The sequence below is a fragment of the Lactuca sativa genome, chromosome 5 (genome assembly GCF_002870075.4).
Source record: "Lactuca sativa cultivar Salinas chromosome 5, Lsat_Salinas_v11, whole genome shotgun sequence".
In the NCBI taxonomy this organism is placed as follows: Eukaryota; Viridiplantae; Streptophyta; class Magnoliopsida; order Asterales; family Asteraceae; genus Lactuca; species Lactuca sativa.
The window spans coordinates 313313388-313385476 of record NC_056627.2 but is presented as its reverse complement, the minus strand read 5'-3'; the positions used below and the strand labels follow the sequence as shown (position 1 = coordinate 313385476).

Below are 72089 nucleotides of genomic sequence, written 5' to 3'. Positions count from 1 at the left end.
TACGCCCAGCGTAATCGAGGTTTCAGCACCCTATAAATAGATGTTGATGGCTGCCGATTTCTTTTGTTCAAACTCTTCTCTCTCACTTGTTTTTACCCCGTTTTGCGTGCAAGAAATTTCCTGAAGCCCCAGCATCATTCCCAAGCCCCGAAGATCCCGAGAAGTAAAATTCCCAAGCCGAAGCTCTGCCCGCGAGAAGCCAATTTTTGTGAAGATCTTCCAGATCTACCGAAAAATACTACTTCTATAAGCCGTAGTGTTGTCCGATCATCTTCTGATCAAGTGAGTGTATAGTCACTTTCATCTTACACATAGATATGAAGTATTTTATAAAATACGTGTTATGTGTATATATATTGTTGTTTATATGTGTGAGTGTATAGTCACTTTCATCTTACACATAGATATGAAGTATTTTATAAAATACGTGCTATGTGTATATATATTGTTGTTTATATGTGTGAGTGTATAGGCAATTTCATCTTACACATAGATATGAAGTATTTTATAAAATGCGTGCTATGTGTATATATATTGTTGTTTATATGTGTGATTGTACAGTCACTTTCCTCTAACACATAAACATGAAGTATTTGCTATGAAATACGTGCTATGTGTTTATATATTGTTTGTCTATTTGAGATGGGCATAGAATTAATGTTTTATACAGGTGTTAAATGATTTAAACTGTGTAAGTATTTATATCTACGAAAATGTTGGGTAGAACATGGGTAGATGGGATAGTTGGTGGCTATGGAGTTAGCGCCTATTGTATAAACCTTGGTGACTATGGAGTTAGCGCCTACTGTTAAGTAAAACTTGGTGACTACGTAGTTAGCGCTTATTTAATAAACCTTGGTGAGTATGTAGTTAGCGCCTATTGTATAAACCTTGGTGACTATGGAGTTAGAGCCTACTGTTAAGTAAACCTTGGTGACTATGGATTTAGCGCCTATTTGATAAACCTTGGTGACTATGGAGTTAGTGCCTATTGTATAAACCTTGGCGACGATGTGACTTCGTGCCTATTTGGTGAACCTTGGCGACTATGGAGTTAGCGCATGTTGAGTAAACCTTGGCGACTATGGAGTTAGCGCTTGTTAAGTGAACCTTGGTGACTATGGAGTTAGCGCCTGATAGCTATGGATTTAGTACCTGATAGATAAACTTTGGCAGCAATGGACTTCATGCCAATTCCCTAGGTAAATCCTTTGGAATAAATGAATGAAGGATAATTGGTTCTTAGGTTAAACCCTTAAGAAATAAAGAAGATAATGGAGATGGGTAATTGGGTTGATTGTTTGATGAATAAATATAATAAATATATTATTGTGGGTTGAAAACCCTATATGCTCACCCGGCTCCCAACTCTGACCCACTCAGTTTTCTTTGCATTACAAGTAATGGCACAAGAGTATAAGTTGGTGGACTTGACGAGATATTTTGGATTATAGATCAGTAGTTATAAATAACTGTTGTAAGGTCTATTTTATACTGTTTATGCTTTTGGTCTGTATCGGAACATGACATCCCGAGATTTTGTTATTTAATAAAAATACATTCTCTTTGAGAAATGTTTTGATAAATGGTTATGATATTTTGTTTTGGGAACAAATTCCGCATCTGTTTTCTATAAAAGATTACTCTTATTTTAAAAACAAAGCATAAACAAATCGGTCTTTTCTGGCCGTGAAATTGGGGATGTCACAATAAAATCCTTAGACTAGGTCCCTTGTATAGGTGTTTAGGGACGTAAAGTGAGGATAACGGGAATGGGTAATCAGGGTTATCGTTGGTTGATGAAATTAATAAATTTATTGTTGGTTGATGAAATTAATAAATTGATTATTATTTGTGGGTTGAAAACTCTATATGCTCACCAGGCTAACAAGCCTGACCCATTCAGCTTTCTGTTTTACAGGTAGTGGACCCAAAGCATAATTTGGATGATGATGAGGAATTTTTGGATTATAGGATAGTAGTTGTAAATAACTGTTGTAAGGCTTATAATGTACTGTTTATGCTTTTGGTCTGTACCGGAACATGACATCCTGAGGTTTTGATATATATTAAAAATACATTTGTTTAAGAAATGCTTTGATAAACTTTTTATCATATTTTGTTTTGGGAACAAATTCCGCAACACTTTTAATCAAAGGATTACTCTGATTTTATTATAAATAGCATAAACTAAATCGGTCTTTTCTGGCCGTGAAATTGGGGATGTCACAGTTGGTATCAGAGTATTAGTTTAAGCGAACTAGGAATTTGTAGGATTTCTAGACTTAAACTTAGAATGCTAAGTGATGATTGTGAGATAAGTGTATACCATATTCTAGACACGAGTACTAATATATTTTAGGAAAGTTGCCTAAAATGCTTTTATGTGCTAAATGCTATATGTTTACCATATATGCCGTTATTTGTTCGGATCTATGGTCTGTTGCTGACCGGATCTAGAAACCCGCAGTAGAGCTGAGAATGCTAATGGGAATAGGAATCAACCCCCAGTACTTGAGCAAGTACCTGTTGCAGGAGCCGCGCCTAAGCCAATGACGATGGCTGGGGTACAATCAATGATGCAGATGATGTTGGATCTCCAAATGGAGGAGATAAGGCGATTTACTATAACAAAATTGGGAAGAAACTACGATACCTGTTGAACAACCCGAATTGAATGAAGGGCAATCAGAAGGAGGGACTACAATGGGACTGTTGGTCAAGACAACCCACCGATAGTTAGACGAAACAACCAGGATGGAGGAGGTGATGGACGTGGATGCAAATACAAAGATTTCATGGCATCCAAAGCACCGTGTCTATCCGGAAGTTCGACACCGGTGGAAGTTATAAATTGGATCTCCGAAATGGAGACAATGTTTGAAAGTTGTGAGTGCAGCAACAAATAGAAGACCGCACTTGCAATTCCTCTGTTAAAATCTGGTGTATTAAGATGGTGGAAGTTACTAGCTGATTCGATGCCCAGGGGAGAAGCTAGCAAGATATCGTGGGAAGACTTTGTGGTATAATGAGTTTCAGAATTTGAAGAAAGGAAAAATGAGCGTTACCGAATACGCTGCTAGTTTCACAGAAAAGATGAAGCTTATTCCATACTTAGTTCCAACTGAACTCTCTAAGGTCAATAAGTTTGCACATGGTTTACCAACGGATTTTGGTCAAATGGTTAAGCAAGCAACCACCTTGAAAGCCTCCATCTGGGTTGCTAAGAATGTTGAGACCCTGATCAGGGAGAAGGGTCTGGAGAGGACATATGTTGGTGACAAAATGAAGTTTGAAGGACCTTTGAGGTCCAACAAGAAAAGTAAATTCTCGAAGTGTGGTTCGAGAGGAGGAGGAGGAGGATGAGAAGCCAAATGGTGCGACAAATGTAAGAAGAAGCACCATGGGAAATGTGGCGAAGAGGTCACATGTTTTTAAATGTGGAAAGCCTGGGTACTATGCCAATGAATGCACCCTCAATAAGAAAGTCTGTTATGGGTGTGGTGAAGAGGGGCACATCTCAAGGGACTGCCCAAATAAGAAAAGGGAAGCAAGGCCCAATCTCCCACCAAAGCCAAAAGCCAGAGCCTTCCAAATGACACTTGAAGCTGCAAAGGAGGAAGTAGATGTCGCTTTAGGTATCTTTATCGTAAACGAATTGCCTGCCCAAATTTTTTTTTGATTCTGGAGCCAACTACCCCTTTATTTCGCATGAATTTGGTAAAAAACTAACTTTGCCTGTTGATAGACTAGATAATGCTTTAATAGTCGAGGTTGCTAGTGGCAAGTTTATACCTGTTAGCCATCACATGAAAAACATCTTCATAGACTTGAATGGGAATAAGTTCCACGTGGAATTATTGCCTATTGAGTTAAATGGTTTCGACATCGTGCTGGGAATGGATTGGCTTAGCGCCAATGATGCTGAAATATTGTGTAGGAAGAAGATAGTAAAAGTAAACCCGCAAAGGAAAGAGTCATTTATGGTTTATGGGGACAAACGCAGAGTGAGTTCTGGAATCATCTCCATAATGAAAGCCAGAAAGTGTTTAGCCAAGGGATGCACATCATATCTAGCATTTGTGATCGATGCTAAGAAGGAGGTGCAGAAGATACCAGTGGTGTGTGACTTTCCGGAAGTCTTTCCCGAAGATCTTCCTAGATTACCTCCTGATAGACAAGTAGAGTTTAGAATAGACTTGTTACCAGAAACAACACCAATAGCAAAAGCACCATACCGATTAGCACCAACGGAGATGAAGGAGCTTATGATGCAACTTCAGGAGTTATTGGACAATGGTTTCATTAGACCTAGTTCATCGCCATGGGGAGCTCCGGTGTTATTCGTAACGAAGAAAGATGGGAGTATGAGAACGTGCATTGATTATAGAGAGCTGAACAAGGCAACAATAAAGAACAAGTACCCGTTGCCAAGGATTGATGACCTGTTTCATCAGTTGCAAGGTTCGAGTTATTTCTCGAAGATCGATCTTAGGTCAGGATATCATCAGCTAAAGGTGAGAGATTAGAATATTGAGAAGACTGCATTCAGAACAAGATATGGACACTACGAGTTTTTGGTTATATCATTTGCTCCTCCCTTCTTCTGCATCGTCTGTTCATTGCTCCTCCCTTGCTTATTCGTCCTGCTCAATCGTCATCACTGTCCTCATATCATATATTGTAAATATTTTTTAATTGATCTAGACACTAGTGAGTATTGTACTGTATTTACTTGATAGTAGAACTTCCATGAGGATTAATGTACTTTTATTATAATGGTGGCTTAAGATTTCCTACAGTTAATATTGTATTTGTACAAATTTTTTTTATTAATAGATGATATCGATTGTAATGGTAGGGATTATGAAATGTTTGGGGGGGGGGGGGGGGGGGGGGGGGGTCATATTTACTTCTGTAGCCTTCCTATCTCAAATTAATTAAATATTAATGTATTATTGTTAATTCGTATCATAAAAGTTGGATGAAGTATGATTATTATTTATGAGAGTATAAGTATGTTTCTAATGCATATTTTCGTTCAATTATGTGATTAAAGATAAAACTAGCACTTTACTTATTTTGTCCCCCATACACACATGAAGCAACACATGTACTTATGGTGTAATGGCTAATCTAATTTATTTTGTGTATCCAATAAGCAGGTTGTCTCATAGGTGGAATGCTTACTGCCTTTTATCGTATAAACACGAGTATGCTTATATCTATTCTTGATCGATGTGAGAGTTGTTTCAAATTGACATGTATTTTAACTTGTATTTCATTTTAGGAATAACAAATAGAAAGCATTATTAAGATGATTGTCCTTTAGACCTTAAGAAATTAGAATCGTCAAAGGAGGAGCTAGTGGAGATAATGCGTTGATGGACAAGGAAGTGTCGCCGGAGAAGCAAGCTTCATTGGATCCCCTGTTCTTCCATTTTTGTGACATGCAAGGGAGGACTAGAACATACCTGGAGAGGAGGAGGTGAGATGGAGTCTTAACATGTGATAGAGGGTTAAGTGACCTAATTAACAGGTAAAAGTAATAATACAAAGATTTTATTAATTGCAAACACATGGCGTTATTACATCTTATATTTTTACATTATTTATTAAAATTGGTGAGGTAAAAACTTATAGGTGTCATTACCATTCTCATCAATCTTTATATAATCCACAATCGCAAGAAACTGAAACCCACTACAAGGAACGAGGCCTATGCCGACGACATGTCGTCGGTAAAACCTATAGCGACGACTTGTCGACCGTACAAAGTCGTCGGTATAGCTCCGCCGGTAAAAACCGAAATTGTCGTCAGTACAAATCCACCTATGCCGACGACTTGTCGTCTATAAAGGATTGCCGGGAAAGATTTTCGAGGTAAAAAAAAGTTTTATTATAAACCTATACCGACGACTTGTCGTCGGGAAAAGTTTCCAACAGTTTTTACAGGTAAAACCTATACCGACGACATGTCGTCGGTATAAGCTTTTTTTTTTTTTTTTTTTTTAATTAAATAACAAAAAAAAAAAAAAAAAACATAATAAACATCTACTATAAAAATTAGAAAACAAAAAACAACTCTTCATGTACAAATCTACAATTATAAGCATGAAATCAAATATATATCAAATTTCAACAAAAAAAAAAACACTAACATATTTTGTTCTTCTTGATGTGATGACCGGATTCCGGTGGTCGGATTTGATGGTGGTGGCTGGTGGGCACCGGAAAAGCACAAAAAAAGAAAACAAAAAAACCCTAAATTTGGAGTTAAAATATTGAGCAATCATAAACAATCAAGAAAACAAAGACCAAATATGTACCTATATCTCGTCGTCGGTGAACATGTGCAAAATCGTTTGTCCAGTCCGAGAGAGAAAGATTGTATGCAACTGAACAATGAGCGATGCACTAATACCTTATGTAAGGGTAAAATCCTGTGCTGACGACATGTCATCGGTATATGGTTCAAATAACGACATCGTTTCTATCTTTTGTCTTTATTAAAAGAAATTAATTTTCACGCGGATCGCCACGTTGGATATGTACAATATGAAATAAAAATAAATAAAAATTCAATTTGTTGTATCTTATACCGACGACTTGTCGTCGACATAGACTTTCAGATGACCACGGAATTTTTTGTCTTTCCCGCCCACTCTATCCCGACGACTTGTCGTCTGGATACCTTTTAAGGTCAAACAGATCTGGTCAAAGTAGTCAAGCGTTTTGGAGACTACTTGTCGTCGGTAGAGACCACCTTTTAGCGACGACAAAGTCGTCGGGATACGTGTCGTCGCGATAGCCTGTTATTCTTGTAGTGACCCGACCGATATCTCAGGGACAAAAAGATTACATTTAAACTTCAGTCTCTATATAATAAACAGAAAAGGTACACTTAAGCTTTAGCTTGCATAGCTACATATGCTGAAGTTAAGAAGAGATCATGCATATGCCATTAGACTTGAGATCCTTAATTAAGGGATATGTACAATATCAATATGAATTTTATAATCATAGTCAATGAGTGTTGCCCACATGTGCTCCCCTGGGAATTTTTTTTTTTTTTTTTTGATCTGTAACGGCATGCAAAACACATGTTTCCGATATTAGTTACTATCTATCTCTGTATCAAATAAAGTAATTTTTAAATAATAACATGTTAATATTATTACGATTTATTTAATATTGCCATTATATATATATATATATATATATATATATATATATATATATATATATATATATATATATATATATATATATATATATATATATATATATATATATTACTATCTATCTCTGTATCAAATAAAGTAATTTTTAAATAATAACATGTTAATATTATTACGATTTATTTAATATTGCCATTATATATATATATATATATATATATATATATATATATATATATATATATATATATATATATATATATATATATATATATATATATATATATATATATATGTTTTCAAACTTTAACGCATTTATATATCCACTAGTTTTCCTTTACATATAATGACCCTCCTTTGGTTCACTTATGCTTAATCTTGATCATAGCATGGTTTTCAAAGTCTAATGTTAATTAGTGGTCATTTTATCATAAAAATGTCTTTTTTTTTTTATTATTTTTCTTTCAAAAGTTTCAAAAGAATTCTATTATTTGGTTTTAGCTTCGAAATGCATTCCAACCAAAAAGATAAATATTAAAATGACGTTAAAAACTAGTATTAAAAAACTGATTAGGTTGCAAGTTCTTAGAACGTAGTCGACTATAATTTAATGTGTAGCGACAACAATATAAACATTTTTTTTCAATTAACCATGATATATATATATATATATATATATATATATATATATATATATATATATATATATATATATATATATATATATATATATATATATATATATATATATATATATATATATATATATAATGAATGAACATAGTTTAAGCAAATTTAGTTGAACCATTATAACCATATATAAATATTCAAAAAAATTAAATTAAACTATTATAATTATATATCAATATTAAGACTAAAAATTATATTTTGAAACATTTACATGAGGCGGTAAAAATGTTTTCTATTAAGGCTTCCCAAAAGAGAAAAATATAAGAGTCAAGAAACATCATACTATATTTTAAATGAATCATTTTTCTTTTAATTACATTCATTTAAAACTTTCATGCATTTTTCCCTTTTACTACATTCATTTGAAACTTCCATGAATTTTCAATTTTTTTCTAATAAAAATTATAAATTGGTTGATAAAGTTAAATAAATATCAAATTTAAAGTGTAATCATATAGAAACTAAATTTCAATATTAAAATCATATATTTATTTTTATTTGTAATATTATGTTTTTTTAACTTTTAACATATTATACTTAATTTATTAGTTTTAATATATTGTTGGATATAAACCATTATCTTTTTAAAGATACAATTTTGGAAAAATTTGTATAAAATACTTAAATTATTAATTTGAATAAAACATTAAAGTGTCAACTTAAATTTAAATTTTAGTTTAACTTAAGCAGCCCAAAAAATATTTTGTAAATAGTCAAAAGTGATTAATTATAGTGTCTTTCTAATAATGAAAATAATATATTTACCTATACTTAAAAAGTTATGTCTTTAACTTTTAGCATATTATACTAAATTTATTAGATTTAATATATTGTTGTATATAAACCATTATTAATTTAAAGCTACAACTTTTGAATAGTTTGGAAAAAATACATAAACTATTAATTTAAATATAAGATTACAATGTCAACTTAAATATAAATTTCAGTTCCACTTAAAAAACCAAAGAATATTTAATTTGTAAATAGTTAAAAGTGATAAATTGTAGTGATAAATGCAAAAACTAAATTTTAATCTCAATTTAACAAAAATATTTTTAAAGATATTTTTATAATCGTTAAAAGTTTTCAAATAAATAGATTAAAATAACTTACAATAATAATAGTTAAAAAAAGCTCTATATAAATGATTATATTGTTACATTTAAAATCAAAAAACAATGTTTGATGTTTTTAAATAATTATAATGATAGAAATTAAAAAATTAGGCAAATAAATTTAAAAAAGTCAATTAACAATAACAATAACTATAGATAACATCAAACCATTTATTATATTTAATTTTATTCATGTATAACTCACGGATATGAATCATTGAAACGATTGAGATTATGAAGTTATAATAGATGTATATATTATCATATAATTCAAAATAATTAATATATTATATTAATTTAGTATACGCATTATTATATTAAATTTAACAACAATGTTGTTGCTATATTTAAAAAAACATATATTTGTAGAGACTTCAACTATATAGATATTTTTGGGCAACGTACGAGCATTCATCTAGTTTTATATAAATAAAGACATATTATTATCATCATTTGATATTCTATGGATGTGTGGGACAACATAAGAAAGTATAAAATAAGTTACATATAAAATATAAAGACTAACTCTCTTCGATCCTCTATCCCACATCGCTGAAAGAAATGAATTCGATGGAAACTCAGGTATCATTAAATATAAATGTGAATGTTAATCTACTTCAAATGTTATTTATTTATTTTGTAACACCGTAAAATTTAAAACAATTTTTCACATAAATTTTAATAAAACATTTCATTATTAAAACATCCAAAAGTAAAGTATCCAATGTTTCCACAAAATACATATCATAATCCATAACCCAAGATCTCAAAACATGACATATGCAAGTGTGTACTGATCAAGCTGGCACCTTCCCGCGATCCTCGCTAGTACCTGAAACACATAGCACATAACACTGTAAGCACGGATGCTTAGTGAGTTCCCAAAAATACCACGTACCGCACATACGCCTTTCCAGGCTATATGATCTTCCAATCCAAGTGTCTCAGGGGATTTCCATCCCAGACTCTGATGACCTTCCGGTCCATATCATCTTGACCTTCCGGTCCACATCATCATACTCATACCACAACATATCACATATAGCATACATCACATATACATCATACACATAAGACTTTCTGGTCACACATAAATACCCCGTCGGGTAAGGCATAGTGAGAAGACTCACCTCGCTGATGTCGGATAATCACTTGTGCCCAATCTCCCGACCTATCGCCCTCTTATATCATAAGTACAACTCTCGTTAATACTTTCCTGACTTTGTTTGACTGACACTATCAAGTCAACACTAGTCAACCCTGGTCAATGGTCAACCTTTGACCCGACTCGTCGAGAGCCCTTGGGCAACTCGGCGAGGTCACCCGTGTCCACCCGTACCCCTCTAGTCCTGCTTAACACATCGAGTCTTTCCCTTGCTCGACGAGTGACACCTGGCTTGAATCGCGGGGCCACCCCGACTCAACTCGTCGAGTCCAATTATGAACTCGGTGAGTTCCATCGCGTACTCACGACCTCTAGATCCCTTCTGAGTCACCGAGTCATTCCCCAACCTGGCGAGTTACCAACTATGTGATTTACAGGGAAACCTTAACCCTACTCGTCGAGTCTGTTCTTGGACTAGGTGAGTCCATGTCATGCACAAACCCAAATGACCTCCTGAGGTCAGATCTGTTCCATTAGATCATAGATCCGACCTTCCCAAGCATGATAAACATGTAAAGTCTATATCTTGATGCACATGCAACATCTACTTGATCCTATATGATGTTTTAGCCCCAAATATCATAACCTAAGGTCAAAACCCCCATTGTTCTTCATAAAGCTTGATGAGTAATGCTCTCTGGACCTTTATGGATCCAGATCTAAAGCCTCATCACAAAAAGGGACTAATTGGACATCAAATCTAACCAATGAAAGGGTCCAAGAAACCCTAAATCCATGTGATCATCATAACAGTAGAAGGGAAGTTGAATTACTACCTCAAATATGATGCCCTGAGCTCCAAATCCACAGAAAGGCAACCTCGCTTGCTTCCTCTTGGCTAGAACCTTCTTCTTCTTGCTAAATAACACCTCAAAGGTTAACAATGGCTCCCCCCTCTCTCTCTCTCTCTCAAAACGCTCAAGCACTCTAGGGTTTCTCTCAAGGGACTGATAGCCGCAAATGACAGTCCTAAGGGCCTTTAAATAGGTCCCAAACCCGAGAGATTAGGGTTTCATTAAACAGCGCGGACTCGCCGAGTCCACCCATGAACTCGTCGAGTCCGGTCATGATCCGGATAAGAATTCGCGACCCTACTCGGCGATTCTAAACACCAACTCGCCGAGTTCCTCTACAAACTACAGAATAAATTAATAAAATAATATACCTGGGGATCCGGATGTTACAATTCTCCCCAACTAGAAGCAGACTTCGTCCTCGAAGTCTTACTCTGCAAACAACTCTGGATGCTGCTCACGCATCTCACGCTCCGATTCCCAAGTCAACTCTGAACCCTTCCGATGCTGCCACTGGACATGCACCAGAGGCACTTCCTTGTTTCTCAGAACCTTGATCTTCCGATCCCTAATAGCCACCGGTCTCTCAACATAGTTCAGACTCGCATCCACCTGAATATCCTCTAATAGTACCAGTGCCGACTCGTCGGCTAAACACTTCCTTAGCTGTGACACGTGGAAGGTGTAATGAATCTGGCCCAACTCTGCAGGTAGTTCCAACCGGTAGGATACCCTGCCTACTCTCGCAATCACCTTGAAAGGACCAATATATCGGGGACCCAGCTTGCCCCTCTTCCTAAATCGGATCACTCCCTTCCAAGGAGAGACCTTCAGGAGCATAAAGTCGCCGACCTGAAATTCGAGCTCGGACTAGCGCCTATCCGCATAACTCTTCTGGCGACTCTGAGTGGTCAACAACCCATCACACGATGCCCTACCTCTCCCCAACAAATAGGAGTCCGACACTTCCTCCCATACAACAGCTCAAAGGGTAGCATACCAATGCTCGAATGATGGTTGTTGTTGTAGGAAAACTCCGCCAAGGGTAAATACGTGTCCCAACTCCCGCTGAAATCCAACACACATGCTCGGAGCATGTCCTCGAGCGTCTAAATCGTCCGCTCACTTTGCCCGTCAGTCTGTGGGCGGTATGCGGTACTAAAATGCCGCCTCGTACCCAATTCCTCATGAAATTTCTTCCAGAATCTGGAAGTGAAACGCACATCTCGATCTGAGACAATCAAGATTGGCACTCCATGCCGCGATACCATCTCCCTCATGTACATCTCTGCCAACCTCTCAGCGGAAGAGCTCTCGCTGATGGCAAGGAAGTAAGCGCTCTTCGTCAACCTGTCTACAATCACCCAAATTGCATTGACGCCCCTCATAGTCTTCAACAATTTGATGATAAAATCCATGGCAATTTGTTCCCACTTCCACTCGGGAACCTCTAAAGGCTGCAACTTACCATGCGGTCTCTGGTGCTCGGCCTTAACCCTATGACAGGTTAAGCACCTCTCAACGAACCACGCGACGTCCCTCTTCAGGTCCAAATACATCTTACTGGCCCCAGGATGGATCGAGAACCTCGATCTATGCGCCTCCTGTTGGATTAGTGTCTAAGTCCATAACTATTTTGGTATGTACTTGACCCGATGGTGCATGGTCCTTTTGGGTTGCCTTCACCAAAGCAACTTGATAGGATGAATAATTAAGAGAAAGGATTAAATATGATTTATTAATATATTATAAGGATAATATATTAAAGGAGAAATCATAAAGTTTAATTAATATTAGTCAAGAATTAATTGGTAATTAGTTTTGTGACTAAAAGAGATTAATTAGACTTGAGGGACTAGAACTATCAATTGTATGATAGTTGAATATTGAGCTAATGGACTCCATATTAAAGGAGTGGACGAATTCTATGGGGAAACCCATTAGAAATCGTCCTAGGCCTTTAAGGAAGGAGCCCATGGGTTGCTTAGGGCTTAAGCATCCAAATTAGGGTTTCCTTGTTAGATAACCCTAATAGCCTCACTATTTAAAGAACCCTTATGCCCCAAAAACATGGTGAACTTGTTGTCTAGGGTTTCCACACGTTTTGGGCAGCCTCCTTCTCTTTTCTTCTTCATCCTCTTGCTCTTGGTGTTTGTGAACCATTAGAGGAGTGACATTTATGACTCTAAGCTTTCTAAAGTCATTACAATAAGGATTTGAGATTGTTATTGCTACATAACAATCAAGGTATGAACTAAACCCTAATTGATTAGATAATAACTTCCTTATATGATTATAGTTGATTATTTGTATTAATTGGGTAACTTATTTTGCAAGAAATTGAAATTAGGTCAAATATAGATAATGATAAAATTAACTGTTTAATTTATATTATTTGTTATTTGATCCTTGTGTTATAAAAAGTTTCAATTTTCCCCTTTAGGTTTTATAGTTTAAATTTGAACTCAAAAGTTTTGTCTTGAAATTTAAATAGTTGAAACCCTAATGTTTTGAAAAGGTTTCAAAACTTGCCCTCAAGTTTTGGAATTTAAATTTTGATTAAAAGTTTAATTTTGATGTATGTTTAAATTCTAAACCCTAATGTTTTGAAATGTTTCAAAACTTGCCCTCAAGTTTTGGAATTTAAAAGTTGATTAAAGGTGTAATTTAGGAATGTTAAATTCTAAAACCCTAGTATTGTTTTGAAAAGTTCATATCACACCCTTATGGTTCTATTAATTAATTAAGGTGTATAATTAAAAGAGGTTTAATAAATGTATAAAAGTTTTGGTTTACAAATTGATTGAATTAAAAGTATAATTGTTAAATTTGACCACCTAGTATTTTAAAAGTGTAAAATACACCCTATACTATATTTAACATTAAAAGTCTAACATTATATATATGTATGAGTAAAAGTCAGTCTTACCGTTAGTATGCCTCATTCACGAAGCTGGTCTATAAGGGGTGTTTAAGGAAATTGCCTATAAAATGGCGATTGAATGGGTATCCACTCTTACCCACCGCATTCTTGAGTAGTGGAGGGTCGTTAGCCGAACGGGTAGGATAGGACAGAAACTTTCCATTATAAGTATAATGAAGTACAAAAGTAACTAAATGTTTTACAAATTCTCAATCTTAGTTACTTTAGGCAAAAGTGAATTGATGCAATTCCATGAAATTACACTTTGTGCCCTTGCGAAGACGTTAGTGGAGCGTGTGTGCTTAACCGGCACACTAAATGGTTCTAAGCAAAGGTAGCAAAAGGTGACTCAATGTTTGTCATAGTTCGGTGGAGCGTGTGTGGTAAACCGGCACATCGAATAGGTGACTGTAACATGTGGGGGCACCATGTAAGTTTGCATGGTTATTCACACCCGCTTTGTGATCCTCGGCATCCCAGTCACAAACTAGAGGGGCATATCGAGATTTAAACATGTCGTTGAAATGCTCAATGAATCTCAAAGGATCTAGGAGTTTTCATAGATTTAAAATTTAAATTTCTTTTTCGTTTTTTTATGGTGGAAATTAGTGAATCATCATTCACTTACCTTCAAATATTCTGCAACTAGATTACGGCATCCCTTTTCTAGGTTGTAGCGTATTGTGTTGGGTCCTAGCCTTAATATCTCATTTGGGTGATTCATTAAGGACTTAATAAATCAACTAACTTGAATTTAATTTTCTCCCATTTTTGTAGATGTCAAAGTACGACAACTATGGCCTTCCCAAATCCCGTGGAACAAGCTTTCCACATGAAGATGATATTCCACGATTCGATCGAGGAACAAGAAATCTTGCTTCACTTCCTCCACCTCCTCCAATTATTCTCCCTAACCCACAAAATCGAAGAATTGAAAGGTTCAATGTCACTAAAGCCTTATTGGAAATCAAACATGAAGATGGTAAACTCGTGTGTGCCCACGTTCTAGGAATGAAATCACACATCGATAGGTTGATAATGTTGGGTGCTTCATTCCCTGATAAGTTGGCTGTGAACTGGGTTCTACAGTGACTTCCTGAATCATATAATGAGTTCAAAAGAAAGTATTATATGATGGATCATGACGAAAACCTCATTGACCTAACTTACATGCTCATTGCCGCTGAATCAGAAATGATTTGGCAAAGCAATGGAGCGTATTTGTTGGGAAAGTCAACCAACCATGCTTCTGAGGACGTTCTAGGAGAACCGGCCTGCGTTTGATGCCAAGAGAAAGGGCGTTGGATACAAGCCTGCCCTAAGAGCCTGAAGAGTCCAGAAGATGGGAGAGTAAAAGAGTATGGTTGTGCTTCAGGTAAAATCCACTATCTAACTCCATTAAGTTCCTATTTGTTGATTCTTAATACATAATGTGATAAGATTGCATTTGAATGTTTTGCAGGATCAGTGAAAATAGAGGAAGCTTGATGAAAGAGCAAGATGAGTCTAATCACAAAGAAATGGATCTCGATCGCATGGATTTGAAGATTAGATTTTGAGCTTAGAAAGTTATGATAGAGTTGTTAGGAATTTTTCTACATAGTTTTTAGTTGATTTTGCATTGTAAGGACAAATGTTTTCCGCTGCTTTTATGAATAAAATAAATTTTGATTTGAATCATTTATTTATTTATTTATTTATTTCCTTGCAATGAAATCGTTATGAAACATTGATGTTTGCATATTTCTACAACGAATGGATGTGATTCTTAGTTATGTTAATAGTGGAAAGGTCAAGAATTTACCAAATAGGGAAAACTTCTCATCACCCAAGTTTCAATTGGACAGAAACTTGGAATCATGCAACTTGGTTGCACGATGAATGAGAAATTTCATATTTGGAAATTAGACTAATTCATTGACAAAGTGTCAAGTGAAGGACTAGGAGATAGAATATACAAAGTTGTGTGTTGATCAAGTCCACCACAAGAGTAACAAAGATATTCGTCATAGTTTACTAAAGGTTTAGTAAAATTATACTTATAAGATTAAGTGTAATTCTGCATTGATTGAAAAGGTTTAAATCAATAGCAGAACGAATATGAAGAATCAAGTAGGCAGAAAGATAAAAGTTTCTCTATTCTAAGAAGAAGGGAGAGTACCTTTTATGCTTTATGATATGTCTTAATGATTAAGAACCATATCTCAATTGATCCTCTAAGTGAGTCTTAGTACAATTGTATGTATAAGAAGAGGAATAAAGAATTGAAGAAATGGTTAAATCAAGAAGCCAGTCATACTTCGTTCCAAAACAAGTCTTAGAGTTAAGATTGTGATATTGAGTGACAAGTCTTAAGAAGGTTTATAACATTCATCAAATGTAGAATTTGGAAAAAGGTTTTCTTATTCTTGCACATTTGAAATTGGTACGTTGTGATGTCTTGGATTAGACAAAGACCAACGAGGACCAATTTTATGAAATGTTTTGTCTTGATAAAAGCTACACTAACTCTTGAATATTTGTTTGTCAAGAAATGTTTATTGACAAAAGAATCTTATATGTCAAGGAGTCAGTGGGAGTCTTAATGATCTCGAAAAGTTTCAAGAACAAATCAAGAATAAACCTTATCGATCATCACTAGCACACGAGTAAAGGTTTACAACCTATCGTGTTGACATTACCTTGTTTCTGTGTCGTTCCAATTGAGTTAATTATGCATGTGAGCCCTATGAGTTCTCATTTGAATGCATAAAAGGCAAGGACCTTGATCAATTGAAAGTACATTGATAGGAAAGGGTGAGCTGATTAACTACTTGGAAGACATGGTGGGCAGCCGTGTTACCATAAGGCAAGAAATCAAGATTAAGAAAGTTCGGTCCATATGAGTTTGAATTTGTCGTAAACTTTGGTTTTGACAAATTCACATGGATAGGAACACATACACCATTAAAATCTAAGTGTCATAAGATTCCCTCCTTCATGAAAATGACTGTGAGGAAATGCTTTCACTAAGGAAGATTTTAAGAAGATAACAATTGTGAAAATTGTATTCTCGAATTCGATTATGGTTACGGTATCCCTTTCCATGATTCGAATTATGAGATTTGGCAATTAGTCTAAATTGTTTAAGACACACATATAAACTATCTAAGGCAAAGGTGTATAAGTTTAAGAAGCCTTGATAAAAGATTATCAAAGCATTGGGTATTAGAAATTTGAACTTAAAGAAATTCAATAGGCATTGTTTTTCTGAAAGTTAAGCTTTTTCTGAATACATGTCAAAGCTAGTGGGAGCATAAGTGTTATGTTTGTAATAATCATCGTGATAGTGGGAGCATAAATGTTATGATTGCATGATTATTAAGGAAGTATTGCAAGTTAGCAATATTAATTATAGAAAACAAGAGTCATACTTTGCAAAGTTGTAAGGGTTGAGTAGTTGTTTTGCTATAATTAAGGGAGAGAATATTATGCTTTATTTCAAATCTAAAGGCTTAGGTTGTGGAATATTAATAATATTAGTCAATGGATACATAGTGTGTTCTTAAATTTCGATTATGATTACGACATTCCTCTTCATATTTCGAAATGAGAGAACGTAGCACATAAAATATTATGGCAGAAGATTGATAAAGTATCGAATCTTTATGTAAGACATTATGCATCGTGTCCCATAAGCTTCGGGTATAGGATCGATTGCAAATGCTATAATATTTGATCATTCTAAAATTTTCCAAATGTCTAGTGCATTTAGAGGGAAAAAGGACAAGAATCGGTTTTGACTAAGATAATTAGACAACTATCAAAGGACGATCCAAAGTTCGTCGATGATTGGTCGCTTGTGAGTAGTTGGAAGCATGATATTGGATGGACCATATCGAGATTATTATGAATAGATAAGATTCTATTGAGAATGAGTTGTCATATGGTAAGTATGGAAAGGTTTCCATATTGGGAATTGGATATTGAGAATCAATGTCTAGATTAGAAACTTTTATGCAAAAGGATGTTCAAAGGAATGTACTTTGAGTGAGAGACATCACATCTATGGAATTGTCTTGTAACAATCTCCGATAAAGGACTTTGTAATTTCATTGGCAATAGTCATTGTGACTTTTGTGCTATGACATTACAAAAAGGGTTCATTGCATTAAATGTTAGAATCTAACATATTCTATAAGTGGCAAGAATTTGATATTCTTTCACTTATGAAAAAAGGATTAGGAGTTGTGAAATGAGTATGATTGGAAATGTGTTCATTTGATCTATTTCACAAAGTAAGATCCGCAGGTAAATATTGTGTGCATGCTAAGAGCATGGGACAAGCATTGTAATAATTCAAGTAAGAAGTTGATTACCCAAAACGACAAATAATGAGTAATCGATATGGTGATAAATAAAAAGTGTTTTATTTATACTCAAAGGTTTGAGGCCATATGGGATTAGTATTATTCTTGTGTTTCACTTTGCATGTTTTGACTTCCTGAATAATTTAATTGGTTGAGAATAGTCAAATTATTCGAACGGGCCACAGTCGTTCATATGTTGGAAGTAGATATGAATGAAGACTGTCGTGAATTGGTGTGTGGATTGTCTAAAGAGCATTAGACATAAGCAAATGTTTGCTGCAACGTTCATGAGTGCTCATGAATATGATTTGAGCATTGGATTAAACCCGCGCTCACTTGGATCACTTCATGGATTGTTATCATGAGTGATTAGTGAGACGATAACATCTTATATTCTTGAAACCGAGATGTGTGAGTTGTTATAAAATATATTGTTGTGTGTGATTCGGTAAGTGAGTGCAAGCAAGCATTGAGTCAAAGTTTATCCGTTACTTTTATTCAAAGTAGGATAAAAGCGATATCTGTGGGCCCCTCGATGATTTAGTGATGGCACTTAAGCGCTTGACCAAGCCGGGACTAAATTGATGTGTTCAATTGTAGTCTGTTGTCAGTCGTCATAAATCTGAATTCGGGAAACAACACATAGACAGAGAGAATGATTTAGATCCATGTCTCAGTCTATACGATATCTAGAATGTAGGAATATATGATCCCTTATCTAAAGGACACGCGTATTTGATAAGATCAGAGTTGACAGCGACTTTGGAAAGCTACGATTGCAGATCAGGATCTGAAGTCATATGCGGAATAGTTATTAGACTTATCCAATTGGGAGACTGTTGGATTAGTGTCTAAATCCATAACTATTTTGGTATGTACTTGACCCTATGGTGCATGGTTCTTTTGGGTTGCCTTCACCAAAGCAACTTGATAGGATGAATAATTGAGAGAAAAGACTAAATATGATTTATTAATATATTATAAGGATAATATATTAAAGGAGAAATCATATAGTTTAATTAATATTAGTCAAGAATTAATTGGTAATTAGTTTTGTGACTAAAAGAGATTAATTAGACTTAAGGGACTACAACTATCAATTGTATGATAGTTGAATATTGAGCTAATGGACTCCATATTAAAGGAGTGGACGAATTCTATGGGGAAACCCATTAGAAATCGTCCTAGGCCTTTAAGGAAGGAGCCCAAGGGTTGCTTAGGGCCTAAGCATCCAAATTAGGGTTTCCTTGTTAGATAACCCTAATAGCCTCACTATTTAAAGAACCCTTATGCCCCAAAAACATGGTGAACTTGTTGTCTAGGGTTTCCACACGTTTTAGGCAGCCTCCTTCTCTTCTCTTCTTCATCCTCTTGCTCTTGGTGTTTGTGAACCATTAGAGGAGTGACATTTGTGACTCTAGGCTTTCTAAAGTCATTACAAGAAGGATTTGAGATTGTTATTGCTACATAACAATCAAGGTATGATCTAAACCCTAATTCATATATTATATTGTTTATCATATGATAGATCTAGGGTTTATAGTCTTGGATGAATTGCATGTACAATAGAGAAACCTAGATCCAAGCATTAGGGTTTGTATGAGCACATAGGATGTTCTTATGGCCAAAACCCATCACCTCCTCCATCAAAATGGTACGCATCCTGCCCACAAACAGTACCCAGATCCGACCCTGAAAACTCATAAGCCCTCGGCTGTCAGTAACGAACTCCGACACCTGCCCGATAACCCTCTCTCTCTTACGGTTCTCCGGTCTCACTGCTTCAGCCTGGGCCCCTAGAATGGTGTCCAACACCGGAGTCATCACAGTCAATCTCATACAAATGTCTCGTATCGGGGCACTTTCTGCCCTACGACTCAGGGCGTCGGCTACCCCATTAGCCTTGCCTGGGTGGTACAGGATCTCACAATCATAAACCTTTACCACATCCAACCACCTCCTTTGCCTCATGTTCAAGTTGGGCTGATCCATCAAGTAATTCAAACTCTTGTGGTCCGTGTATATGGTACACCGAACCCCATACAGATAGTGACGCCAGATCTTGAGGGCAAACACTACTGCTCCCAACTCCAGATCGTGAGTGGGATATCTCACCTCATGAGGCTTCAACTGCCTGAAAGCATAAGCTATCACATGCCCCCTTTGCATGAGCACTGCACCTAACCCGAATATAGATGCGTCACAGTAAACCACAAAATCATCAACTCCCTTTGGGAGGGATAGCACCGGGGCTTCACACAACTTCTGGCGAAGAATCTCAAACGAGGTCTGCTGTTCTGGACCCCATGAAAACACAACACCCTTCCGGGTCAAACTAGTGAGTGGCACTGTAATCCTGGAGAAATCCTGAATGAATCTCCGATAATAGCTGGCCAACCCTAGGAAACTCCTGATCTCGGAGGCAGACTTCGGTACCTCCCAGCTCATCAGCGCCTCAATCTTGGCCGGATCGACCAAAATCCCATTCTGGTTAACAAGATGTCCCAGGAACCGGACCTCCCGTAACCAGAAATCGCACTTGGAGAATTTGGCATTGAGCCTCTCCAATCTCAAAACCCCGAGGATCTCCCTCAAATGCTCCTCATGCTGCTCTCTAGACCTTGAATACACCAATATATCGTCGATGAACATGATCACCGAGCGATCCAACATCGGTCTGCACACTCTGTTCATGAGATCCATGAACACTGTTGGTACATTGGTGAGCCCGAAAGGCATCACCACGAACTCATAGTGCCCGTATCGCGTCCTGAATGCCGTCTTCTGGATATCCTCATCACGCACCCTCATCTGGTGATATCCAGACCTCAAATCAATCTTGGAGAACCAAGATGCCCCATGAAGCTGATCAAATAAGTCATCAATCCTCGGTCACGGATAACGGTTCTTAACCGTTAATTTGTTCAACTCCCGGTAATCTATACACATCCGGTGTGAACCATCCTTCTTCTTGACGAAGAGAATCGGTGCTCCCCAAGGTGAGCTGCTCAAACGAACGAACCCCTTCCCTAACAGCTCCTGCAGCTATGAGGATAACTCCTGCATCTCTAGTGGTGCTAGGCGATATAGCGCCTTAGCGATAGGTGCAGCCCCGGGAATCAAATCGATGCGAAATTCCACCTGCCTCTCGGGAGGCACACCTGGCAACTCCTCAGGAAATACATCTGGGAACTCACGCACTATCAGAACATCATCAACTGAACTCGGCCTTCCAGTGGCCTCACGCGTATCCATCACATGGGCTACAAACCCCTTGCAGCCCTGCTGTAAACTCTGCCTCGCTCTGGCAGCCGAACATAATGCTGAATCACTACGAGTCCCCTCACCATAAACTGTCAGCACTCCCCCACTAGGATCTCGGATCGTCACCAGCTGTTGCTCGCAGTCTATCACTGCCCCAACACGGCTCAACTAATCCATGCCCACGGTAACACATACGTCCCCCATCGCAATCGGGACCAGATCTATCGGAAACCCAATGCCGAAGATCTCAAGTACACATCCTCGAATCACATCTGTGGCATACACTGCTCGCTCGTCAGCTATGGAAACACGCAAGGTTCGACTCATCACCTCTCGCTGAATACCGATGTGCCTACTGAAAGCTAATGATACAAATGACCGACTCGCACCCGAGTCAAATAACACCAAAGCAGGTACAGAATTCACAAGGAAAGTACCTACACATATCATGATATAAGCACAGTATCTCAACGTAAAAATAAATATATGAAGGAATGCATACCAGCCACGACATCAGGTGCTGCACGGACCTCCTCCGTTGTCAGCTGGAATGCCCTCCCTCGTGCCTTCGACGCCTCGACCTTCACCGGTCGACCCTCACTAGCTCTCACAGCAGCATGGGCAGATCCCTGAGGTGCTCCCTGTGTCGTCCCTCGCAACTGTGGACACTTCGCCTTCCGATGCCCAGTCTGGTTGCAATGAAAGCAGACCATGAATCCCTTGGGGCAATCCTTGGCGATATGCCCCTCCTTACCACACTTGTAGCAAGCACCAGCCCTACAAACTCCATCATGACCCTTGAGGTACACTTTCCACAAGTGCGGCCCTTCTGACCCCCAGTCCTCGAATCGGTGGGCTTGGCTCGCTTGGCTGCCGGCTGAGACTGTGCCTGTCGCCGATCCACCTTCTGAGACTCGGCCTCCTCCCTGGCCCATGTCTCCAATTCAATCTCCCTCTTCCAGGCTTTTTCTTAAAGCTCAGCAAATGTCCGGTATGATGAGTTTGCTGCAAACTCACGAATATCTCTCCTCAGAATGCTCAGATATCTGCTCATACGTGCCTGCTCGGTCGACACGTGCTCAGGGCAGAACATCACTCTCTCGTGAAACATCCGGGTAATCGCAGTAACTGACTCAGTACCCTGATTGAGGGTCAAGAACTCCTGATCCAAACGCTCCCGTTCCACCGGGGGAACGTACTCATCACGAAACATAGCGGTGAACCTTTCCCAGGTCACCGCAGCAAGCTCTGCTGAAGAGTAGTGCGCTGTCACGAACTTCCACCAGTCCTTCGCCCCCAAGCAAAGCTGGTTCAGCGCAAACCGAACTCTCAGATGCTCCAGACTTGAACACGTATAGAAGCACCCCTCTATGTCAGAGATCCACCTCGTTGCGACTATCGGATCCTGAGTCCCGTCAAACTCTGGTGGCTTCATGTTGCTGAACTCCGGTACAACAACGAGTCACCCCCTGCGGTCTGGCAGCAGCAATGGCCGCAGTGGCTGCCGCAACAACAACATCAGAAAGAGCAGCATACCGCTCATCAAAAGTCTCAATCAAGGTGGTCTTAATAGACCCGAACATCTCTGGAATCTCAGCCCTGATGACCGCAGCCACCTCCTCGTGGATGATCCTACGGATCTCCTCATCATTCGTCCCACTGCTCTTTGGTGTGTGGCGTGTCCCAACCATGACCTACCTCTGAAATACAACACTAAGAATATCATGGACTTGCTCGAGTATACTTACACTCGATAAACCCACCCTACTTGTTCCTTGGTACCCTAAGGATTCTTACTTGGACTATGCACTAGCCTGGTGTCTTCAGTAGTACGGGCCCAATACTATCATCCACACCGCATCAGCATCCACCCCAAGTCCTCCTTCGAGGATCCCAGGTCACAAGTACTCTATCTCTTTTCAAACATAAACTACCCTTCGGTAGACTCTCATAACACCTCACTGCTACCTACTTACTCCAAAGCATCTCATGGCAGCAGAAATCTTCCTAGGCTAAGGCATCACAAATCAGGCCACTCTAGTCCTAATATTAATACGTAGCCTACTCAAGCATGCATAGCAAATTTCAATATATCTCATAATACAAAATGTAAGGGTATTTTGGGAAATCACCGTTCGGGCACTGGCTGATCGTACACACTGCTTCCTTGAATATCTTTTCAATTCTTTTACTTTTCAGAAAAATTGTTTATTTTATGAAAAATTTCTCAAATCTCCATTTTGAGTTCAAATACACCCGAAGGTGAATCCGAATCCCTCAAACCAAAGCTCTGATACCAATTTGTAACACCGTAAAATTTAAAACAAATTTTCACTTAATTTTTAATAAAATATTTCATTATTAAAACATCCAAAAGTCAAGTATCCAATGTTTCCACAAAATACATATCATAATCCATAACCCAAGATCTCAAAACATGACATCTGCAAGTGTGTACTGATCAAGCTGGCGCCTTCCCACGATCCTCGCTAGTACCTGAAACACATAACACACAACACTGTAAGCATGAATGCTTAGTGAGTTCCCCAAAATACCACGTACCGCACATACGCCTTTCCAGGCCATATGATCTTCCGATCCAAGTGTCTTAGGGGATTTCCATCCCAGACTCTGTTGACATTCCGGTCCATATCATCTTGACCTTTCGGTCCACATCATCATACTCATACCACAACATATCACATATAACATACATCACATATACATCATACACATAAGACCTTCTGGTCACACATAAATACCCCGTCGGGTAAGGCATAGTGAGAAGACTCACCTCGCTGATGTCGGATAATCACTCATGCCCAATCTCCCGACCTATCGTCCTCCTATATCATAAGTATAACTCTCGTTAATACTTTCCTGACTTTGTTTGACTGACACTATCAAGTCAACACTAGTCAACCCTGGTCAACGGTCAACCTTTGACCTGACTCGTCGAGTGCCCTTGGGTAACTCGGCGAGTTTACCCGTGTCCACCCGTACCCCCCTAGTCCTGCTTAACACATCGAGTCTTTCCCCTGCTCGACGAGTGACACCTGGCTTGAATCGCGGGGCCACCCCAACTCAACTCGTCTAGTCCAATTATGAACTCGGCGAGTTCCATCACGTACTCACGACCTCTAGGTCCCTTCTGACTCACCGATTCATTCCCCAACCTGGCGAGTCACCAACTATGTGATTTACAGGGAAACCTTAACCCTACTCGTCGAGTCTGTTCTTGGACTCGGTGAGTCCATGTCATGCACAAACCCAAATGACCTCCTGAGGTCAGATCTGTTCCATTAGATCATAGATCCGACCTTCCCAAGCATGATAAATATGTAAAGTCTCTATCTTGATGCACATGCAACATCTACTTGATCTTATATGATGTTTTAGCCCCAAATATCATAACCCAAGGTCAAAACCCCCATTGTTCTTCATAAAGCTTGATGAGTAATGCTCTCTGGACCTCTATGGATCCATATATAAAGCCTCATCACAAAAGGGACTAATTGGACATCAAATCTAACCAATGAAAGGGTCCAAGAAACCCTAAATCCATGTGATCATCATAACAGTAGAAGGAAAGTTGAATTACTACCTCAAATATGATGCCCTGAGCTCCAAATCCACAGAAAGGCAACCTCGCTTGCTTCCTCTTGGCTAGAACCTCCTTCTTCTTGCTAAATAACACCTCAAAGGTCAACAATGGCTCTCTCTCTCTCTCTCTCTCTCTCTCTCTCTCTCTCTTTCTCTCAAAACACTCAAGCACTCTAGGGTTTCTCTCAAGGGACTGATAGCCGCAAATAACAGTCCTAAGGGCCTTAAAATAGGTCCCAAACCCGAGAGATTAGGGTTTCATTAAACAGCACAGACTCGCCGAGTCCACCCATGAACTCGCCGAGTCCGGTCATGATCCGGATAAGAATTCGCGACCCTACTCGGCGAGTCTAAACACCAACTCGCCGAGTTCCTCCACAAACTCCAGAATAAATTAATAAAATAATATACCTAGGGATTCGGATGTTACATATTTATTTTCAGAAACACGAAATAACATTAAAAAATATAAATACAATATTTAATTAAAATTTTTTCGTATATAAATATGATTTTTCTGTATGAATACGTATAATTTGAAAAAAAATACATAGGGTAAAAGTAAAAAAAAAAATAATTATAAACTTAAGGGTAAAAACGTAAAAAAACTGTAAAGTTAAGGGTTTTTTTGTGAAGTTAATATAATGGTAACCCGGAAAACCTGTTATCACCGGTAAAAGGGTAAAACCGAACATCTTTTGGAAAATGTTAGGGTAAAAACGGACATAAAATTCAACTTTAGGCAAAACCGACAAAACCTTAAAAACTTAAGAGTTTTTGTGACATTTAGCCCTCCTTTTAATATGTACATCCCACTCTTGTCCTTTGCAATTCCAGCTCTGGGGCATAAAAAAACAAAGTAAAAAATAACACACATGTAAATTACAAAGATTAGTTTTCTTTGATCTCTTTTAAGTTATAACACGTCCTAGAGGAAGAAAATAAAAGAAAATTAGATATTTATAAATATAAGAGTAAATTACATGATTCGTCATTGGTTTACGTGTCAAATTATGTGTTTAATCCTTATTTTCAAGTTTTAACTCTGTCTGCTGTCCCCCCTTAGTTTAAAAGTTGTACGCTTCATCTCTTCTGAGATGAAGTGACTATATTCTGTAGTAATTGGTCATTCCGGAGTAATGTCCGAAATATGTTTTTCCAGTCTGAAATATACAATGTCAGATTTCAGACCTATTACCTACCACCTACACTCAACTCTAGAATGATCATAAGTGCTCTAAAATACTATATTTTATAATAATTGTTCACTCTATAAATTTTATAAATTTTTTATTATTGTTTTCAAATAATTATTAGGCTACCCGGAGTAGGCATTAACCCATACATAAGTTTTCTATGTGGCACACTAACTCACCGGTGAACGCTATTCCATGGACCGGTGGTTTGACTGTGTAATGACTTGTAGCGGTTGTGAAGAGGGAGGAAGACACACATTTTGATTGTTTATTTCATTTTTCTCTTATATTTCTCTCATTCTCTCTCCTCATTCTTGTCCCTTTACTACCAACCCACCCGTAAACATTATTTCCACAACCTAGTGGGTTGTTAGTGGCATGGTAAAATATCTACGTGGCGCTGAGTTGGCTGATGATTTGGCTATGACCACTTCCCACAATCTAATTTATACGGGATAGACTAATTAATTTCCGATTCTTTTATCACTCACACCAAAATGCTAGAGTCTACTCCATAGGGTGTTTCATATATGTTTGAGATTTCATTGAAGTTAAAAAGTTTTTAAGGAATTTATTGACTTGTGACAGCATAGTCTTCCTGATTTACAAGCTCACCTTTTGTAAGGCATCAAGAAACAATAACGAAACAACATGAAATAAAAAAAAAACAAAACAAAACGGTTGTTGTTGTTGTTTTTTTCATTGCATATCAGTTTCCCACACAGGTTGAGAGACGTTTTCCTGCTGTCTAAGAAAAGAGGTTAATTGGCTCTTCTGCAGTTGACCCTAATTTCTCCATTCTGTCCAGTTATAGCGCCAACATTGCCCATCTTCAACATAGCACTTGCAAAGTCACGAAAGAAAATAGAAGGATTCGACCCGTAGGTCCTCACTTGTGCGTCAGTTGAACCCCCATTAAATAGTTCTTGGTCCGAATGCAATAATCCGTTCTGGTTAATCAAATCATTATAGTATCTATTATCGAAAATCTTCGATGAAGCATCTAGTGGAGAGAGATTATTGTCATCTCCACTCGAAGGACAATTTGCTTTCAATGATGTCGCAAATGATGGATCTATGTTGTTTTCGTTGTAGAGATGATCACGGAAATTGGTGCACCTAGCTTCACCAGTTGTATGAGCTCCTGCGTACAAACATGCATGTATAATTGTGATGAGTCATGTATTCAACTCACATGGGAAAGAATATTCAAGTCATCGGTTAATTTATTGCAAAAATTTGGTAATATTCTTTACATATCATCATATCCCATTGACCCATTTTAATTATATATAAAAGCAACTTACCAGAGAGAGCTACCATTTCGTTAGTAGTAAATCCTTTTGATGCAAAGGATGAGATGAGATCGCTAAGACTTGAAGTAGGTAAAGGGATGTCGGAATTTGCTGCACTTAGGCTTGCTGTTGTGGAATCCCTTCTTCCAAATGTAACACTCCAGCTTGGCCCACCAAGCTGAATATCACATAAAAATATTACTGCGATTAACTTCACTTCATACTCGAGAAAAACTAATTAGTTTTATCTGTTTTTAAAAGGGAAAAAAAAAGCCTACTTTCCAGAGGTGACCAATTAAAAAAACAACTCAAGTACTGGATGACTCAGTTTGATGATCTCTAGGATTATAACAAAAAAAGATTTCAAGTACACACTGACAAGTTAAGTTGTAGAGAAATTAAAGAACTGATTTAAATAACGTTGGAATTAAATTTTCTACTTACAGCCACAACGGAAGCTTGAGCAGCAGCAGATAATATATCTGCACAAGAAACGACACCAGGGCACTGGAGCTCCAACTGGGTTTTAATAGTATCAATCACGTCGAATCCTCTCGCTGAATTGCTAATTTGACTCGCCGACTTTTCCCCCGTAAAGTCTTCAGTGTCGTCCAGTAACACAGATGCGTCACATCCCTAAATATTTCGAAGCAAAATAATTAATATGAAGATTTATCTTCAACTAATACTCCGTAATAAATTCTTTTTCTAAGGATAAAACAAAAAACTTTTTGTTTTCATTTGACCCCTTAGAGAATTAAGTATTTGTTCTGTATTTATGCTCAAAACTCACAAGCGAAGGAATTGAATAATCAAACGGTTACAAACTACATGTTAATTATCATTATTATATATGCATTTGATGGTGTAAATAACGTGACACAAGTAAACCTAACTAAGTGTTCCCATGGGGAATGTGGTATTAGAAAGTCGGAGACTTGCATTTACAAAGCAATCAAGGAAATGGAGGCGAAGCAACGAAGCTCCCATGCGAGATTCCTGTAAAATAGCTGAAGTCACCTCTGCTGTCACAATAGGAGTGACCATAGGACACGTTAAAGAATAGAACGAGGGTGATAGCTGACCCGAAGTAGTCCCAAACCGAAACCATAAAGGTAACGTAAAAGTAAAAATCTTAAACAAAGAAGAAAAGGTTGATGAAGTCATGAGTATGACAATTTCAAATAGCAGAGAACGTTTGAGAAAAGAGGGTCTGTCATCGTCTATATATAAGCAAACAATGGTTGTGTGTTGTGGGGTGGGGGTGGGGGCGGGGGGGTTTCAATATACTACATACTTTAATGGTGATGATATTATCTAACAACATTAATTATTCATGATTTATTGAGTTCTATTGAGTTATTGAGTTTTTTGAAAATGATGCAATTGCCCTATGAACTTTTTAGAGTTGGTCCATTTAGTCTCTAAATTGCTTTTGTAGCTTTACGAGGGAACGAACTTGTTTTTGTCTGGTGGATTATGTCATTTTTGAAGTATTGAAGGGGTAAACCGGTCACAATTTTGCCATGTCATTTATTAACGTAACTATACCCCACACCCCACTGTCGTCTTCTTTCATCCTTATTTTTCAAATAGATACCTGCAACATTAAAACCCATTATCAACACCATCTCTTTCTTCTAATTCTTCCACTCAACCAAATCAATGGACTCACCACGATACACACCCCGCAACCCAAGAACACTCTTTCTTCAAAATCTAAAACTCCTCTCTCCCTCCACGATCTCCTTGTCCTTTCCCTTCCCCTGCCAAGAGATCAAAAACCAGTCTCTGGGGAGGTCACCGATCTATATGGGTCTTGTCGCCGTTGCAACAACCGATTTTCTAACACTACTAGAAAAAAGGCTTTTATTGACAGACGAATTACGACATACAACACTTTTATGACAAACATAAAAGTCTGTCATAAAATTTATGTCATATATCGGTGACTCACCTCACTACCGCGCCATGGTGAGTATAACACCATGCCATGGTGACCCGATAGTTGACCGTTTGACTTTGACTTTCATAGACTTTATCGAAATAGCAACATACTTTCTCCCTAACATCAAACGATCATAACTTTCTCATACGAACTCTGTTTTAACCGATATTAGTGTCCATGAAATCATCTCATAATAATCTATCACTTTCTTCCACTAAATCATGTCCATTATTACATAATAATACCTACTATAAAAATGGATATTACAAACTCTCACCCCCTTAAGAAGATTTTGTCATCGGAATCTCATTGATAGGCTCTGATTAGGTTATAACAGCCTACTTTATCACCCCTTACATACACATGTATATATAATCACTTATATACTAATAATTTCTATAACTCGTGACATGCTTACAGCATCCAACATACCTTTCATTATTCTTACTCTACTATCATACATGTTAATCAATGGCATTGCAGTCACTAAGACTACCATGATCAATAGTTTCCAACACGATGGTATTTCAATCACTAAGACTACCACTAAATCTAATAATTTTGTGTCCGGGATATTACAGTCATTAAGACTATCTTAAAGCATGAGATCGTCGTGAACCTTAGCATTCCAATCACCAAGACTGCTAGGTTCTATCCTTCATCTTGATTCATTATATGTATTTTATCAACCAAATTCATATTAAAGTAATCATACATCTCGTTCATGATAATTAATCATTCCCAACTAATATCTGGCATTCGACTGATAGCCTACACTTAGCCACGAATAAATAACATATATAACCCACACTATATGGCATACTTGCCATTTCTTTCCTTAAGATTTTGTCTTAGTATTCAATACCCTCGAATTACAACGAGATTCTTACAAATACTAACCTTAAAGGCCAACACCATTCAATCATTTCCTTACCTATTTAGGTAACTCTAATTGTTCTCATACTCTTATGCAGTTCGTTACTTCATGTTTTCATTTATATAATTTCTACCATCCATCTTTAAAATTTTCATAATACACTTGGGCAAATCGCCCATCCTACTTTTACAAGTCACATATCTTCCCTCTTTCCATGTCATTTTTAAAAAAATCAATTCATCGTTCTCAATCACAGTAATCCATTACATACCAACAAAATGGTTAATTTTTCTAGGTATTTAATAGATACCTATCAAATAATCAATAACATTCTATCTCAGAATCAATCACCACATAGTCCATATTGACAAACAATTCTACAATCTAAGAAGAAATCAATTTACATTGATCCTCTTATCAACACTTACTCTCTACAGAGGGTTTTGTCTCAATAAATATCTTTTTATCCTAATACAAGATCACATACCACTATTTGCTAATAACTTACAAAATTAGACACATCTAATGCGCTATTCTAATCCTCCAGGTAGACTTATCACCAAGGATACCATCTCTTAAAACCTTTCTCTTTTCTCTTGACTTGCACAATCCCCAATCCTTCGTTTCTCAAGTTTTATATAAATGAAATGAATCTATGAGTTAAACTCATAACATTTCTATTCCATGACTCTAAGTATATAACTCCTGATTCTTAATCTTATTCATACAATAACATACCTTATAAAATGCCTCACTCAGTCTCGTATTCAAATAACTGAATGTCATACATAATAATGCTATCTCATTCATCAACGTATACATCAACATTTATGCGCTAAGCATACTATTATGGCCGCATCGCGGTCCTGTAGTATTCCTGACAATTATCATTTGTCACTAAAAGTCCGTTAGGAAAAATTATAACAATCTACTTTCATACCACGTTGCGGTTATTCTCACTGCACCACGAAATCCCCAAAGCACGTTGCCATCACTATTCATTTTACGTCAAACAATTCTCGCCTCTGCATTGTGGTAAATAGATCATCGTGTCGTGATTACACTTTGAAGAGTCAAGAATTCAACGAATGAATGATTATGTAAAGAATAAGAACACATGATGTAAATAAATCTGGTTTAAGCTCTCATTAGTCTGCATGTCAAGGTTACAATGCTCTAATGTGAAAGTCAAAAAGCGTCCACAGTAACCTCGACTCTTTTACAAATTATAGTACACACAAACTCAAAATGTATAGAATGACTTCGACATACAAAGAGTTACCAAGTAAAGTGCCTGTTAAAATACATAGATAATATCGAATTTGCATAACTTCGACATAGACAGCTACATTACACTAGATATTAGAGACAAAGACTTTGCATATAGAATATCTTCAAACCTAATGAACTCAACATTCTCCCCCTATGCGAAGAATATTCAAGTCTTTGAACAATTGGCAGTGTCTTCATAGCTGCCATGATTGTCTTCCTTATTTCCAGGTACCAACAAATGTTCTTGCGAATTTCTTGTCTATCAACATCAGAGTTCTTATGACTTTTCATAATTCTGAGCAAAAGAATTGTTAAATTTGTTGTAGAATACATTTCCTTCATATATGTGTAACAAAAATGCTTCTTTTGTTTTCCCTTGAAAAACAACTCTCAAAGGATTTAGAAGAATCTCCCCATCATCATATTGCTCTAATTATACATTATCAATCGTGGTTTTTTGATTCTTCTCTGGCTTCTTGTATAACTTGGCTATCTGGAAGTCTTATGTACCAAGATGTGCCAAACAATAGTCGATGTAATTTCTAAGATAGGCATAACCAGTCACATATACCTTCTTATCAGTCATATGCTTATCATCTATAGTTTTGATCATGAATTCCAATGTGATCAAATCATTCAGATTCATCAACGAAAAAAATCAGCAATAGTGAATTTTCATGTACTATTATCTTGCAAGACATTTGTGTTGCTAGCTTCCAACTCAAAGAATAAACGATTGTTTGATTGTTTATTACAACAATCAAAATGTGTGTTTCCTTATGTGAATTTTGAATTTTACTTAGGGTTATAAGGTTCTTGTTGTTCAATAGAATGTTACATCAAAAGTGTTATGACTTAGATGTTTAGGTTGCATGTACCCTTAAGCGTTAAGGATTTATCCGTGTTAATACATGTAGAACCCATCAGTGGTGTCAGAGTCTGGTTGTCTAACAATTGAATGTACATTGCTTAAACTTGAACAAGGTGGATAAACAGAGTCGTCATTCTGTTTTGGCAACATGACGTGTTAATTGTTTACCACGACGTGGTAGACGATTAGATTGATAAAATCGGGTTTGCTTAAATTCATAAATTGATTAGGATAATTACCTAAGATAATGATTTTTTGAATTAGATATAAAAATGAGTAATTAGCTTAGTAATCAGATATCCTTATCTTCAATTTGTATATTATCCATAATGATTAATTAATTTAATTAATTGTTTAATTTAAAGATAATGATTAAATCGTAACTGGTTTATTTCAAGTTAAATTAATTATTTGATTTCGAAAATTTAATTTAAACCTTGTATTTTTGAAAGTTTTAAAATCCATCATATATATATATATATATATATATATATATATATATATATATATATATATATATATATATATATATATATATATATATATATATCAGTGTTCTAAAAGGCACGCCATGACGTGAGGCGCGGCGTCGACGTTACGGAAAGCTTCATAATGTTGCTGTTAGGCGTGGCGCGTGGCAAGGCGTGATATCGCGTACCACGGCGCGCTATGGCGTGTTATGGCGCGTGTTTTTTCATTTGAGACACGTTTTTTTGCTCTTTTTTATACCTTTTCTAATCGGACATACAAGTATTGTGTTTTTTTATTAATTTTCTGTTATTAGTTGTTGATATAACACTTCTAATAACTAGGTATATTTGATATAAATTTATATTTATGCGGTAATATAATTATAAATGAATACAAAATCGCCGCCTTACATCACGCCTTGAAAAACGTCATGGCTCGCCATAACTCGTTAAGCTTGAGGCTTGGCCTTGCCGCCACGCCACGCCTCACGCCTTTTAGAACCTTGTATATAATACATTAAAAGTTAACTACTATATGTATAGGAATAAGTGAGTCAAATCGCTAGTACATCTCATTCACAAAGTCATACTATAAGGGGAGTTTAAGGAAGCGACCTATAAAATGACCGTCATTGGGTATCCATTCTTACCCACCTCTCTCTTGTATGGTGGAGGGTCGTTAGCCGAACAGATTTGATAGGGCATAACATCATTAATAAGTATAATGACATAAAAAGTAACTAAACATCTTTCATAAAATCTCACTCTTAGTTACTTTAGGAAAATGTGAAAAGTATGCTAATCCATAAAATTGCACATTATACTTTATTGTAGTTAGTGGAGTGCATGTGGTTAACCAGCACACTAATAGTGCCGATAAAGAGTAATAATGGCAATCTTAAAAATTATCGTTGATTACTGGAGCGTGTGTGGTTAACCGACACATTAAAATGAGATGATAAATGACATCGAGAGTGCCAAACTAATTTGTATGGTTATTCACATCTTGTTTGTGATCCATGGTATCCCAGTCACAATATAATAGCATAATATGAGATTAAACATGTCATTGATAGATTTAATGAATTTCAAAAGATCTTGGAATTTCATAGTTTGAAATTGGCGAATTGTTTTTACGTACCTTTATAAATTTGCAATAAGATTACGGAATCCCTCTTCTTAGTTGTGATTTTTTATTTTGGATCCTAGCCTTAATTATTTATAGGTTAAAATATTAAGGATTATTGTCATCTAACTAAAATTGTTCTTATTTTTCTCTATAAATGTCTACTCCTGCTAATGCTTCTGCTCCATCATCTACCCACCACTCGGGTTTCTCCCTACTCTTCGTTGTCTCCAAAGTGACTTTTGATGGCTCAAACTATAATGATTGGATGCACAGCATCAGAATGGCTCTTAGCTTCGAGGGAAAAGAATATGTCCTTGAAGAGAAACTTGTTGAAATCGATGAAGCTACTGCTACTCCTGAACAACTAGCCTCCTATAGAAAACATTGCAACGATGCAACAAAAGTTGCTTGCATCATGGTCACCAGAATGCCTCCTAAGTTGCATAGGTTCTATGAGGACTAATGGCATTTTGAGATGAACAATGACCTTGTGGAAAAGTACCACAAGAGAGCTCGTCAAGAGAAGTTTGTAGTAGTCAAGTCCCTCATGGCTTGCAAAATGAAAGAATGAGAGTCTGTCTGCAACCATGTGTAGAGAATGCAAAGGTACATGGAGCGCTTGGTCAAACTCAATGTGCACTTTGATGAGGAGTTGGCCATTGACATGGTCCGAAACTCCTTGCCAAGTTGTTATGATCAGTTTATATTAGCTTATCATTTGAACAACATAGAAACCACATTGGCCCAATTCCACAACTTGCTACGGACTGTTGAGTCGGGAGTAAAGTGGAAGAATTCAACGCCTCCTGATAATGCTCTTGTTCTTTCCATTGAAAAAGGTAAAGGAAAGAAAAGGAAGGCTGCTCCCAAAGCTAACTAGAAGAATAAGGCGCATGCATGGTCTTCAAGCAATGAGCCAAAGGCGAAGGCCAACTCATACATTCCAGTTGTTAGTCACCCCAAAGAGGCTATTCGTTACTATTGCAATGACAAGGTCCATTGGAAGAGGAGTTTCCCCAACTACTTGCAAGACATCAAGGATGGAAAGGTGAAGCCATCTTCGGCATGTACATACACTATTCAAACTACTAACTCACCATCTACTCATTCTTGGGTCCTTGATGTAAGATGCAGATTTCACATTTGTTCTAATTTGTAGGGGCTGGAAGAAAGTGAGGAAGTAGAGCATGGAAGGATGAATCTGATCATGAGAAATAGGTGATCTTCTCTTGTTACCAAGATTGGGACTTATCAGCCCATGCTTAGTAGAGATGTTAGGATTAGTTTAACTAATTGTTGCTACTCGTCAAAAATGACACAAAACATTATTTCATTTCATGCATTGTTTAGACAAGGTTTTCGCTACGTTTTTAATGATTTGAATGGTTCAATTTTAGTTATAAAAATGGTGTTTTTATAGTTGAAGCTTTACCTTGTAATAGTGTGTATGAAACTTTGACTTGTTTTGATAGCTTAGGCTATAGTGTATTTCATATTGATTCGTCTAATGGCCTAGACAAGGCATGCTTGTGGCATTGTCGTCTTGGGCACATTAAGAAGAAACGCATCGCCCAACTAAAAAAGGATTGAGTCTTGGAATCTTTTGACCTAAGGCCAAATAATGAATGTGAATCTTGTCTTTTGGTCAAGATGACAAAATCACCTTTCACTCGATCTTGTGAAAGAGGTGAATGATTGTTAGACCTCATACACACAGATGTGTGTGACCCTTCAGATGCCACTAGAGATGCTAATCGATTTTATGTGACATTTAGAGATGATTATCGTAAATATAGCTATATTTACTAAATAAAACATAAATCATAATCCCTTGAAAAGCTCAAAGAGTTTAAGCATGAAGTCGAGAAACAATTGGGCATGAAGATAAAGATGAACTGATCTGATAGAGGAGGAGAATATCTTAGTATCGAGTTCCACGACTACCTCAAGAAATGTGGAATAGTTTCACAACTGACCCATCCTAGGACACCACAACTTAATGGTGTGGCTGACAGGCGCTATTGAACTTTGGTGGACATGGTTCGTTCCATGATGAGTCGAGTCACACTTCCCATTTACTTATGAGGGTATGTCTTAGATACAGCTTCCCATATCCTCAATCTTGTCCCTACTAAAAAGGTTGCCAAAACACCTCACGAGATGTGGAAAAGGAAAGTTCCCTCGTTAGCACATATCAAAGTCTGGGGTTGTGAAGCTTTCATTAGACAAGAGACTCATGACAAGCTAGAAGCCTAAAGTAAGATATGTATTTTCATTGGCTACCCACAAAAGTCTTTTGGATATTTTTTCTAGAGTCCTAGTGAAAACGTAGTCTGTATAGCACGAAGAGGAGTCTTTTGCGCGCGCATGAGAGAGAGAGAGAGAGGACAATGGGAACATAATTGACCTTGAAGAGATTCAAGAGTTAACCAATGAAGGAACCTTAGAAGACACTAATACTCAACTATAGGAAGAAAGTCCAATTGATCCTATTGACACTTCATTACCTCTTTTTCATTCCAATAGAGTTAGAGTGCCACCTATTATTTATGGTTCCCATATAACAGCAGAAGGTGATACGTATCAGTGATCAGGCACTAATAGATTTAAATGAGCCAGCTAACAACAAGGAAGAAATGGCAGGACCTGAGGTAGCAAAATGGAAATAGGCAATGGACAACGAGATCAAGTCCATATATGACAACCAAGTTTGGAATTTGGTTGATCAACAACTTGGTTGAAAGACAATTGGTTGCAAATGGATCTTCAAGAAGAAGACCGACATGGATGGAAATGTGAACACTTTCAAGGAACGACTGGTTATGAAGGCCTTTACTCAAATCCAATGGGTTGACTACGATGAGACCTTCTCACCAGTGGCTAAGATAAAATATATTAGGATAATGCTCACCATAGCTGCCTTTCATGATTATGAAATTTGGCAGATAGATGTCAAAATCGTTTTCCTTAATGGAAAGTTGGTTGAAACAAGCATCTCGCTGCCGGAATCTTTGCTTCCATTAAAAAAGACAAAGAATTTGTTTTTTCTAGGAGTGAGTTTGAGTCTTGCGTATATGTCAATGCTAGTGGGAGTATAGTAACTTTTCTAGTATTTTATGTTGATGACATACTACTCATGGGAAATGACATTCCAACCTTGCAAGAAGTGACATCTTTGCCTCGAAACTGTTTCGCAATGAAGGATCTAGGTCTGGTTGCCTATATTCTTGGGATAAGAATTTTAAGAGATATATAGAATAAGCTAATTAGACTTAGTCAAAATACATACTTGGAAAAGGAACTAAAATGATTTAGTATGGAAAATTCCAAGAAATGGGAGCTACCTATTCAAAGCAATGCCAAATTGAGTAAGACTCAAAGACTAAGTACGGATGAAGAGATAGTTGATATCAGTCGATTCCCTTATGCTTCGGCTATAGGATCGATCATGTACGTTATGACATGTGCTCGACCTGATGTGTCCTTTGCTTTAATCATGGTTAGTCAATATCAGGCAAATCCTGGCAGAGCTCATTGGACAACAGTTAAGAACATTCTCTAGTATTTGCGAATAACAAAGGACATGGTTCTAGTCCTTGGTGACAGTGATACATTGAGAGTAACTGGGTATAGTGACGCCAACTTTCAAACAAGGGTATTTACTTTAAATGGAGGAACATTTACTTGGAAAACTTCCAAGCAAGACATAGTGGCTAATTCTACCTATGAATCAGAGTACATGGCAGCAAGTGAAACATCAAAGGAAGCAGCATGGTTGAAGAACTTCATTGGAGATCTTAGAGTAGTCCCAACCATTCAGGAACCAATGGAACTTTTCTACGATAATGAGGGAGTGGTTGCTTTAACCAAAGAAATGATAGATCATGGAAAATCAAGAAATATCGACAGAAAATACCATCATATCATATATAGTGTTGAAGAAGGTCATCTCATAGTGAAAACAGTCTCGTAAGAAGATAATCCTACATATTCTCTCACAATGGATCTGAGTAGGATTAAGCACAAACAACATGCTAAGAGCATTGGATTGAGATATGACATTAGCTTTAGTACTTAGATGATTAGTCTGAAACTTGTAACAAAATAAATGTAATTTTGGTGATTTAAATAATAGAATTATTTATGAGTTTGTTGACTGCCTTTGTCAATTATTTATACTTGTGTTTTGTTTTGCATGTTTTACTTCCCCAATAATTTAATTATTCAAATTTCACAGTCGCTCATACTTTGGCAAGTAAGTGGTGAATTAAGACAGTCATGAATTGGATTGTAGATTGTCTAAATAAGTTAGACATAGCAACTGTATTGCTAAAAAATTCATGAGTACTTAGAAATGGAGATTTAAGTATTGGATAAACCCACGGTCATATAATTACTTCATGGATTATATCATGAGTAATTCTGAGACGATAATATCTTATATTCTTAAAACGGAGATATATGAGTTGTAATTTACAAGTCGGTTGTGCATTGGTGTTGCGTAAACGCATCAGTAACGTGATGTAATAAAATGCAGTGTCATGTAATATCTAGTAATTAAAGGATACAAACATATAAGTCAAAGTTTATTCGTTCCTTTTGCCCTAATGGGAAAAGCGATATATGTGGGCCCCTTAGTGATTTGGTGATGACGTATAGTGTTGGGCCCATCCAGGACTCGATTGATGTGTTCAATTTGAAGTCTTATGTCGTCATCACAAATCCGGAAATTGTGAAACAAAATTTTGTACAATGAGATTGATTCTAATCAATGTCTCATGTCTATATGATATTTAGTAGAACGGATAAATATTTGATCACTTATCTTAGGACCAATGTCTATTTATTTCAAAGTCCGACAATTGTTATGGAAGCACTATTTGCAATTTAATTTAGAAGTTATATTGGTAATTGCAGTTATAGACATATCAAGTAGGAGAATGTTGGATTAGGTGTCTAATCCAATAACTAAATTAATATAATCTTGAATTATTAGCAAAGTCCTTTTGGGTTGCCCTCAAACCTAGTAATTGTCCAGGATGACTTTTAGAGAGAGAGAGAGAGGGACTAATTTATTGATTTATTATATGATTAATAAATAACAATAAATAAATTTGCTAATATATTATGAAAATAATATGTTAATAAGAAATAGTAATATTTAATTAAGAATTAATTAGAATTAATTTTGTGATTAATTGGATTAATTAATTGTGCAAAGACCTAAGCTTTAGTTGTTCAATAGTTGAACAAAAGGGGTTCCAGAACCTTCCACATGAGGGTGGACGGTTTTGGGGTACTTTTAGGATTCTACAATATCTCTTGAAGATAATTAGGAAACCAGATAATTACCTAATTTTAGATGTTATTATTTTAATTATGTAAGGCTTATTGAGGGTTTCTTCATTAGTTATAAAAAGGGTCCTCCACCCTCTAAATTTCGGGCAACCTACAAAATTAGAATTCATCCAAAATTTTGTCTTTTCCCTCTCCTCTCTCAAAAGCTTCTTGTTGCAAAATCTTCCACATGAGGGTGGCGGTTTTGGGGTATTTCTAGGATTCTAGAATATCTCTTGAAGATAAATAAGAAACCAGATAATTACCTGATTTAAGATATTATTATTTTGATCATGTAAGGCTTATCCAGGGTTTCTTGATCAGCTATAAATAGGGTCCTCCACCCTCTAAATTTTGGCCAGCCTACAAACTTAGAAGTCATCCGAAATTTTGTCTTTTCCCTCTTCGCTCTCAAAAGCTTCTTGTTGCTAGTGTTGGGTGTGAACCATTAGAGGCAAGACATTTGTGTTGCTAGCTTCTAACTCAAAGAAGAAAGGATTGTTTGATTGTTTACTACAACAATCAAAAAGTATGTTTCCTTATGTGAATTTAGAAATTTACCTAGGGTTATAGGGTTCTTGTTGTTCAATAGAATGTTACATCAATAGTATTATGACTTAGATCTTTAGGTTGCATGTACCCTTAAGTGTTAAAGATTTATCTGCGTTAATACATGTAGAACCCATTAATTTGAACGAGGAAACATATAAGCGGATTCCACACGACTATGACAATGGGGGAGGAACAAAAGTATGTAGGTTGAGAAAGTCACTATATGGTTTGAAACAAGCTTCGCGAAGTTGGTACCAAAAATTTAAGTCAGCTCTACTTGATCTAAAATTCAAACAGTCTTATCTGGACTACTCACTTTTCATCTACAAAATAGGGGATGTGTTTGTTGATGCCCTCATATATATCGACAACGTGATAATAGTTGGGAATAACCAAAAGAAAATACAAGAAACCAAACACCACCTTGATAAAAGAAAATTTAGTATCAAGGATCTTGGTCCTCTAAAATGTTTTCTTGGAATCGAAGTAGCTAACGACTGGTTGGTCCTAAGTCAACGAAAATACACTCTCGATATCCTTGAGGATAGCGGAATGTTCGGGTGTAAACCATGGTGCCATCCTATGGAGCAAAATCAAAAGTTTTAATGGAATAAAAAAGACACGCATGTGGACACAAGAAGGTAAAAGAGACATATTGGGAGATTATGGTATCTTCAAGCCACTAGACTAGATCTCGTGTATTCTGTAAATATTTTAATCCAATTTGTTTCCAATCCAAGACAAGCACATTGGGACGCTGCAATGAGAATCCTTTGGTACCTAAAGACCATACCGGGACAAGGTATCTTCTTTCTTAAAGACGGGGGAACAAACTTTGTCACGTACTGCGACGCCAAACGGCTAGTATGTTCCGTCACAAAAAAGATCTCACACTGGGTACCTTTTACTTTTGAGGGTAGCTCTCGTCTCTAGGAAATCCAAGAAGCAATTAGTTGTTTCTCGATCTTCTGCCGAAGCAGAATACTGGGCCATGGCAGCCGCTACTAGTGAGGTTTTATGGATACAATGGCTCCTAAAGAACCTTTAGGCAGAACAAAACGGGTCTACAACACTTTACTATGACAATCAAGCAGCCCGTCACATTGCAAATAATCCTGGCTTCCATTAACCGACAAATCTCATTGAAATGGATTCTTGCTTTGTCAAGGAGTGAGTGGAATCATACGAAATTGAGCCGCATCACGTCAATACTAAACTACAGACAACCGATCTTCTCACCAAGGCATTGGGATGAAAACAACTCGAGTGCTTACTTGTCAAGATGGGCATGCAAAAGCTACACACTCCAGCTTGAGGGAGAGTATTGAAATGCATGATACACTCTCCTTTTCTGTCTTCCAATCACATTTTCTGGCTGTCCATATTAAGCTCCTAGGATATTGTGTTTCCTTTCTTGTATTTTTCGTTTTGCCTTTTTAGGCTTCTTGTGATCTCTTTCTAAAGTAATAGAGAAAGCAGAGAAATCAGTTACTCTTAAAATATTTGTAATTTCTCTTTTGTTTATTCGATCTGATGTTGTTATGGTTTCTTCTGAATCTCCATGTCTCAAATTGAAGGTTGTGTTGAGAGATGGAAGCAGGAGGCTTCTCAAAATTTTGAATGTCATCCACAACAGATACCAACATTTTTATTTCCTTTGTTGGACATTCAAAAATACACACATTTAACCGTACAATAAAAAACAAATCAAAGTTTATTATAACTTATACAAACTCAAAACGCATAAGTAGTTTCACTGAGTTGTATTTATCACCCTTGTGATCATGAAGGGGTACTGCTCGAATCCCTGTCCTTAATTCAAACACCGGAAGACAAGTTTGACCACCGAAGTCATCCTTTTCAGTCTTGTCATATTCATGCACCTCGATACGAAGTAATGCAAGCTCAGGAACTGTTAATGGGAACTGAAATTCGTCTTCCCATTTTGGTGTCCAATCATCCTGTATGATTTTGGTTTTCTTCATTACTGAATCCGTTTCAACTCCCGCAATTCCAACCTGAATCAAATGTTTGACTTTTCAGTTTGTAAAATGATCAAAATACGTAGTATCCATGTATTGGATGATGGGAATAAGAGTGAACCTTGACATAGAAATCTGGAGGCGAATATATGTCAAAATGTGTTCTTTTGAAATCCAAATGCCACCCATCACCCATATAGACTTTCACCTGCAAAACTTTAGTTTCTTAATTAATCGTGTATATATTTATCATTTAACTGTTGTGGGTTTGACAAAAAAGAAGAGCTAAAAGTGATACCTTGAGAGTCTTTTTCACAGGAAGTGGAATTTTAGGATCGAAAACCTTGTCATCGGGGCCATTTTTAAGCAATAAATCTGGTTTTTTCACATACCCACAACCTCCATTGGCTCTGAACATTCCTTGCATTAACCACAGAAACCTTCCATGGGTCTATGAGAACTAAAAAAGTTAGTTTTTACGATTACACCCACTATTCAAAAGGAAACGAAGTCAGAAACAAACCTGCATGTTGAATGCAACCATTTGAGCTCCATGACACCAACCAACCAATGGATTGTAGTTTGATGAGTCAACTCGTGATCCTTTCGGAAACACCCTCAACAAGTTCCTCTGAGTAAACCTTCAAAAGATACCAACTTCATCTCATTAACAACCCACCATTCACTCCACAATTAAAGAACATTTGCGATGGAAAAATCCGTTGCTAATACCCTTCAAATTCTGTCGCTAATTAGAAAGAATCTGCTGTTTTACCTTATGACATCTGTCGCATGATTCTCAACGGCCTTTTCAAGACGTGTTTCTCTCAGGCTAATCCGCATAACTGCTGTAGGATCATCATGTAGCCAATCTTTGACTCCTCCTTTAAGTTTTCTTGCTTGGATTGCTATTAGTTGCTTGTACTCCAGCTCTGTATTCTGTTTTACAGTCTCCTCTTCGTATTGAAAACTTTCGTCAACTTGATCCTAAACAAAAAAGTGAATCATGTTTTTCAAATGAGATTCTTGTATATAATGGTAGTAAATTAACTGTAAGAAAAAAAGAGTATATATAGTTTCCAACCTCATTTAAGGATTTGTGTTTTTCGATAGGGTTGCATATTTCTACACCCCATGGATCATCATCAGGTGAGGTTTTCATCTTGACTGAGCTCTCTTCATCATTTTTTTCCATGCTATTGGTCTTGTCGAGATACTCCTTTGGTGGTTTTGTTGAGACGATGATCCGTTTTTTTAAGGATTCCGGGGATGGATATTCTGTTATAGTGTCGGATCCTGAGTAATATAGGACATCTCCGAATGTTTCAATCACCATCTAACAAAAATAAAGAATAACTAAGTATATGGTGTTATCATAATGCATAATTTATGAAATGAAGTATTAGTAACCAAGGAAGTAGTATTATAGAGTAAAATTAATACACTTAATTGGCTTAAAAAAACCTTGTATAAAACTATTTAAGTGCCCCAAATAAAAAAAATGGGATTATTCAAATTAGGTCCTCAACCAAAATATTTGACGGCCCATCTTTCGTTATTCACATTATCGACTAATATGATGCTATAGTTCCTTATTACCTTAATTTATGAATTGTGACTTTGAATTTTGAATGTGTGAATTTAATTTTTAGTTTCTATTTGGTTCAATATCTATTTGGAATACACTCAATACAATGAGAAGGTTTATCGTGAAACTGTGAATTTTTAATTTAGTTTTTAGTTAAACTATCTAATTTTGTATGCTTTGTTAACAATAATTTGGTTGATTAGTTCTTATTGTTTGGATCTTGGTTATGGAAATTGGATTTTGATTATGTAAGGAAATTGGAAAAAATTATGAAAAGGAAAACATATATAATATGCTTCAACATCAACAACCTATTAGTAATTCTATTCTAGTTCCTCAGACGTACATCTAATTTTACAAAGACTATTAATGTAATTGATTTGATAATCTCCCTTATGATCCTCCTGAAAGACAAAGAATAATGACTTATAATGTTAATCAACATGATGAAACAAGTCGTAATTATTTGTTTAAAGAACCTTATCAACAGGATGAAATAAGATGTCGGTATTGGCTTGAAGTTATAATCAATCGTTTCCAAGATATAACAAGTTGTAGAGTACATTTATAGTATGTATTTTTATATTTTTTGTAATGTAACTATGTTATTAGTATAAGCTAAATTTGTTTATGAAAATAAGGTGTGTCCATTGACACACCTTATGTGTGTCAATGTTTTATGAGAGCATGACTAGCCGTTATGATATTCAAACTCTAATAATTAGTAAATAAATTTTAAACTTAAAATACCTTCGCAACTTTGGCTTGAAGAAGAGGAGTAAGGTGATCTTCGAGAGTGAGGATGAGAGGATATTCGGAAGCCACGAATGCATATGTCTTGATGGCTTCCAAGCATTGATTTAATTTGACAGGTGATGTTAGCGTCCTGCAATATGTAAAAACAAACTTATGTTGAATTTTGTCAACAAGACCAACCAACATGATACAATTGATGTCTACAAACCTTTGAGAAAATTATACATTTTGGAAAATAGAGGAAAATAATAATAAAAAGAAAAAAAAAAAGGCTTATGATTAACGGAGTAAGTTTCGTTATTTTGATCTCCTTTATTAAGTTGTGTCCTTGTACGCAACAAGTCAAAAACACAATGATAATATATGGTTTACAAGATTAAAGCGTGATTTTGTTAATATCATTAATTGAAAAGGAAATAAAACATAAAATCGTGATCTAATACGACTTTAAAATATTGAAAAGGATTTTGTTAATATCATTAATTAAAAAGGAAATAAAACATAAAATCGTGATCTAATACGACTTTAAAATATTGAAAAGGATTTTGTTAATATCATTAATTAAAAAGGAAATAAAACATAAAATCGTGATCTAATACGACTTTAAAATATTGAAAAGGATAAGATGGAAGTTGTATATTATACAACTTGCAAAAAATATCAACATACTTTGTATTCTTTTTTCAAGATATGAACATTAATGTACTTTAGTTATTACCTATGCTATTATCAATGTACTTATAATTTTATACCAACTATAGCAATTTTTTACTTTAAAAATCGGTAAATTGTTACTCGTTATTTACTTCCAATTGTTTGCATAAGTGTCATGCAATCAATAATGATTTCATAACATAAAGTTCAAGTTATAGTTCAAATATTTCCATTAGTTTATAAAAGAGAAGGGGATGATTTATAAAAGAGATGGGACTATAAATCTCTAACGTTGTAAATGAACCACCAAATATGGAAAAAGGCTTGTTCATGTTTGTTTATTTAATTTAATTAAACCAAACAAATTAATGAATATTAATAGGTAAATGACGAAATTTTCTTGTTCGTATTTGTTTATTTAACAAAATTAATTGTTAGTGTCCGTTCTTTTATTTTCATTAGGATGCTAAAATGGCATAAGTGAACAAATATATATATATATATATATATATATATATATATATATATATATATATATATATATATATATATATATATATAGAGAGAGAGAGAGAGAGAGAGAGAGAGGTATAATGTGGATGGACAACTATTGTGCCAACGTTTGAATAATATTATTCTATGTGAATTACTAAAAAAATATGTTGTTTAGTAATATGAATATATTTAACCTCACACAATTATTGTCATTTACATACATTCTCATTAATTCTTATTCACTCTTTATTCTCACGCATCGTTTTTCACTCATCTTCATTCTTACAGAATACGAATCAATAAATATCCTGACAATATTCTGACAAAATGAGAATAATAAAAAAAAAGTTTATAATAACCTTATAGACAATTTAATTGGTAAGAATGTGTGATAATGACAATAATTATGTAACATTGAACGTATTCAAATTATTAAACAACATATTTTCCTTGTCATTCTCACAGAATAACACTATCCACACGTCCGCACAATAGATGTCAATTCACATTTGAACCTAGTTCTCTCTCTCTCTCTCTCTCTCTCTCTCTATATATATATATATATATATATATATATATATATATATATATATATATATATATATATATATATATATATATATATATATATATATATATATATATATATATATATATATATATATATATATATATATATATATATATATATATATATATATATATATATATATATATTTTCTTACTAGTTTCACTTTTCATATTTTTATCTAATAATCAGATAAGAAATAAATTTTTTAATTCATGTTTTTCGGATAAAAATCAAGTCAAGACATAAAACTTAAATCTCCACGGTTACTCCTATTGGTCAAGTAATAGTATATACATAAATATGCTATCATATTATAACCGAACATAAAAGAAAGTGAATGAACAAACAAAAATTAGTTAAGAATCTTAAACAAACATAAATGAACAATTGTCAATATATTCACAAAAAGTTCATTTTTTTATGTATTACCTTTTCAAATCATTATGACTATGTTTGGCTAGTTATTTCTGTTAGTCCGCCAAATAAACATACATAATTACACATTAGTCATTAGAAATTGCCTATGGACCGAACTAGGCTGTAAACGAATTGAACGTTCATCGAACTGTTTGTGAACCGTTCGACGGAAAGTTCGTTTATTTAATAAACGAGTGAACATGAACACAAATTATTGTTCGTTTATTTAAACGAACGAGCATGAACAATGGTCTCGTTCGTTTAATTATGTTCGTGAACGTTCGTTTATGTTGTTTATTAACGTTCGTTCATATAAGTTCATTTTATGTTCACATATGTTTAATTGTATTTGATTACATTAGTGTATTATATATTTATTTATGTTCATATATCTTCAATTATTTTTTTTTTTTTTTATCTTCATTTACGTTCGTTTATCATGTTCACGAACATAAACGAACGAACATGAACAATATAATTAGTTAAACGAATGAACATGAACAAAAAAAACTCATTCGTTTGTACTCGTTTATTTGTTTTTGGCTAACTTAAAAAAACGAACACAAAAAATCCCGATTCATGTCGGTTACAGCCCTAGACCGAACCAATCCTAAACCAGCCCATTCCAGTCCGGTCTAGACCACTTATTTTGGATGCAGTATTTATTTTCACAAATTTGACAGTCCCCTGTCAGACAAGTGTCAATACTAAACCGGTCTCTAAAAATCTAAAATCAATCCCGTTTCGGTCAAACCTGTCTAAACAGTCTTAAGTCAATCAAAACCGGTCTATATTTATAAGAAAATTGATTTTATTTTATCGGGTAAAACGCATCCTGACATACGCCTTTAAAGGCTGCTTTGCTTATTTTAGTGGTGGTATATATTAAGCCTTGTATGCCTTTTGTATGCTTCAAAGCACCTATGTGCGATGAGGAAGCAAAGCAAAATGCAACCCCCTTTTGTTCTTTCTAAAATATTGTATTCCTCTTTTTCCACTATCTATTATATGTTCCTTTTTTGTGTTATATTATAATTAACACTTCTAGTGTTTAACAATTTAATATTAAATGTATAAGTAAAATATTTGGTAAATGAATGATAATTTCTAGTAAATAAATTCGGTAATGCAATATTTGAGGTAAGTCCTTGATTTAAACTGAAAATAAATGAAAAAAAAAAAAAAAAAATGAAAACAAATAGAAAGTTCTGAAATAGTTGCACGCAGAGACGGTAAAACCGGACCAAAAAAAAACAGATATTATTCCGAAAAAATATCGTCCATAACCGGTACTAAAACACAAACACACAGGACCATTTTGAAACTGGTTTAAAAAAACCCGCACCATTTCGATGCCGATCCGAAGGGCCGATATGTGTCTACTACCAAACATATGAACATATCTTAAACCTTAAAAAAATAAATAAAAAATATTTTATTGTGTATGTTCTCCATCATGATATGTTCAAAGATTTTATTCAATGTGAGATGACATTGAATAGTATTTGTCAGAAACCAAGGACCGTTTCATAATGGATTTGGTTACTTGATCCCACCATTCTTCATATTACATCTTACCTTTTTTGTTTAACTTATTAAAACATATGATAAAATAAAAGACCAAATTGCAAAAATAGATCTCGGTTAAAATATGTGATTTTGGCCTAAAAATGTATCGTGGCGCATCAGTGGTTTAATTTTGGATATTTTGTGTGGATCTGGTTTCTATGTCGTTAGCTTTAACAGTTTGACTGTTAACTTTTTTAAAATAACTATTTTACACCATTTCTGTAATTAAGTCTTTTTACCAAACCATAGAGACTATTTCTTTATTGAAATATTATATATTAGTTTTTTTAATTTCTTTTTATTTGATTAATTATTTTTATTGGATTATTATATATTAATATATATTATTTTTAATATATAACAAGTATAAATTTGACTTAAGAAATATAAAAATTGTTACCCTCCATGGACGATGTCGATATCATCTTTAGTGGAATTGGGCCACATGTCAAGTTCAATGACACGAACACCTCTTTTTAGGGCTTCAATGATCGGCACAACGCTACAATTGCTGCTTATTTGGTTCCCGGTTAGATATGAATTGTGGCCTGTGTATACAAAATAATGCGACAATGGAGCCTCCATGTCATTCATCACCTGTTATGATCATATTGTTATAACGATATACATTATTAATACATCATCACTTGTGATTTTATCAAAAGAATAAACTGTTATGATAGTGTTTTATGAGCAAAAACGATATATACTGACCTAAACAAAATGACACCAAAATGCACTTCAAATATTTTTCTTTACAAAAGAAGTTGAAGCAAAACACTTTTTTTTTTTATATAACCATATGTGTTGAGTGATGGCTAATTTGCCGTTTAAAAGGTTGATGGCTAATTTACCCATATAGGTATAAACCTACACGTTTTTTTTATATATATTTTGCTTAAATGATTCAAAGCCTTTTTCATATACGTTTTTCAAATTTTTATTCATTAATAGATACTTCACATTATTGAAGCATAAAAAAAAGGTATTTTAGAAGTATACTATTTGCTTATGTCAAAATACACAGGTTTTTTTTATGAGAACACCAATAGTGTATATGGTTTTTTCTTTTACAAAGCTTTGAAGAAATACATAGTTGTCGAGTGTTTTTATAGGTTATGAAAATATATATAAAAATAGAAACTTACATACAAAGAATGGAAGAATACACTGAAATTTTCCATTAAAACATTTGGTTCAAAACTGAAAATTATATATATAGACTAGGTGTGAGACCCATGTATTACATGGGTTTATTTTAAAAAAAATGAAATATAAAATTTTAACAATTTGAAAAAATTTTGAATTTATAAGAAAAATGAGATTTTTTTTGAATTATTAAAATTAATGAGGTTTCAATGTATTGAATACATTACATATATAAACCCTTTCTAATAAATACCTTACATATATATTACCTTACATATTAAATGTGAAATTTTAATTTATAAAATGAAAAATACAATGAAATGACAAGTGAAAAATAAAAAATTTAAAAATTTTAGAAAATGTAATGTGTACAAATAAAAGAGAAGAGTACATGTGGCAAAAAACCTTCATTTATTAGAGTATATATATATATATATATATATATATATATATATATATATATATATATATATATATATATATATATATATACACGGTTATAAAATTAATTAAATTTCATATTAAAAAATCAAAATTATTAATCAATTATTTTAAATAAATTATTACTTAAGAGATTTTTTAGTTATATAAAATTATAATCGTTGATTTAAATAAATATATGAAGTTATATTATCGTATAATTTGTATTAATTTTATTTTATTTTTCAATATAATGTTATGAATTTAATATAATTAGAGTGAGAAAATTAAAATGATCAATCAATTATCTATTTAATGTAATTAAAATGAGAAATTTAAAAATTAAAACTTGAAATGAATAATCAATTATTAATTTAATGTAATTAAAGTAAAAATTTAAAATTTGAAATTTGAAATGAATAATTAATGAATTGACAAGTGGCATGATATGTGATATATAACATTAATGAAAAGTTATAATTATATGCCACTTGTCAATAGGAGATTAAAGTTATTCTTTTATTAAAATAAGAATATATATATATATATATATATATATATATATATATATATATATATATATAAAACCAAGAAACCAATCATTTTTTCAACTTTTATAACTTATTTTTTATCAAAAAAAAAAAAAAAAACTAAAAATACAGAAATTCATAACTTTTTATCCTTTTTCCAATGATATAAAATTCGATTTTTTTTTATGTCAAATTCACAATGTGAATCTTTGAAAATTCACAACGTGAATCCGGTTTTACACGGTGAATCCGAAAAATATTTTTCATATTCACAATGTTAATATATGAATTTAGATATTTTTAGATTTTTTTTGCGATAAAGAATAAGTTCAAGAAATTGAAAAAAAAAATGTGGTTCCTTGAAGAACCTATAATTATGGTTCTCTATTGAACTTTTATATATATATATATATATATATATATATATATATATATATATATATATATATATATATATATATATATATATATATATATATATATATATATATATATATATATAACTCAACGCAAGGATAATAATTAACCCTCATAGCTCATACAAATAGATTCGTTATATAATCGATTATCGAATCAAAGAAGTTAATAAATGAATTTCAACTAATAAAATATATAGTGGTTAGTTCTTAATATACTTAATTTTATATATAATTCAATAAATAAATCCACTTATTATCAAAAATATAATCATTTTTATTGAAACAAAGTTACAAACCAATGAATTTATAAGATAGAGGAAAGGTTATTACAACCGTGTAGGCGTGTATCATGTTGAATAAATCAATTTATAGATGGCATCCACTCAATAGGATTTTGATGAAATGCAAGTAATGCTAATGGACACGTGTAGACCTTTGAAAAGACGAAGAAAAGACTATTAAACAAGTAAAACATGTGTTTAATATAATTGACTAAGTGTCTACCACCAGCCCACCATATTAAAGATTTTGAATATATCAATAATTTACTATTGTAAAAGGCATAATACGACATGGAAAAGGTGATCAACTATTTACTTTTATTTAATAAAAGGGTCCGTGAAAACTTTGCCAAATGAAACTTTATAGTCTCATAAGATATATTTGGCTAAATACTTTGCCAAGTGTGTTAGTATGATATACATAAAATCTATAATTGATAAGAACATCCATAATGGATAGTTGAATGGAAAAGTTGAACGAGATGTCATGTCTATTTGTCATTCAATGGATACAACTTTATCATTGTGAAATGTCACATTGGCATTCAATGGATTTTGAGTTCAATGGGAAAAAATGAAAGTCTTTAAATCTTTAAATAAATATTTTTTAATATGTTCTATTAAACTTATACAGTTTAATACATCGTGAGATAAAAATGAATAGAGTTATATGGAATAGTGAATGATGATGTGACACTCCATAAAATTCAATGCATTGTGCATGCCGTAATCAGACAGAAAGATGTAACGTTTATTTTTATAAAAATGATTGACAAAAGTACTATATGTAAGCTTCTCAATGACATAAAATTATATATAAAACTTAAAGTTCAAAATCTAATAAAAGTAGTTTTTAGATTACAAGATTTTTCTTTTTCTTTTAAAATAAAAAATCTTTAAACTTGTACTTCAAACAAAATATTTTTCTTTAATTCAAATCTTTAATAAGAGTTTATAAAAACCCGTTAAACACACACTAAATTATTACCTTTTATCAGCAATTTTGTGTTAATTTCATTAATGAAGGTCGCTCAGTTTCTTTTGGTGACTCCCACTAACATTTTTATGGCTAATTTGTATACATGAAACCTTGTAAATAGTTGGATGGTATCTATAGACATTTTCCTTTTACATTGTAAGTATTTCTAATTTTTTAAAAAAAGGAATTATAATATTTATCTAAATACCTGTCAATAAGCAGTCATCTTAAAGTACTAATTTATGAGTATTATATAGATACAATGTTCCTGTCAAAAGTAACTACACAACAAACCGACGTCTTTTATAACTGCATTAAGTCGCATTCAATGATATTATAGATCACTAAAATTTGGTCAATAAAGAAAACAATACAGTTAATTTAGAATATTCTCGATCCATTAAACTTTATACACCTAAATACTCATCCAGCTTACTTTTAAAACTGAATGGAGTAATTTCATGGTAATAAAATAGCAAAATCTTCCACCAGCTCCAGTTAAGCTTACAATGGCACAGAAAAAAAAAAAAAAAAAAAAAAAAAAAAAAAAAAAAAAAAAAAAAGAAAGAAAGAGGATAGTGTCATTAGCATGCCACACACACGAGATAGAAGAGAGAAAAAAGAGACGGGATAAATCAACTCAATGTCTTCGCTCACATTCCATTATACACATTCAATACTAATCACTATCTTGTTAAATTCCATACTACTTAGCATTGTAGATGACTAACTTTTGTGAAAATAATAATAATAATAATAATAACAGTAACTAAAAAGATATAAATTTTATCCGATTATGATAAACGAAGCGAGTATTTTGAATATTTAACTATTGATTATATATTTTGTTTTATTTTTCGTAAATCCAACAAAAAGAACATAAAATTACATTTAGTTTCAATTTCAAGAGACCTGAAAGATGAATAATATACAGATATATTGTAGAATATAAAAAATAATCTGAAGTATTGAATTTCAAACCTTAAAATGGATTCAGTTTATTATTATTATTTTTTTTTATGGTTTTGGTGTCGCAAATTCCTTATATAAATTGAAAACAAATTTAAAATCGAAGAAATCCAAGAGTCAGATATGAATGCATGGAGAAACATTATATCATAAATTAGGGTTCTTAAGAAATACCTTGGGAGGAAAAGGTAGAGGAGGATTCAAGTCACTGAAAAGGTACCGGAAGAAGGCGTCAAGATTCAGAACTCTCCGGTGAAAGATTGGATGGTGTTTCAGCTCTTTGATGATGGCATCCACGGCAGCCTCCGCCTCCTCCTTAGTCGCCTTATCATCTCCTTGTACCTCCACCATGAACCGGTGCAAATGCTCCGGAGTCATCACCCGATTCTCAGAATAATGACTGAACAGTTCCTTGATGTCTACCGGAGGTCCACCCTCCCGGAGTTTGAACTGTCGCCGGAAACACAAGCACACTCTGTATGTTTGCTTCGACATGTTGAGAAGGAGAGCGACTGTGAAAGTGTCTTTTTGTTCCGCAAGAACATATATAAGGAGCACAAAGTATCTAAAAGTAAACCTTAAAGGTGGAAATGAAACATGTAAAATGAATCCAAATGTATTTTTGGCATACTTGAGCATTAGAATTTGTTTTATTTAAGAGTATTATATTAGTTATTTTAATAATAGTTTTTCTAATCATGCATTTGGTTAATATAGAATTGTACAATAACATTATTGATAAATACCAAATAGTTTTTGACTTTTTGGTCTAATGGTATCAAGGTGAGTAAAAATGTATCTTCTCTCTTCTAAGAAGTTAATATTTCAAGTCTCACCAGGGATAAATAAGTAGTTTAAAGTTAAGATTTAAAGAGCGTCTTAGCCGTTCAAAAGAAAAAAGATAAATATACTTCATTAAAAATATTAAATCATTATAAGATAAAAAAATTGAAGACTTTATCAATCTTAAGTCGATAAATATCTATTCGGTACCCATTAATTGTAATTTAAAGTTTTAAATATTCAATGACCATGACTTTATCCATCTCATTTCTTTGTTTTTCAATAATAAGCTAAAATAGTGTTGATGAAAAGTCTTGTTCTTAATATTATATTATAATTCTTATTATTCATTCTGTCTTCTCATGAAAAGTTAAATGCAATATATCATCTTTGTATATTTAAGTGAAACTCCTAGCTATACAAAATCAATATATTGGGTTTATTTTCACTATTTAACTAATAAATAGTTTACAATTTCAAAAGTAGACGAAATTGGAACTGCTTATATTGGTTGTATGTTCAATTTCAAATCTAGGAATAATTATGATCGGTTTCAAGACTAGTTCTTACATTTCGAAAACCATCATCTTTGGTTTCGTGACCATTTTATGAAATTTGGTTGGGTACCCATTGTGCACACTCCATTATTAACAAACAAAATTGAAAGTAATATGGTAAAAAAATAAATACTTATCTTGAACCACATTGATTGATTTGATGATTGTCAATGATTTTAATATTAGTCATTTAGGGGTTGTTTGGTAGCCTTTTAATTGAAAATTAAAAGGCAACGTATGAATTTTTAAGATTTAGATTGTTTGATAAGGTATAAAAAAAGTCTCTTAATTCTAAAGTTTCAGATTGTACGTTCAGGTCCTCAAGTTAAGCTCACAATATGTCTTTATGTGAGTGTGATAGAAGATTAAGTTATGAAATTATGCATAGAGGGAAAGGAAATAAGAAAACCCACTACTTCATTCATACATAGATGATAGATGACTATTTATAGTCTTACAAAAGGAACATAAAGAAATTAATAAAATATTAATTCTATCTAAAGACTAGGTAAGTGGACGAATTCTTCAATACCTAACGTGTAAATCAATGTCAATCAGTCAAATCCCTTTATCCCAACACGACTCGATCCAACACTTCTGGATCGTTAACCGGATCCAACCTGTGACCCGTTGAACAAACCAATTAACCCAACAATCACCCATTAATCGGTTGTTCACACCATCCACCCACATCAGCACTAAATCACTATTTTCTCGAACCATCCCGACTTTTCCTGGACACCTAACCTCCACCTTATTCACGTCCAAAGGCCTCCATACCCGGCTGTTGTTTGTCACCATACAGAACTCGTTAATTTACACATAACACTTCTGTGACACGGTAGCATTATTCCACCGATCAAGAAAAACAAAGCCACCCGCTTCTACCATTTTCTTTCCCCTGCAAAACAGAAAAAACCCAAAGCCACCTGCTTTTATAGATATTTTATGTTCATTTTTCTCACGCATCTCCAGTAAATCTCTCCATTTTCCAGTGACCTGCCCACAACCTACCGCCAGAAACACCACCTTGTCGAATTTCACCAAAAGCAAAAGGCAGCCGATAAAGAAAGCCAGCAACTGAACCACTTTCTCCGCCATTAACCATTGATGAACACCAACATCTTCACACCCTCTGTTTACCTTTGACCCACTAGATCCTTCACCTACAAACCCCGTCAACAACAACTACTACAACCAACACCATATTCATCATCTAATGAAAATTTGGCACCAACTTCATCTACCTGACCACTTGCTATGATCAACCCACTACCATTGTCAATAGTTTTCTTTCTTTGTGACAGCCCCAACCTTTTTCCGATCCAACTCGTTCTAGGATTCGTTTCCATAGTAAAAAAAAATAATCTCTTGTCTTTTTTGTATTCTATTTCCTACAAACAAGCCAAACCAAAAACAACCCACCTGTTTATGATTTCTTCTGCTTGTCTTTCTGCTTCTGGTTAGGCTCATTTTAACACCGAACAAACCAATCAAGTATGGAGATTACACCTTTCCGGCTACTTATACCCCTTTCAATGGAACCCGGTTCCCTGCTACATCTGCCCTACAACAAAGGGGTACATCTTTTCTTGAAACCGACTCTCAAACCAGCCCTCTTCCCCTCTTCAACATTCTCTCTAATACCAATTGTAAGTTCATACCCTCAAGTTAAACTCATAGATATGTCTTTACGTTACTGTGATAGAGGAATGAGTTATGGAAATATGAACAGAGGGAAACGAAATAGGAAAACCTACTACTTCATTCATACAAAGATGACTATTTATAGTCTTCCAAAGGAACATAAAGGAATTAATAAAATACTAATTCTACCTAAAGACTCGGTAAATGGATGGCTTTTTGAATACCCAACGTACACATCAATGTGAATCAATTAAATCCCTTTATCCCAACATGACTCGATCCAACACTTCTAGATCGTTAATTGGATCCAAATCGTGACTCGTTGAACCAACCGATTAACCCAACACAAATATAGTATTACATCTGGATTAAAAAAGGACGTGTGTTGCCCTCGCCCTAATAATATTTCAGCCACTTCTTTTTTCTTTTCTACTCCATCGGCCCTCACCCCTTTTCTTCTACGTCTCGATCTACAACAAAAGATTCCAATCTACAAACATCGCCTGGTGTCCTACCTTCCGCCATTGACGAAGCCGCCACTGGCTTCCATGTCGTTGTCAGCTTCCACACCTCCGCCAACGACTTCGCCTGTTTCTGGTAAAGTTTTCTTTTATTGTTTTTCCCTGAAAACCATTCTCAGTGCATACATCGATTTATTCTTCTTTCTTTTTTTCCTTGAATACGGTTAACACATACCTCGTGTTTTTTTAAATGAAAAACAATTCTCAACATATATATCATTTTTTTTCTTCTTATTTGCCATGTATTCGATTATGAGTGTTGTTGATGATGTTTGTTTATTTCCGATATTGTACACTACAAGACTATACAACTGAGTGTTTGGGTTAATAAGAAGTCGTAACATTTGATTCTAGATATGAAAGTAATTTTTCCAATGGCGTGTTGGTGGCACAAAACGTTGTGTTGGCGGCTGGTGGAGAAACCCTAATTTTTAGGGTGTTGCACCTTATATAAAGGCCTTAAGTCCTCAGGGTAGGCCTCCTTACCAGCGTCCATTTATGCTAAAACCCTAAAATCGATCCTTAAGTCTCTTGGTGGTGTTCTTAAGCTAGAAAGAAGTTCTTGGTGCTCATTTTTTGGCCTTTGTGAAGGAAGAGGAGATCTTGAAGTTTTCTTGCTTGGTGGAAAGGCTTTAGATCCAGAATCGCCACCCTTTTTGGAAGGCTCTAGTAACGCTTGCAGATTCAGGCTAGTCAATTTAGAGACAATGAGCGCGAAAATATGACTTTTGATGGAAGATTATTTCGAATAAATAATCTTAACCAAGTTATAGTATATGTCACAAAGGTTCCGTACATATAAAGAACGCTGAAATCCAAGTTATAACGAAGAAATAATGGCCCGTCGAAGTTTCGCAACAAAATCGACACGACGCTATGTGACGTAAAAAGTGAATTTTTGATAAACTAATTTTTAGCCTTATATATCTAAATGAAAGTGATAATATATGTTAAACCGAGAGCGTGCATAAAAAAAATGCTCAAATCTGACTTCGTATGAGGAAGTTATGATTTTTCTAAGATTTGACATAGCAGTGCACAACCCAAAATTCGAATTTTAGATCGATCCATTTTTAGCCAACGCAAACTAAATGAGAATGAAGATCTCATTAATAGGAGCTCAAGGATAAAAAGACAGACGAAAAAGGAGTCCGTATGTAGAAGTTATGAATTTTACGTAGTCATTTAACAGTGTAATCTTCCCATACTGTTAAATTTAAAATCGGTCAATAATTATCCAATGGAGTCAAAAGGAAAGTTGTATATCTTGTCTTTACCTATGCGTGGATATAAAGAACGTCAAAAACGGAGTTCGTATGCGAAAGTTATGAATTTTTAAAGATTGGCTATTTTTTACCTTCGGCCGACGCCACGTGTCAGCACCAGACTTCAGCTTGGAGCCTACGCAAAGCTCACGACTTGAGCACCCTTTCTCACGACGTTAATCGGCCCAGACAACCTATAAATAGAGGCTTAAATCACCCCCAAAACTCACACCTTTCATACTCTTTCTCTCCCATTACCCCCAAACCATTTCTTCCTTTCCCTAGCACTTCCTAGGTGTTAGAGGCGAGTCCCGAAGCGCCGGAAGGCTCCGAGAAGAAGAGCTTTCGACTCGGAAGTTCTGCCCTTGCAGAGACCGACTCCAAGCCAAACCCCCTCATAGGTAAGATACGCTTACCCTACTTTAAATATAGCTTATATTTAAATATAATATTGTTATTATGAACCTATAAATAAGATTTATCAGTGATTCAAAGTCGTTATACTGATTGAACTACTTACGGGAGAGGTGTCTAGAATGGTCAAGTTGGGTTTGGTTGTTGGATTTCAGAAAAGCTATATGCCTAAATGGTCCTGCCTCCCAAATGTCCTGCCTGGCTGATCCTTACTTGATAGATCATGAAAGTAGACTTTGAGTTAATGATGAGTCTAGACTAATAATCAGTTGCAATAAAGATTAGACTAAAACTTAGCATGATAATGCTAGGTTTCGTCGAAGGTAAATAGAATCGTTAGAAGTGAAGCGCTCCCCAAGTTTGGAATCATCACTTTTACAACTGAGTGCATAGTTACTTCCATCTTACACATAGATATGAAGTATTATATATATATATATATATATATATATATATATATATATACATACATACATACATACATATATATATATATATATATATATATATATATATATATATATATATATATATTACGTGCTATGTGTGCATATTATTTGAATACTTGATGTCTATGCTGGATGAACGATTTTATACATGTTTTAAGTGATTTAAACTGTATATCTATTTTATATCTACGAATATGTTGGGTAAAACATGGGTAGATGAATGAGGAGGGATTAAAGAGGTTATAAGTAAACATTGACGACTATGGACTTAATGCCAATTATATAAACACTGGCGACTATGTACTTGGTGCCTATTGTATAAACCCTGGCGACTATGGACTTAGTGCCACTTGCATAAACCCTGGCGACTATGGACTTAGTGCCTATTGTATAAACCTTGGCGACTATGGACTTAGTGCATGTTGTATAAACCCTGGAAACTATAGACTTAGTGTTTGTTGTATAAACCCTGGAGATGATGGACTTCTTGCCTATTTCTTAGGATACTCCTTAGGAATGAATGAATGAGGAATAACAGATTCTTAGGATAGATCCTTAAGAGTAACGAAGATAATGGGAACGGGTAATTGAGTTAACTATTTGATGATTAAACATAATAATTATATTATTATGGGTTGAAAACCCTATGTACTCACCAGGTTTCCCAACCTCACCCACTCAATTCATTTGTATCACAAGTGTCCATATGAAGTTAAATTACACTGAGAGATTAAGGAGATATAAATCACCAGGATAATGAATGTAACTTCTGTTTATGCTTATGTTTTTGTATTGATGACGATATCTCAATGTTTTAAAATGAATAAAATACATTTCTTCGAAAATGCTTTGATAACATATTCATCATGTTTTTCGGGGAACAAATTCCGGAACACTTTTCCTTAAAAGGTTACTCTGATTTTCAAAATAAAGCATAAACAAATCGGTTTTTTCTAGCCGTGAAATTGGGGATGTCACAACTCTTGAGGTATCAAATTTGAACCTTGAATTATAGATGTTTAGATCTCCTCATATTGTGCTTTGTTATACTTTTGGTCCCTTTTTGGGTTGTTGAGAGAGTGAAGTCATTTTAAGGACTTGTCATCCACATCTGAGTTTGTTTTGGACTCCTTGAGCATAAAGGTGCAATCTTTATGAGATAAATGGTTTCATGCATGCATTAAGTCACTTATTAAGTCCCTTTTAAGCTTAATAGCTTCTTTAAGGCATGCATGAACGTAAATTTTGCAACTTTACATGGTTTTCCACTTCAAGGAAGTCAGATCTATGTTTTGGGGCTAGGTGTTCAAGGATTAAGTGCTTATTGGTTAAGCAATTGCTCTATCAAGCCTTATGCTTGAGTTTTGGCCCCTTTTTGGTAGTCCGAATGGATAAAGTTGGAAACTTTATCCTTTTAAATCTCATTTTGGTCTAGATCTGAGCTTTGGAGTCGAAGAAAGCAGCTTAATGTATTAAGTTGTTGGAATTCAGGCAAACACGGCGTGTTTGCAAGTCAACACGACATGTTGGCCGGGGTTTTCCCAACTTTGTGGATGATGGCGAAACATGGCGTGTCCAAGGAGAAATATAGGTGTTTGGTCAATATGGATTGTTGACCTTGACTTTGACTTTTTCATTGACCAAGTTGGACCAAATAGGGGGTGTTGGGATATTTTGAGTTGTATCTAAGGATGGGTTACTGTTTAGGTGACGGTTAGAGCTAATATTCGGAGCCAGAACCTATTCAACTATCATTCAGATTCAGAGGTAAGTTTTCCTCATTGGTTTTAGCGGGTCGAAGACAACAATGCTGACCCATGATTTTGCTATGTTAGTATGCTAGTTGTATGCGTGACTCTTGCTTGTGTTATGTGCTATATGCTTACCGGGCAGGACCTGATGTTGGGTGGGGCCCGAGGACCATTTTGTATGTTATGTACCTTAGTGATTATTGCATGTGTATGTGTTTATTTGATATATGTTATATGTATGTTGGGTGGGGCCCGATCAGTTTACCGAGAAGGGCTCGATGTCGTGCGGGGCCCGATGCTGTACGGGGTCCTATGTCGGGCGGGGCCCGATGACGGGCGGGGACCATTATGTGTATTTATGTATGGTATGTGGTATTTTGGAGAACTCTCTAAGCTTTGTGCTTACGGTTTTTAGTTTATGTTTCAGTTACTTCTGGTTCCAAGGGGAAGAGATTGGGTTGACTGCATCACACATACCACATGGTTTCCGCTTTTGTTATGATGTTGAGATACTTATTTTCATTTGAGTTGTATGAACAATGTTTTGAGATACTGTTTTATTTAAGTTATAAACGAAAATTTTGGATCATATTTTTGGTATTTTTCAAGTTGATATCAGAGCCTTGGTTTGAGGGATTCGGGTACACTCTCGGCAGGCCGGTCCATAGCTTTTTAATGCCCTGGGCGAAAAACTTAAAAATACCCCAAGACTTTTATTAAATCTACCTACAACATAAATTAGCTAGTTTCTTTTTTCAAACAACTTCATATCCATTAAAACTTAAACTAGCAAACATCCCTAAAACATTTTATTTGTGCTTTGTGAATTAAAAAAATATAATTACTACGATGTTTTGTATGAATTATAAAAATCAATTACTACATCATAGTTAACAATAGCATGTTTAACATGTATAGTGTATCTCCATTTTATTTAATTTTTTTAGAAAAAAAAATTATAACCATGACACAAACAAAATTGTGAAATGTGATCACAAAAACTAGATACATTAAATTGTTACAAACTCACTACTCCAGATGTCAATATTATATCAAAATTTAAAACAAAAAATGTCAAGGTCTTTGTTTGTGATATAATCTCAAAATTGAAACAAATACTCTTTAAATCCACCGTGAACAAAGTATTTTGTCAGCAACACAAACATTTTAAGAATTGCAGCAGTACCCACTTAAGGAAATCAACCTTACATGGGCATCAAATCCAAGGGCATAATCGTCCATCCAAGCTATCCCTTTAATATGCCTTGAAACCAAACTCCATCAAGGGCAGAATTGTCCGTAGAGGGGAAACACTTTTAAAATCTAAACCAACCAAAACAAGTCATAGATTACCTTGCAGCCGTGAAAAATTCGAGAGAAAAACACAGATGAGAAAAAAATGATATCTAGAAAAGATAAGCATTAGACTAAGCACCGGTAATTCCGTAAGAAAAGGAGCAAGATCATCGAAAGATGAAAGGCATCCAAAAAACGAAAAAATATTTCTTCTTGTTCTTAACAGTAATCCAGAGACAAGAGAGTAAAGAGTTTATAGAAACTAAGGTTCTTCATAGAAATCGGGAGATGTATCCATTGCGTATCCAAAGAAGAGTCTCTTAACCAATCGACGATTGGGAAAAGCATTCGCCTTCTCGTCTTCTACATCCTGCCCTTTCATCTTTCTAGGCGGCCACTGGGAAGATGGGAACCAAACTCCAATAGTCGAAGCGCGTGACATGGTTGATCGTAGATGCTGAATTCCTTTGGGCCAAATACCTATAATATTAACATTATGGACGAAATTTATGTCCCTCATCTCTTGCTGCCCCGGGCCTATGCCCAATTCGCCTAGGTATCAGGGCCGGCCCTGACTCTCGGGTGTATCTGAACTCAAACTGAGGATTTGGTAGTATTTTCAAAAAGAAAATGTTTTATAAAAAGGGTTTCTAATAAAAGATAAAGGGTGGGGTGCATGCAATCGACCAAGCTCAAGTAAATTTTTCAAAATACCAATACATGGTATCTGTTATGACTTGTTATGTGAATCTATGAATCGCATGCTAGATAGGGATAAGGATATGCTCAGTATTTTTGCATGATAGAATGCTAGGAGAGATGCCTATTATATGAGCTTGTATACTTGCATGCTAGTACTAATTAGTCAGTAATAGGATGGCCTAGTTAGGTTATGCTTGGTTCGGTTTACTTGACGCTCGAATGTTGCTCGCTTTGTGCTTTAGGAATTCTTACTAACTTCAGTTAACAAGTCAGTGAATATGCTAAGTTACATATTATAGGAACTAAATAATTTCAGAAGGTTAGGTTTTAACGTTATTATCCAGCTCTCTTTTGAGTCCTAACCGTTGTAGTGTGAGGCCTCTCATTCGAAGAATTACTTGGTCTTAGTGATATGTAATTGTATTTGTGAGCTAGTTAGGGGAGGTTAGTAGGAGTTCCTTTTTGTAGTTGATGGCGGAGAGTGGTGCAAAGATTTCCCTAGGAAAACCTAAGACGAGAAGTAGTGATGGGAGCCATATCAGTGAGAAGTGACTTGGTGGTATCAAAGCAATCTTTGAGGAAAGTACTAATAGATGTGGAAAGTAGTGTGGGCCTATACTACTGGAAGCAGAGGATTCGTACTCGATTCAGGGAGGGCTACGATGAAACCAGGGAGCATGTGGAGTTTTTGATTCCGTCGATATATATATATATATATATATATATATATATATATATATATATATATATATATATATATATATATTAATGCGTATTCTGATGGTTTATATGGTCTATTTTCAGTATGGTGACATTAGGAGGCAAATATGTTGGCAGTTCTAGTGTCGGTGAGGGTTCGGGCTCAGGTTCTAGAGCCGGGTAGCTTGATGACCAGACGAGGGAGTTCATCTTGCCTGAGATTACACATAATACCCTTAAGCAGACTCCTATAATCTTTGGAACAATCAAGGAGGGTATACTGGAGATTCTGGATGAGCGGTTGAGTGCCTTTCGTGCTGAGACGGTGGCATTGGTTGGGACGAGTTTTTTGATCTTCATGGCGAGGGATCCGATAACGAGCAGGAGGTGGTTAGTAGATGTGGCTAACTGTGACAACCATCAAATTAAGGTCAAACGAAGTCAACTAGTCAACTCGGTCAGCTCGACTTGTACTAGTACGTTAGGGTTTACACTATGATTCCTAATGTACAAATTACTATTATAATACAAAGTATCACTCGGGATTTGCAAACTGTAAAATATAAACCCTAGGTATGGTAAATAATGCGATAAGAATTCAGCTATTTATCCTTCGAGGATAAATAACACTCATAACATGGCATAGTAGAGTTCATAATCCTAACACTACGGGGCAAAACCCTAACAAAAATGACAAGAAAAATCTCTCTCATTTTCTCTCAAATCTCTCCCAAATGTCTCTCAAATCTCTTTCAACTTTTCATGAACGCCCGTACCATACCATCCCTCCCTTTGTCGAAAACAGCTCAAAACGGAAGGAGAAGACTCAAAAGAACAAGCTCATTTCGAAATACACTATTCATTCTCGGAGCCTCTCTTCTTGGTCTGGAACCCTTTTGGTCTGGAACACATCCTACTTCGGAACCTCCTCATCCGGACAATCTTTCTCTGGAACATCTGCTGATCTGGAACTTCTGACTTCAGACCTCCTCATGAACCAGGAAAGCTTGCACCTCGGACTCCCTCGCATCTCGGAAGACCAGCCACTCCGGAAACCCTGATTGACTCCGGAACCTCCTGACCCACTCTGGAACCCATCGCATCTTCGGACCCACTCCAGAATTTTGGGCAATTCAAACTTTTTCTTCATTTTAAGAGATGTTGACGTCAGGAATTCCGTCAAACTCGTATTTTTCATAACTTAGACCCTATAAACTCTTATTTTATGCCAAATTTGACTATTTAAAACATATTTGCATAAAATAATATCTAAGATTTATAAAGATATCATTTTAATCATAAAGTGATTTTGCCCAAATAAAGAAGATATGAAGTGTTGACTTTATGATTTGATGCCTAATTCCTTTTCCCATGCCAATGTTAACCACCAATATCCCAAGCATTACACAACAGTCACCCATGTAAAAATCAAATCACTTTACTCCTTATCTTAAGGACGAACCCTTTCCACAAATCCCACCATTTCTCCATTTTACTTCCAGTTAACTTCCCTTCTCTCTCAAGGATTCATTTCCAAGTTTCAAAGGATTGTAGGCTCCAAGATCATCCTTAGATTTTTGGGTAAGTATTTTGTAATACCCTAGTGTTTTATACATTTTAAGATAGTTTTTACCATCATCACACGCATTATCATGTGTTAAATATTTAAGATACTAATATCTCCAACAAAGTTCATCATCTTCGTCTAAGATCCTAGGCTCGGAATCTTCATCTCACCACTTCAAACTACACACAAAAATCTATCGAGGTGAGTTCATACCCCCACTTTTCGAGATTTTCATGTTTTAAGGGGGAGGGAATACAAGTCAAAATTTGGTTTATTATACAAATACTTGCATATTTTATCTTTATGTTGAGGTATAGGTCAATGCATTCACAAGATTTCATTATCACCAGCCTTTGTACAAATATTTATGATATATTTGTTTTGAAATGCAAAACTACAAGAACAAAAGATACTTTGTGTTATAAAGATCACAGTAAAAATTATAGTTTGTAAACTACATGATCTCTGAAAGCCTTTTTACCAAAATATAGCCTTTCTAGCAAAAGGCGTACGTTCTAGTTATTTCACTACTTTGTGGGTTACAACCCAAAAATATGAAGTTTGATCTTACTTTGAAACTAAACAAGATGATTTCTATGTATTTATATAAATGATTATATAAATGTTCTAGTCAAACAAACATGATAAACTATAATTGGTATAGTTTGGGAGTCACAAAAATACATTTTCATTTCGGAAGAGACTAATAATTATTTAAAGGTATAATTATTACATCCACAAGAAAAAGGAGTTTTCAGTTCACATAAATCGATTGATATTGGTTTTGAGATATTAGGCTTCACCATACCCACCAGAGTACACATACTAAGACCTGCATTATAACCAGAGTCTCTTGTGGGGAGAACGTGACACTTGTGTATAGATCTATATGGGATTAACAACCCCGCACCTAAATTGTTAGCTACAGTTAGACCGACAGGTATGGGGTGACAAATGTCATAAACAGCTCTGCGTCCGAAGCGCGTCGTTCAGGCAACTAGTCGCATTAGTATGGTTATAATAACTCACATAGAGTATTGACAAATTATTCGATTTACGGGTTAACACATTTGCAATAGTTTTATTTAGTTAAAGCTACTCTATACAGTTTTTCCAGTACCATATAGTTATATACATGGAATGTGCATTCAAATGGTTTTATATGCAAATAAAACTACATACTTCTATTTTCAAGTACAACAATACTTACACATACTTGGTCTTAGGGTTCTAAGACTGCATCTCATTTACAAAGAAAATATAGGATTTTCTGGAAGTTTACACTATCATTTTCACGAAACATTTAGAAATCAGTTTCCTACAAAATGCATATGAACTCACCAACTTAAATGTTGACACTTTTCAAAATCGTTTGTATTCTCACGAAATTAGTAATAGGTAACTTCAAGAAACTATCTTTTGGGAAATGGGATGACATCACAACACGTCATCCATTTTTGTTACATACTTTTGATGTTATGCAAAGAATTAGTTAAACTCAATGTAATTCATTAACATTTAATGTAATGGTTGTGATGCTATGTTTCAATTATATTCAATTTTTATGATACTGTACATGAAGTCATCCGCCCTCAGACGTTTCCACCGTTTTTTGTTCGGGGTGTGACACTAACGCCTTCCGCACCAGTTGTTGTCCTGAGGGGGACAAGGTTAGACTAGCTTCCTGCCTTTTGAAGGACAAGACACGAGAATGGTGGGAGGAGGTAGGGCATGCAATGGGTGATGATGCGGTTGATGTGATGTCATGGAATGATTTCTCGACCAGATTCTGAGCCGAGTTTGCACCAGTGATGGAGGTGTAGCAGTTGGCACGGGAGTTTTAGGATCTCCACCAGACTATTGAGATGGTGGATGAGATCACTGCTATGTTTAGGGAGAGGGCGCTTCTGGTTCCGCAGTATGTGGTGGACGAGGAGATGAAGAAGGCCTTGTATCATGAGATGTTGAGGAGTGACATTCAGCAATTTGTGAGCCGATCCAGCTGTAAGACGCTTGAAGATATGATAGCTCGAGCTAGGGAGAGGGATATTGACATTGAGTTGGAAAAGAAAAGGAAGCTTGAGTATGTGCCGAGTGCTGAGGGTTCGGGCAAGAAGCCCAGGGTATCTAATTCTGGACCGAGGGGCCATCAGGGTCGTAGCTGTTGTGGCAAGTACGGCAAGACACATGATGGGGCATGCACGGTGGGTGGTTCTAGTTGCTTCAAGTGCGGTCGGACTGGTCATATTAGCAGAGATTGTACTGCTACCACCACCACCACCCCGGTATCTGATATGATTTGATTGCAATCAAAGGGGCCACAAGAAGGCCCATTTTCTGATATTAGCAGCAGCAGGACCGGTGTCAGCACCCGCTCCTGCGACCCTACGGATTACTAACAGCCGCCAGGGCTGGGCAGATGCGCTTGTGGCGAAGAGCAGGGCGTTCTAGCTGACGGCTGTGGAGGCCCGCGCAGCTCCCGATATGGTGACTGGTATGTATCTTTTCATTATCTCTTTATTTATATTTAATTGCTACTTATGTTTATGTGTTTTATTAAAGGATCGTTCTTCGTGAATGGTATTTTTGCTTTAGTATTGTTCGATTCGGGGGCTACCCGATCTTTTGTATCGCTTGCGCTTAGCAAGAGATTTGTTGGAGCTCTGGGGAAGATGGATTGTCCTCTAGATGTCGAGATTGCTGATGATACGAGTGTTCGAGTTGCGAGGTTTCATCAGGTTTGTACTCTTTAGTTCTTCAGCGAGTAGTATCCGGTTGATTTGGTTCCCATTCCTCTGCATGGGAACAAGGTTATTGTGGGCATGGATTGGTTGAGCCCTAATGAGGCAGTGTTCGACTCTGAGCAACAGTTAGTTCGAGTTCGGGCCCCAAGTAGGGGAAAGTTGGTGATTCATGGGGAGAGACCACAACGTGGGCCGATTTTGTGTTCTGCAGCGAGGGCTAGATATCTTCATGAGGGTTGCTCCGGTTATGTCGCCTATGTCATGGATACCCGAGGTAAGGGTAAGGCAACCGTGGATGATGTACTGATAATGCGGGATTAACCAAATGTATTCCCAGAGGATTTTCCTGGGGTGCCTCCATAGAGGCAGGTTGAGTTCAGGATTGGTTTGGTTCCATGTGCGGCTCTGATAGCCAAAGCACCTTATCGGTTGGCTCCTCCCGAGATGCAGGAGTTGTCTACACAACTGCAGGAGCTGTTATACAAGGGGTTTATTCGGCCGAGCAACTTGCCTTGGGGAGCACCTATTATGTTTGTGAAGAAGAGTGATGGGTCTCATTAGGGGTGTCAAAAAAACCCGAATGCGATTAACCCGACCCGACCCTAACCCAAATAACGTAATTAGGGTCGGGTTCAATAGGGTTAGAATTCCAAATCGGGTTATTCGGGTTAACCTGACAAACCTGATTTGTAGTTAGGGTCGGGTTTAGGGTTGATTTTTACAAAAAAAATTGGGTTTCGGGTCAACCCGACAAACCCGATTTGTAGTTAGGGTCGAGTTTAGGGTTGATTTTTACAAAAAAAAATCGGGTTTCGGGTTAACCCGAATAACCCAGTTAGAAATTCACAACCTTTACATATTCCACTACTCTCTACTTGAACTATACAAAAAGGCTACAAATCCTTTGAAAATGTAAATTTTTGTGACTCTAGAAGCATACGAGGGTCAAGTAACTCCATTTGTGAAGTTGAAGTCCAAAAATATATAAAACCTCCACATCTCAAAATTAATGGAGCGGCTGAGAAAGTAAAGATTTTATTTTGATAGTTATTTCTACTTTAAACTAACTATAAACATGAATAAACTACATGGTGTTAATCGTTAACAAGAGATTGAAAGTTCATCTATTTAATATTTATAATGGAAGAATTCTTTTAGCTATTGTGGTATGCATGCTTTCTCGTATGTTGTAATAACCATGAGGTCCATGATCTTTTATTTTTAATTTGTTTCAATTTGTATGCATTCTTGATGTTAAGAAAAGAGTAAAAAAAATGGTTTGGATTTATATCAGATTGCACTCTTGAAAAAATCATATATATTATGTTTAAATTAAGTGTTTAGTGTATTAACCGAACTAACCCGGCTAACCCGACCCTATTAACCCGAAACCTGATTAACCCGAACCCGACCAACCCATACCTTAATAGGGTCGGGTGCCGGGTTAAATTATTTTTTGTGAAAACCCGACTAACCCGACCCGTTTAACCCGAAACCCGATCGGGTTGACCCGATTAACAGCCCTAGGTCTCATCGTATGTGTATCGACTACCGGGAGTTGAATAAGGTAATGGTGAAGAACTGTTATCCACTCCCGAGGATTGATGATCTTTTCAACTAGCTTCAGAGTGCATCTTGGTTCTCTAAGATTGATTTGCGATCCGGTTATCATCAGATGCAGGTCATGGATGAGGATGAAGACAACTTTTCGGACTTGATATGGTTAGTATGAGTTCGTGATGATGCCTTTTGGGCTCACCCATGCTCCAGCCGCGTTCATGGATCTCATAAACCGCAGGTGCAGACTAGTGCTGGATCGGTCTATAAAAGTATTTATTGATGATATCTGGGTTTATTCCAAGACTCAGGAGCAGCATGAGTAGCACTTGAGGGAAGTGCTGGAGACATTGAGGAGGGAGAGACTTCTCGCAAAGTTCTCCAAGTGTGATTTTTGGTTGTGAATGGTGTAGTTTTGGGGGCATCTTGTCAACAAGAAGGGTATTCTGTTCGATCCGGCCAAGGTCAAGGCCGTGATGCAGTGGGAGGTTCCGAGGTCTCCATCTGAGATTCAGAGTTTTATTGGTTTAGCTAGTTATTATCGGAGATTCATCAAGGATTTCTCCAAGATTGTTGTTCCTTTGACCCGACTGACCAAGAAGATGGTTACATATAGCTGGGGGCCAGAGCAATAGGCGGCTTTTGAGACTTTGATGCAGCGGTTATGTGAGGCGCCAGTTCTGACTCTACCATAGGGTGTCGATGATTTCGTGGTATATTGTGATGCTTTGATTCAACGGGGTCGCGTGATCGCTGACGCTTTGAGGAAGTTGAAGCCTCATGAGGCGAATTATCCGACACATGATTTGGAATTGGGGGTTGTTGTTTTCGCCCTCAATATTTGGCGGCATTACCTCTATGGGGTTCGTTGTACTATCTACATGTACCATAAGATCCTGAGGTATTTGATGGATCAACCAAATCTGAATATGAGGCAGCGTCGATGGTTGGATGTGGTGAAGGTTTATGATTGTGATGTCCTTTATCACCCATGGAAGGCTAATGTAGAGGCTGATGCTCTTAACCACAAGGCGGTCGCAGCTCCGATCAGAGGCATATGTTTGAGGATGACTGTGATTACTCCATTGCTAGAGCGGATTCGTGAGTCTCAAGTCGAGACTATGAAGGAAGAGCACCGAAAGAGTGAGCACATTGTGGGTCAGGTAGCTTCCTTTGATTATGATAGTCGTGGGTTGTTGACTCTGCATCGGCGAGTCTCGGTTCCGTATTGGGGCGGGGTGCGCTAGGTTCTGATGGAGGAGGCTCACAAGTCGAGGTTCTCCATTCATCCCGGTGCGAAGAAGATGTATAGGGATCTTCGTCCTGATTATTGGTGGCCTTGCATGAAGCGGGATGTGGCATGGTATGTGGAGTGGTGCTTAACATGCAGGAAGGTCAAGGCCGAACATCAGTGACCTCACAGCAAGATGCAGTCGTTGGAGATTCCTGTATGGAAATTGGAAGACATCACCATGGATTGTATCACAAAGCTTCCCAGGACTGCGCATGGGGTGGATTTGATATGGGTTATCGTGGATCATTTGACAAAGTGTACGCATTTCATTCCGGTTCAGGAGAGTATTTATGCAGAGAAGTTGGTCGAGGTTTATATCCGAGAGGTGGTGGCACGCCAAGGGGTGTCGATAATAGTGGTTTTCGACAGGGTTGTCCAACTTACTTCTAGGTTTTGGAAGAGGTTTCATGATGAGTTGGGTACTCATATCCATTTCAGTACAACATTCCTTACGCAGACCGATGTTCAGAGTAAGCGAACTATTCAGACCCTCGAGGATATGTTGCGGGCGTGTATTCTGGATTTTCAGTGGGAGTTGGGATACATATCTTCTATTAGCAGAATTTTCATATAACAACAGTTATCATGCCAACATTGATCAAACTCCTTTTGAGATGCTATATGGGAGGAAGTGTAGGACTTCGATTTGTTGGGGCGAGGTCAATCAGCGAGTCATGGGGAGTACTGAAGTGGTGCTCAAGACCATTGAGCTAATTCAGCAGGTTCGGAGTAGGCTCAAGATAGCTCAAAGTCGGCAGAAGAGTTATGTCGAGAGGATCCGGTCGGACTTAGAGTTCCAGGTGGGAGATATGGTTCTCATGAAGGTGTCACCATGGAAAGGTGTCATCCGGTTCAGAAAGTGTGGCAAGCTAGGGCCCAGGTTTATTGGTTTATGGTTTTAGCCTGGGTAGGCTGGGTTGCATATCATTTTGATATTCCAGCAGAGCTTAGTCAAATTCATAGCACGTTTCACGTCTCTCAACCACAGAAGTGGTTAGTGGATCATTCCGTAGTGGTACCATTGGAGGACATTCAGGTGGATGGCCGCCTGAATTATATTGAGAGATCGGTGACAATTGGATTGGAAGATGAAAACCTTGAGGAACAAGTTTGTAAAATTGGTGAAGGTGAAATGGCAGCACCGCAAGGGTTCGAAATGGACGTAGGATCTGAAAGAGCAGCACCCAGAGTTATTCGAGGCAGCAGACTTCGAGGACGAAGTCTAATTCAAGTGGGGGAGATTCGTAACATTTGATTCCAGGTATGAAAGTAATTTTTCCATATATACATGATTTCCTTCGGAACACGACATGGAGAAACCACTCCACAACGTGTCATTAAGCCTTTGGGAAGCATAATTTATTGGACCAACAGCGCACAACACGGCGTGTGGGCGGCTGGTGGAGAAACCCTAATTTTTAGGGTGTTACACCCTATACAAAGCACAATATGATGTTACCAGCCTCCATTTATGCTAAAACCCTAAAATCGATCCTTAAGTCTCTTGGTGGTGTTCTTGAGTTAGTAAGAAGTTCTCGGTGCTTATTTTTGGCCTTTGTGAAGGAAGAGGAGATCTTAAAGTTGTCTTGCTTGGTGGAAAGGCTTTGGATCTAGAATCACCACCCTTTTTGGAAGGCTCTTGAGGTATCAAGTTTGAAATTTGACTTATAGATGTTTATATCTCCTCATATTGTGCTTTGTTATTCTTTTGGTCCCTTTTTGGGTTGTTGAGAGAGTGAAGTCGCTTTAAGTACTTGTCATGCCAGATCTGAGTTTGTTTTGGACTCCTTGAGCATAAAGGTGCAAGCTTTATGAGATAAATGGTTTCATGCATGCATTAAGTCACTTATTAAGTCCCTTTTAAGCTTAAAAGATTCTTTTAGGCATGCATGAACATAAAGTTGGCAACTTTACGTGGTTTTCCATCTTAAGGAAGTCAGATCTATGTTTTGGGGCTAGGTCTTCAAGGATTAAGTGCTTAATGGTTAAGCCCTTGCTCTGTCAAGCCTTATGGTTGGGTTTCGGCCCCTTTT

At 35.9% G+C, this 72089-nt stretch overlaps 2 protein-coding genes across 2 annotated transcripts; both read right to left on the bottom strand.

Annotated features, from left to right (window-relative positions):
• Nucleotides 1–26398: 26398 nt before the first annotated feature.
• On the bottom strand, nucleotides 26399–28742 carry LOC111887950 (cationic peroxidase 1). The gene is made up of 4 exons (XM_023884085.3): nucleotides 28518–28742; nucleotides 28020–28211; nucleotides 27588–27753; nucleotides 26399–27424 (listed from the first exon to the last, which is right to left on the bottom strand). Exons 1-4 carry the CDS (start codon nucleotides 28740–28742, stop codon nucleotides 27042–27044), a joined length of 966 nt encoding a protein of 321 aa, XP_023739853.1. The 3' UTR covers nucleotides 26399–27041.
• A 12903-nt stretch (nucleotides 28743–41645) lies between these two features.
• Nucleotides 41646–53402, bottom strand: LOC111887998 (phosphoinositide phospholipase C 2). The gene is made up of 9 exons (XM_023884122.3): nucleotides 52985–53402; nucleotides 48464–48660; nucleotides 44352–44487; nucleotides 43098–43349; nucleotides 42789–43000; nucleotides 42537–42654; nucleotides 42312–42464; nucleotides 42135–42221; nucleotides 41646–42049 (listed from the first exon to the last, which is right to left on the bottom strand). Exons 1-9 carry the CDS (start codon nucleotides 53303–53305, stop codon nucleotides 41756–41758), a joined length of 1770 nt encoding a protein of 589 aa, XP_023739890.1. The 5' UTR covers nucleotides 53306–53402; the 3' UTR covers nucleotides 41646–41755.
• Nucleotides 53403–72089: the final 18687 nt, after the last annotated feature.

What these genes read in the sequence shown, in the direction of transcription:
- LOC111887998 (XM_023884122.3), bottom strand. Translation starts at nt 53,305, where the DNA reads ATGTCGAAGCAAACATACAGAGTGTGCTTGTGTTTCCGGCGACAGTTC. An exon ending in CTCTACCTTTTCCTCCCAAG is followed by an intron (nt 48,661 to 52,984) that starts GTATTTCTTAAG and finishes TGATCATAACAG; the next exon opens with GTGATGAATGACATGGAGGC. An exon ending in TGGTTGCATTCAACATGCAG is followed by an intron (nt 42,465 to 42,536) that starts GTTTGTTTCTGA and finishes TAGTTCTCATAG; the next exon opens with ACCCATGGAAGGTTTCTGTG.
- LOC111887950 (XM_023884085.3), bottom strand. Translation starts at nt 28,742, where the DNA reads ATGACTTCATCAACCTTTTCTTCTTTGTTTAAGATTTTTACTTTTACG. An exon ending in TCCTTGATTGCTTTGTAAAT is followed by an intron (nt 28,212 to 28,517) that starts GCAAGTCTCCGA and finishes CGAAATATTTAG; the next exon opens with GGATGTGACGCATCTGTGTT. An exon ending in CTCAAGCTTCCGTTGTGGCT is followed by an intron (nt 27,754 to 28,019) that starts GTAAGTAGAAAA and finishes TGTGATATTCAG; the next exon opens with CTTGGTGGGCCAAGCTGGAG.